This window comes from Mesoplodon bidens (assembly GCF_964165515.1).
Source record: "Mesoplodon bidens genome assembly, chromosome: 3".
NCBI lineage: Eukaryota > Metazoa > Chordata > Mammalia > Artiodactyla > Ziphiidae > Mesoplodon > Mesoplodon bidens.
The window spans coordinates 171,942,124-172,014,212 of NC_138178.1; the positions used below are offsets into that span (position 1 = coordinate 171,942,124).

The 72,089-nt window shown below is 42.9% G+C and overlaps 1 pseudogene across 1 annotated transcript; it reads left to right on the top strand.

The window, feature by feature from the left end:
• The first annotated feature begins 28,982 nt into the window (after window positions 1–28,982).
• Window positions 28,983–53,802, top strand: LOC308614132 (RNA/RNP complex-1-interacting phosphatase-like; annotated as a pseudogene). The gene is made up of 2 exons: window positions 28,983–29,007; window positions 53,195–53,802. The product of its transcript is annotated as an RNA/RNP complex-1-interacting phosphatase-like (transcript).
• Window positions 53,803–72,089: the final 18,287 nt, after the last annotated feature.

Here is a 72,089-nt window from a genome sequence, read left to right on the forward strand (position 1 = left end):
GGGCATTTAGGTTGTTTCTGGTCCTTTGTTATTGCAGACAGTTTTGTGATGGTTGGTCTTGTGTCTATGTCTGAGCACATATAAGTGTTTCTGCTTATTCCCTGGCCATTCTTCCCCTAAGAGATCAAGTCTAGTCTGCTAGATTCCTTCCACATTCCTTCTAGCATTCCATGGGGATAAGCTTTCCCTCATGTTTAAATATTGGCTCTTCAACTAAAACTTTCAATCCCTTGAAGACAAGCGTTTTATTTTTACCCACTTTGGGTGCCTACTTTTCCCTCTCTCTGGACACCTTCATCATCATGTGCAGGAAAGTTCAGAAAAAGAGCCCCTTTATCTGCATCAGGGGTCAGTGCTGGTCTGTCATGGTGGCCACAGCTGTTTCTGACTGGGTGGAGGGGATCACACCACTGTTGCCCTTAGATGCACAGCTGCTGAGACCACTAGCCATGAAAGTAGCCATTGTGCCAAGTGAGCCCCAAGAACAGGTCTTGGACAAGAGTGAAAAACAGCTGGACGTGTCCACGGCCACATCTCACATGTGGGCAGGGGAAAGTGAGGTCAATCCTGGCCAGCACCAGGAGAGAAGCTGTAGAAGGACACTGCACATGTCCTTTTGGGGAGGGGCTCAGTGCACACACTGCATTGGAATCAATTGTCGTCTAACCCTCTGAGAAAGCCTTGGTAGATAAAAGGCTTGCCAAATTGGAGGATGTTCTGGACTTTTTCCTACACTACTTTTGTGAGCTGACATTGGGAGTCAGGTGAGGGCTTGAGTCCCAACACCACTAAACCTGCACTTTAGAGACAGTCACTTCAGTGTGCTTCCCTACGTAGCCCCCGTGGAAAGTGGCAGGATGGGACCCATGTGCCTTCTCAAACAATCTCTCTATACATCTGCAGTGAGGATGTTGCATAGATGCTGTGGGAGCTGAGGACCACATTCCTCACACTAAGTCTTCATGCCCATAAGTATGGCAGAACGTGGAGGTGGGTGGGTGTGGGTGCATGTGGACAGCCTCTCTGGCTGTTTTCAGCTTAGCTAGGGACCCTGATTTAAACACGAATATTTTCACTACAACATGCTTACGGAATCTGTTTTCTCATGTGGTGTCCACTTTGCTTCATCTCTCCAAGGTCTTGCCCACCGAATCTGTCCATGTTGTGTGCTTTCTTCACTCACGGGTTCAGATAGGCATCAATCATTCACTCTCTTAGCAGTGGGATAAGGAACTCTAGCTGTTGCAACAGACAAATCGTAAAATCTTGGTTTCAGTTCTTCAGTTCCCCAATGTGGGAGAAAGAGAGAGAGAGAGAGACAGAGAGGCAGAGGGAGGGAGGGAATAAGGAAGGGAGGGAGACAGAGGTGGAGAAGGGATACTTTCTCTTAACTTCCTCAGACTGTGAGAGGAGCATCACTTCTGCTCACGTTTCCACTGGCGAGAGCTCCGTAACGGGACCCTAATCATAAGGCGGCTGGGAAACTCCTTCCTGTGAGCCCAGGAGAGAAAACGATGTGATGGACACAGCATTAGTTTTACCACACTTTGTCTCTGCCGAGGGGCTTGGGAAAAAGCCATCACACTGAGTGCCTTCCCCGGCTCAGAGCGAGTCCTTCAAAGATCGTGTTTTTAGGCAACGTTGACTTCTGCGTGGGCTTTCCTTGTGAACCCATGACTGTTATGGATGGAAGAGAAGTGCAGTCATCACAGACAGCCCTTGCCTATGAAACCAGAGTAGCTATTTTGATTAATGTGGCCAGTTAAGCTAAACAAAGAGATTGGCCATTACTGGGTAAAATCAGTCACTCCAGAAGCCCCAGGGAGACTTCTTCCTGGAATCAAAGCAAATTAAATCCACAGCTGTGGATGGAGGGGCTCTACAGAGAGACAAGTCCCTTACCCATTGCAGCGGGAGGAAAAATATGGATTCCATTTCGGGAAAGTAAATCGGCAATATATATCATTACCTTTAAATTTCCCATGGGGTCTGACATAAAGATCCCACCTCTACCCTAAGAATCCATTGCTAGAAACCCTGCAAATATTGGAGGAGAGTAGGGGAAGCATAAAGAGGTCCTCACACCTTCACTCAAGGTAGGAAAGTTTAAGAACTACTTAGCTGCACAAGAAGCAGTTGAAAAAAAAAAAAGAAGCAGTTGCATGTTTTGTAGGATAGGCAACTCGTGGAAGACTACTCAGAACTTAAAATTATTTTTATGAAGACTTTTTTTTATTACAAAGATTTTTCAAAAACATTAGGAAATCCTCTTGATGTGATAATAAATGGAAAATTGTACACATAATATGTTTATAGTCTGAGCACAGTTGCCTTGAATATAACATTATAGAAATAAGTATAATCACAATAATAAGAGCACTTACTGAAAATAAATCCTCCATGAATGAATCTCACTTAGTTCTCAGCCAAATCTAGGAAGTAGGTGGCTCTGTCCCCATCTGATGGTGAGGGAATAGAGACTCAGACCGGAAAGCTCATTCACCCAGCTGTGGAACTGATGTTGGCCTTGAGGTCTGTATCCAAAACCCACACTCTCAGTGAGGTAGTTCATCTGTGCAAATCCATTTGGATTCAAACATAGAAATTGGGGCTTCCCTGGTGGTGCAGTGGTTGAGAGTCCGCCTGCTGATGCAGGGGACACGGGTTCGTGCCCTGGTCCGGGAAGATCCCACATGCCGTGGAGCGGCTGGGCCCGTGAGCTATGGCCGCTGAGCCTGCACATCCGGAGCCTGTGCTCCACAACGGGAGAGGCCACAGCAGTGAGAGGTCCGCATACCACACACACACACAAAAAAAAGAAGTTGGAGGGATGAGTATCCCAACATATTAATAAGGGTGGTTAATTCTATATTGCAGAAATGACAGTAATTTGGAGGTTTTCTTTTTTTTTTTAATTTTATTTATTTATTTATTTATTTATGGCTGTGTTGGCTCTTCGTTTCTGTGCCAGGGCTTTCTGTAGTTGCGGCAAGCGGGGGCCCCTCCTCATCGCGGTGCGCAGGCCTCTCACTATCGCGGCCTCTCTTGTTGCGGAGCACAGGCTCCAGACGCGCAGGCTCAGTAATTGTGGCTCACGGGGCTAGTTGCTCCGCGGCATGTGGGATCTTCCCAGACCAAGGCTCGAACCTGTGTCCCCTGCATTGGCAGGCAGACTCTCAACCACTGCGCCACCAGGGAAGCCCTGGAGGTTTTCTTCATTATACTTTGTTTTCATCAATTTCTGCATCAAACATCCATTACTTTAAAACATTATACATATATATATATGTATATATACACACATACACCCAGGTGACGCTTGAGCAACATGGATTTGAACTGTATGGGTCCACTTATACATGGATTTTTTTTTTTTTTTTTTTTTTTTTGCGGTACGCGGGCTTCTCACTGCTGTGGCCTCTCTCGTCGCAGAGCACAGGCTCCGGATGCGCAGGCTCAGCGGCCATGGCGCACGGACTCAGCCACTCCGTGGCATGTGGGATCCTCCCAGACCGGGGAACGAACCCGTGTCCCCTGCATCGGCAGGCGGACTCTCAACCACTGCGCCACCAGGGAAGCCCATACATGGATTTTTTTGAATTAAATTCTGTACTACAGTACTACACAATCCGAGGTTGGTTGAATCCACAGATGAAGAACTACGGTCACAAGGGCCGACTAAAGTTATATGCAGATTTTCAACTGTGTTGAAAGTCAGTGCCCCTAACCCCATATGGTTCCAGAGTCGACTGTCTACCTTGCAACTTAAACAAGTGAGCTCACTCAAGAAATTGCAAACAAACCACTCTATGCACAAGGGAAAAATGGGCAAATGTACCCACCGAGTAAAAGTATGATTGGGTTGTGAGATGTGGTTATTTTCTCTCTACTGTTTTTCTATGTTCCATACTTTATGACTCACAACTTTTAGAGCAGAAAAAAAAAAAAGAGAAGTAACCATGTTTACAAGCCTACATTAGTATTATGTCTACCAGATTTCAAGAGACCAACACGTCTCTCTACATTGGAAAAACAAGTCAAACGGCCATGCTGCAAAACGAAAGACAAGAGTTTTGATTCACCAGGAAGGAGACATGAGGACAGTGAACATGTTTGTAGTGGAATTAAAATGATTCACAGCAGATGTGTATGTCCTGGACTCAGGGCTCCATAGCACGGCCGTGTCCTGCTGCCGTTAGGGCAACCTCAGAGCTAGCATCCTTGGAGGAGGGGGACAGAACTGAAGGGCTGTGTTGAAACTCTCCCAGGCTGAGTCTGGAGGGTGTGCCTTGCAGTTTGCTGTACCTCTGGTATCAGGGCTCTATTTACTAGGGAGTTTTAAGACATAGCAAGTGAGCGAGAGAGAAAAACACAAAGAGATAGAGGGATATGACAAGACCGTAATTCACTTGTCAGATTGGACATGCTACCTCTTCTTTTCTTCTGGAGAATGTCTACATGCACTCATTAGGATGAAATTTCAGAGCATTATGAACCAAGAAGCCAACGTTGTCTGCCCTGGGGCTCCTGGTCTCCTGGAGTTGGGGGACGGGGACATTTGTGTCTCTTGTTATTGTTGTTTCCTGTGTCTGATTAGGTGTCGGGACCTGGCTCATCTCTCTCTCTCTTTGTTATATATGTTCTATATTTTATTTGTTGAACATACAACTTTTAATATAGACAAAAGGGGAGAACTAACCCTTCTCACAGGCCTACCTATTTCATTTTAGAAATAAGACGCTCTGATGATGGAGAGGCAGAGGATGACGTCTACCTCACTGGCCAGGCTGACTTGCCAATTATCTGCTCAGCACGTGCAGAAGTTACTCCTTTCCCAGATTGAGCCAAGAGCGCTGAAAGGTTTCAAGAGGTATCCTGACAGAAGCTGGGGTCTACATCCAGGTGAGGGATTGCCTGGGACACAGATGGCATCAAATCCTTCCTTGTGAGGCTCTTTGAAGTGCATGAGAGCAAGGCTCCGAGACCTAAGCATCCCAAACCCCAACACTCATCTCCTCTCCGTCCAGATGCCAACTATGCAGCCAGGAAGTGGCTTCTTTCTGATGACTTGGAGTGGAATCCAGAGTGGTCCGAGGCAGCCTGATTAGGAGGGCAGAGGCAAGTTGCTGTAACTCAAGAGAAGCTCAGCCCTTCTTGGCCGAGGACTTTGGGACAGACATTTCATCTCCTTGAGCCAGACCTGCCTCACTGAGAAAGTGGAGACCAAGAGATACGGCATCTATCCAGGGTCCTGATGCAGATAGGCTGCCTCGTAAACGTTAGTGCTCCTTCCTTCACCCCTCTCCTCACACTTCTCGGTTCCTGGGCTCTGGTAAATTTCCACCGGAGATAATATTTTCTCTGTCATCCCCAAAGTCTCCTTCTTAGCTCAAGTGGTACTAACATGAAATAGAGCTGGTCAAGTCTCCCGAATCATTATTCTCACCCCTATCAAACAAACCTGGATTTGAGGCTGACTGAGGCTACGGTAAAATGCTCTCATATGTGAGCACAAGAGGATGGTGAGGCCGAGAAGATGCTCAGACTGGAAGTGAGATGTTTGGTTTCCTTGTCTTGATGCCTTCTGGTAAGTTAGTTGCCCCTTCTTGGCCTCAGTCTCCACACCCGTAAAATGAGGGGCGTTTTGAAAAAGAAAATGAAGCCATGTGTGTGAATATGTTTTGCAAACCTTAGTGCATTCACTCTCATCTCTGTATGCTTGGGAAGTCCTTTTAGTACAGTTATTAATAGGTTTGAGTAATTTTTGAAGGACCAAAACGGCCAGTTTCCTCATCTTGATTATCTGGAATTTGACTAAAGCAGTCAAATGCTTCTCCGCTGTTTCAGGGCTACTTCCCTCCATGTGGACTTGGGACCAGCCTCTGACCTCTCCAAGGCTCCCTCTCTCCATCCATAAAATGACCAAATACTGCCCACTTCCCAGAAGACTCTAGGATGCCACAATACTCCCACTCATGTGGTAGTGTCGGGTAAACCCCAAAGCTCTCAACAATGTGTAAGTAATGAGTGTGGGTTACTGTCCCTGAAGTGAACACGGATTTAGTAACTGGGGAATTAACCTAAGCACCTATGGGGCTCCTGACAGTAACACACAAGCTCTGTGATATTTGAGGGCCGGGCCAACTTTCTATCATTGCCGACACACAGCAGGTTTTCAAACAATAGGCATTTAAAAATTGTATGCATTTATAATATGAATTATCTGGTCAGACTAATTTGTTGCTCCTTCTAACTGGTCATGTTTTATATCAACTTTTCTACTTTGTAAAGTCTGCCTTAATTTCATTCTAATGTAGCAAGTCAATCGCAATATTTCATATACCTCAAAAAACCTTGGCCATTACAAATTTATATATATATATATATTTAAAAATATATATTTTTGTTTCAAGCTATTCCTGTATATGTTTTAAAAAGCAGAGATACTAACTCCCGCTCAGCTGAGCATTGGGCTCCTTCACACAGGTGATATTGGTCCGGCTCTTTCAGCTGCTGAGACTGGTACATTTCACAATCTTGGCGCTGAAAAATCATCTTTTCAAGAACATCAACAATAACTACAACCCACCTTGCTTTTATCTCTGCCTTTCATTCCTAAGAGAATTCCCAGAATTTGTTTTGATCAAAAACACGTACATAAATAAGTTATTTCCTCTTTCATGATTATTTTAGAGAAAGCCCCAAATTGAAATTGACCTGAAATACACACACACACACACACACACACACACACACACACACACACACGAGATGCTCTGTTTGAGGTATCATAAAATAGGATCCTATATAATACAAAGTAAAGTTGACCCTTGAACAACATGGGGGTTAGGGCTGCAGACCCCCACGTGGTTGAAAATCCATGCTCTGCTATCTCTGCCTCAAAAACAAAGGAATTGATAAATGACTCACCCCAGGGTAAGATGCTGAAAACCGTTTGGATAGAATCAGGACTCATACGCTAGTTCTTTTGATTCCACATATTGTGATCTCTAATCAAACACAAACTTTCCCCCACCCTTAGGTAATTTAAAGATCTGTTGAATGAAGATACAGGTACTATGTTTATGGAAAAAATCCATGTATAAGTGGACACACACAGTTCAAACTCGTGTTGTTCAAGGATTAAATGTATGTCTAGGAAGATGCTCTATTTCCCAATAGCCAGGCACTGTCCGTAAAACAAGGGGACGAACTCTCAGCTTTTTATTTTTATAGTCCTGTGTTTGTATCCTGATCTTACCAGTTATTCATGATTTAGGCAATTTACCATCATTTACTGAGTTTAGGGTAATATTTTAAAAAATATTTTAACATCTGAAATGGAATGCATCTCACTACTGATGGCATCTTACAGTTAGAATTGTCAGTATGTTTTTCTCTCTTTGTGATACATAAAGTGATGTTGCATTTTACAATGCACTTAAATTCTATGAAATTCACTAGCTACCCTTTCTGAATTTCTATTTCAACCTTAGCAAAATTGCTAACATGAAGTTGTTGTGAGGATTAAAATCATTAATGAATTCAGTAGATACCTTAGTAGGGGCCTTCAAGAAAAGGCATACTGTTATTATTGCCACACTAGCTTATTAATAATAGCAATAATTTAAAGAACAAACATTCTGCTGGCAATACTTACTTCCATTGCATAGATGAGACTATTTAGGCTTAGAAGAGTTAGGTTATTCACCCGAGGCCAAGACTAAATTCAAGTACAGCCTCTGTCTGACTCCAAAGTTTGCATTCATCCCACTCAGGCTGCCTCATTAGATATAAATACCTTTTGCATTTCATGTTATCCACACACGAAATGTAACCTATTGTTCACAGGCCATCAATCTGTGCTCCTTCCCTGGCAAGGGAGGAGTAAGGTGTAGCCTCCAATACCCAAAGAATGCCTCCACTCCATTCTACTGACTCTGCATGGGCTCTAGAATGTGGGTATTTATTTCCAGATACCCCCAAGTCTTGTGATTATTTAATCACCTCAGACCCCTCCACTAATCACTCTAGGTTGCATTATGCGACCCAGCAAATTCTGTTCACTTTAATATACATGAGAAAGAGGGAGGGATATTTCTCACTGAAGGTTTTCTGGAAAATTCTGCTGTTATTGATTTTTTTCCCTTAAATCTTATTCTTTAAATACTCCCCCTACCCCACCTCCCCACACACACATGCACACACATATATATGATGAAAATGATTGCTCGGGCCATGTTTGTTCAACCTAACAAAAATATAGCATATTGACAACATTATCTGTCATTCCCACATTTCACCTGGAGTAGAAAACTGATTTCAAAAGCCTGCGGACGACATCAGTTCACAGGGATATCTTTTATTCATGCACATTAAAATAAAGACAACCATATGCAAGGGTTTCTATAACTTGGGAAAGGAAAAAAAAATATGAGACTTGCTTCAGCAAACTTGCTAAGCTTTGTGTGTGGGTGATGTGGTACTGCCATCAGCTTTCCTGCATTGCTCTTATCTCTTATATTTTTAATGATCAGCACACATTCCAAGTCTTGTTGGGCTGGCAATGCCCTGAGAGGTCATCACTTTCCAGGGGAGAAAACCGAAGGTCCAGTAATTTAGGGACTTGTATGGGATCACATGCTACATTCTATATAAGATAAGACTCGAGCAAAACATATCAGTCTTGCGGTTCTCAGCTTGAATCCAGGTCCTGAAAGGGATGGATTGGGCAGCCATGGGGAAAATACTGCATCTGTTTAGACTTTTTTCTCTTCTGGGAAAAGGAGATCCTAGTATGGGCTTATAGGGTTATTGCAAGGAGTGCCTAAGATAACCTACATAGAGGTGCGGCCACAGTGCTGAGCACAGTTCTATAGAGCTAACTTGTTTGATTTCAATTTCTGTCTGTCTCATTTCCCCTGCTGCAGAAACAGTAGCATAAAGTGACACATTTGTGATAGATTTCAGGTTACTGCATAAACCATGAAAATATCTGAGTTGTCTCTTTCTGTTCTCTTTTATCGGACAAGAATTATCTATTGCAGTTGAACTTCAGTTCATCTTCAGCAATCTTGGGAACCAAAGGCAGCACCTACCTTGCTCTCGGTCTGGGTGTAACGTGTCAAATCTGACAATTCGCTGTCTCGGGTCATTTCAGGAGGCAACTGGTCCTGTTCTAATCCTGTGACTTCCAGACACCAGAGTAAATGTTTCTGCCTCAGAGTCCTGGGTGGTCAGTAAGGCAGGTGTAACTCAGCCAAACTGGAAAACACACTTTGATGCTTTCTTTTTGGTCTCCTCCCTTCATTGGGGGTGGGGCGCAGACACACACCTTTGGCAGTTTTCCTCTGAGACGAGAATATTATGCTTTATTTTGATACTTGCGCTCCTTGATGATCCACTGGGCACACACAGTATCAGCGGATGCTTCAGGCTTACCTTTCTATCAGCCTGCTAGATGTTTCGACTCAGGTCAGGCATTCCAAATTGAACTTGAATACCATTTAAAATCCCTTTGGGGGGCTTCCCTGGTGGCGCAGTGGTTGAGAGTCCGCCTGCCGATGCAGGAGACACGGGTTCGTGCTCCGGTCCAGGAGGATCCCACATGCCGCGGAGCGGCTGGGCCCGTGAGCCATGGCCGCTGAGCCTGCGCATCCGGAGCCTGTGCTCCGCAACGGGAGAGGCCACAACAGTGAGAGGCCCGTGTACAAAAAAAAAAAAAAAATCCCTTTGGGGGCCTGATTCCCTAGTCTGTTGAGCCAAAAATATGTAAAACAAGGCTGTTCACTGAGCTTGATAAAGTAGCTCATTTAGTCCTCATAGGAATTGTCATGGAGACAGTAAGATGTCCTGTTTATGGATGAGACAGAAGCTCTAGAATTTTCATTGCCTGATTAGGTCATACAGCTCATAAGTGGCAGAGATGGAATGAGAGCCCAGGTATAACTGATGTCCAGCCTGACCACACCATGCTACCCCCTACACCTCCACTTTTCAATACTGGAAGGAAGATACACTCCCTCAAGGGGCTGTGGCAAAGGACAGGACGCTGGACAGAAGACTCAACACAGGGCGGAACCTCAAGAAATACTTTTTGTAGTGGCGACTTATTTATTGATTCACAGCTCCGAGGGGACTCTTCTCTTCACTTTGATGCCTGTTGAGATGGAAGGCTCAGAAGGAAGACCAGATGGGGAGGAGGCGTAAGGAACTTCTCTCTGGATTCTTCTTGTTCCTTGTCCGTGTTGCTCCAGCAGCAGCCATTGGCTCCGGTCTCTATCTTTTTTTCCCACTTTCAGAAGTAGCCTTTTTATGACTCCTTAGACATAGAAAGAGTAGCCGAGCAGTGCCCAGTTGGCAGGGGTCTGAACACTACCGTCCTGGCGTCCTTTTAGATTCTTGGCTCTGGTATCCCCATCACTTCCCTTTGGTTCTCTGAGCTCCCAATTGTAACTGCTGCTATACATATTACCTGGTTATTATTTCTGGGTAATATCAATTGTCTATCCACTCTTCCAGGTTTCTGGTTCTTCATATTAAATGCCCTCCATTTGAAATACCTAGGGTGGTTTCCGTGTTCTTTGCTGGACACTGAATAATGTATATGTTGAAAGAGAGGAAGCTGAACAAGATTCACTTGGTCCCCTAAAGGAGCTTGCAGACCATGGGAGGGATGGGCCTCCATTCTATGCAATGTAGAAGGACGTGAACACTAAACAGAGGTGTGACCCAGGTGCAGTGGGAAAAGACAGGAAAAAGGTGATTTCTTGAGAGTGGAATTCTTTAATCACAGGGTTTGATTTGATTATTAAAAGATAATGAGGATCTTTCTGAGAAAAAAAGAACACAAATATAAGTTCTTATGGGGTCTCAAAAACAACTTATATTGGGTGATAATTTCTAAAGTTTCCTTAAACCAATTTTTGGAATGAGATGGAGTACATATCAATCCTTTAATAAATAACTTCCAAGTAAAAGCTAACATTTAAAGGGCACTTCATATGAGCCAGGTACCATACTGGGCTGCAACTTGCACAAACCCATTTCATGCTCACTCTGGCCCTCCAGTGTTTTAGAGGGAGCACAGCTGAAGCTTAAACAACTGGAGTAGCTGGTCCAGAAGGAACTCTGCATCCAGAGGCAGCATTATGTCACCTTCAAAGACAGGGGTGGATTGTCATCAGATGACCTGGATATAATTTCACCTGAGGCCTCTCAAAATAAGGTCACATTGTAAGGTACTGTAGGGTTAAAACTTTAACAGAAAATTGGGGGGAGACACAAATCAACCTATAGCACCCATCCAAGGAGCTTTCTTTTTTTAAATCTTGGGGTGGTAGCAAGAACTGGTCCTGCCTGACTATTCATCATTCCAAATCTTTCTGCCAACTTCCATCCACACCAGAGCTGTTGAAACTCAAATGCAAAACTTTGATATCTTAGTTCTGTAGGTCTGCTCTGATAGGTCTTCTCCAGTGCAGTGGCTACCTTGCATCTGGTTGCTTGGGCTGGAGTGAGAGGCCTCAGAATACAGGAAGTATGTATGATACAAGTGTGTCTATGTGTGGTATACAGGAGTTGGGGGGGGCATGTCAAATGATTTTTGAAAGTATTATCCTGCCAAATCAGCAACTGCCCATTCATTTTTCACTCTGTGCCAGACACTGTACTAAATGTTTTACTTTTTTTTTTTTTTGCATCTAGCTCTCGCAATAGACTTGCACATTTGTAATATTAGCCCCATTTTACAGATGAGGAAACTGAGATTCAGAGAAAGACCTGAGATCAAATGCAAACCCAGGTCTAGTTGACCACCCACTGTTCTTTGTGAGTTCTGTTTCCCTCTACCCCTCTTCCCTGATGCTCAGGGAAGGTAGTAACAGTGCTGAATTATTCGAACTTTGTGGTGAAGTGTCCCAAAGTCTCAGACTTAACTTCTGCTCTTTCAATAACATTCTCAAAAAAGAGGGAGTAGGAGGCAAGGGAGGAGCCAGGCTCTGATTTGAGCATGACTTTTACATCCCTCTAGTGTGCATGATATACCCTCACTCTGGTGGCATTTTCTTAATTCTTGGATCCTATTAATTTTCAGAAGACATCCTTGTGGCAGTCAGTACGATTCCCACCTCATGGATGAGCAAACCCAGGATACATCAAACACCCAGTGCCCCCAGTTAATTAGTAGAGGGACTGGTATACACCTGTGTGAAATTAGGAAAGAAGAAAGAGGCTGCTACACTGCTCAGATCAGAAGTATATTTTACTTCCTGGAGGAGATGGGAGACTCAGAATGTTTGGGAGAAGACTAGGGCACTTGGGATTGCAGAGGACAGCTTTGGCTGGCTTCTAGCATTCCAGGGTAAGCCCGAGATCACTGCCCTGCCAGAGAGGTCCATAATCAAGATGTTTAGCTGTCATGTCAGCCATCTGTGCCTGATGAGGGTTTCACGTTTCTCCTTTTCAGAACACACACACACACACACACACACACACACACAAGCATGCATGCATACACACGGAGTCTACCTTTAAGGGAATGATTTTGATGCACCTTCTAACTAACCAAAAGTAACATCTTGACAATTTTAATCGACGAATTATACACTCATGGTCATCTTGAAAAGTGCCCCTTTGGGGTCTTTATGTCTTGACAACTGTAAGAGTCTTCAGCTGGAAATTTGGGATACAGAGAGAGAATTTCAATGACCCTGACCTTGGGAAGTTGAGAGCCGTAATTTCCTTCCAAGGGGCCCGGAGGAGCAGAGAGGAGCCCTGGAAGGACGAGGGTGGCTGCCTCCAGGGCTGGACTTGCTCTGCCCTGTGTCTGCCTGGAAACAATCAGGAAGAAGCCAGTGATCTGCACCAGAAGGAAAAGAGTAACGCAGATGCCACAAATGTACGCATCTTAGAAATTTAAAATTGCCTGGTTTTGCTGCTTTCTTTCGTTTGTTTAGGCCCTTTAATTGGAGACTCTTTTGTTTCTTTTCCCTCCTCTCCTTTCCCCTCCCCTCTTCCCTCTTCTCCTTCCATTTCCTTTCTTTTTCTTTTTAACCTACATGAACAAACATTCCATCTTTCAAACCCACAAGGGGTGTTGTTTTGCTAACACGTGCTGAGGACTTATTTAAGGACTGATGATCTGCAGTTATCATTTCGGTGAATTTTTCCATAAACTTGAGACATAATCTCCATTTTACAAATGCAAAGCCTGAGTCCCAGAGAAATAAAATCACTTGCCCAAGTTCACTCAACTAGGAAATCACAGCTCCCTGAATAGACCCAGCTCTGTCTGACTGTCGAGCCCTCCTTGTGACGGGGTGTCTCTTGTTCTGCTTGACCTTTCCCAGCCCAGGCCAGAGCTAGTGGAGGCTCTGCTGCGGATGGGGCCAGGCCACTCCATCTGGGTTTAACTAGGAGACCAGCAGTCTGGAAAAAGTCATGAGGAGCGTTCAGGGGCAGCTCAGGCCTGACCTGGAACAAATGTCCAAAGCCAAAGCCAGCAGGTGGATGAGCTTGGATATGGGCTCCAAATAAAGGCTTTCTCCACATGGTGGCCCTGGTTTTTTGTGCTGCCGGATTTCTGGGAAGGCCTGGGAGCAGGCTGCACAGACCAAGGGGGGCTCTTATTTTTCTGGGAGCAGGAAGGAAGCAAAAGCTAAGAGGGTCTGGTAGGTGGGAAGACTCAGGTGGGCTCCATCATGGCCACGCAAAGTCCCATTGCCAATATTGACATAGAGATTCTCTCCAAGAGCCCATACCTCTGTTCTCAAGAGTGCAGGACCTCCACAGAGACAAGTCGGGCAATGATTAGCTCTCTCAGAAATTCATCTCTCTAGGATTAAGTTGCTGGATCTATAAATTAAGTATCGTCACGATTACCTCGGAGGATCATTTTGAGAATTCAGTTGAAAACCTGTGCTAAGCCCCCCGCCCAGGGTCTCACTCATAAAAGTGATGATGCTTTTTTTCCTTTTTCTCTTCAACAGTGATGACCATGCCAAGTTTGTGCTAGGTTAGGGTTGCCAGATAGAATACAGATGCCCGGTTAATTTTGAATTTCAGATATTCAACAAAATATTTTAGCATAAGTATGCTCCTACTATGGCATGGGGCATACTTATACTTTAAAAACTCATTGTGGGCTTCCCTGGTGGCACAGTGGTTGAGAGTCCACCTGCTGATGCAGGGGACACGGGTTTGTGACCCGGTCCGGGAAGATCCCACATGCCGCAGAGCAGCTGGGCCTGTGAGCCATGGCAGCTGAGCCTGCATGTCCGGAGCCTGTGCTCCACAGCGGGAGAGGCCACAACAGTGAGAGGCCCGTGTACTGCAAAAAACAAACAAACAAACAACAGCTCATTGTTTATCTGATTTTTCAAAGTTAACAGGGTGCCCTGATGTAAATCTGTCTGCCCTTTCTAGGTGCTAGGGAGGCAAAAGTGGTGAATACAAGAGATGTTATTTTCACTGGTAAGGGGATGACACACAATCTATTTTCCTTCTATCTAAGCCTTCTCTCTTCCTCCTGAATTCTCTTTCTTTTCCATTTTCCATTTTCCATTTCCTCTTTCTTAATTCATGAGTAAGCAGAGAACTTTCACAGCCACTGGCTTTCTTGCAGGGCTCCTGCTGTAGATGCTACTGCTCCCTGCTGCCTTGGCTTTGCCTGGTCAGCCCTGCCACAGGCTGTGTCTCTCCCTTAGAAATGGCCAGCTGCATGCCCCTGCCAGTTCATCATTAAGGCCAGTTCTTCTCCTGTCCTTTGGTGACTGTGGCTCTGAAGGACAGGCCATCTTGACTCCCCACATGTCCTCAGGACCAAGACCTGGGGAAGGTCCTACAAATTCCAAAAGGACCCACTGAAGGATGGTGTGTGGGCTGCCAGAGGATCCTAGGTGAGGTGGGCTGAGGAATGGTCCCCCGAAGATGGCCCCAACCTAATTCCCAGAACCTGTGAATGTTCCCTTACGTGGCGAAAGGGATTTTGCAGATGTGATTAAGAGAAGGATCTTGAGATGGGGAGATGATGCTGGGGGGATTAAATGTAATCTTGAGGATCCTTATAAGAGAGAAAGAGGCAAGAAAGTCAAAAGAGGGAGAAGGGGATGTGATGATGGAAGCCGAGGTTGAAGGTGGATGAAAGGGGCCACTAATCACTGAGTACAGGTCACCACTGGAAGCCAGAAAAGGCCAAAACAGTGGATTCTCCCCTGAAGGCCCCATAAGGAACACCAGCCTGCTGACACTTTCATTTTAGACTTCTGATCTCCAGAACTATAAGGGAATACATCTGTGTTGTTTTAAGCCACTAAGTTTTCGGTAATTTGTTAGACCAGCTGCAGGACAGTAATCCACTTGGGACTTCTGGAAGAAAGACAGCATCCAGACGAGGCTCTGCCCATGTTGGGCTGTGTGAAGGCAAGTGCTGTTCCTGGGACATGCCATCCACCACGTCAGCCCTCTGCTCAGCTTGGGGGCCAGGCAGATCCTGAACCTGGATTCACCGGGTGTCAGATCCCAGGCAGTTGAGATGGAGGCAATGCCTGTGCGGGGTTATTCCTGATGCTGGTCCCGTCCACAGTGGTATCTCTGTTACTCTAGTATCCATTGATACTCACAGCACAACTTTCTAGTCTATGAGTCTCAGAGAGGTGAAGAAAGAGACCTGGAGTCACACAGTAAGCCAGGGGTCCAGGGGAAGTTTAATCCCAGGTCCGGAACGTTCGTTACAGCCGCACATTGGTGTCATGCTGCTTCCCCCAAGCCGTTCAGCTACCACCTCCCTTGCAGCTGAAAGGCAGTTTCTGCCAAAGACTGCCACGTTTACATTTTGAGCTGCAGCTCAAGACCCCAGATTTTGCTCCAGGCCCCTGGGAACGAACGCTCCTGCGGTTTTCCTTGACTGGGGAAACTCACATGGAATGAGAGCCATGGGGCCCTGGCCCTGGAGAAAGAAAACTTTTTGATGTGACCTTGACCCCATGCCCGCAAACCGGGAAGCTCATTCAGCCATCTGACCCCACTTTTCCTCCCTGAAGAAAGAGGTCAGTGTTCGCTGGCTGCAGAACCAGAAACGCCTTTGACGTGCACTGAACTTCAGCTAATAATCAGAACCAGGCTCGCGGGGCAGGGGGTGGAATGACATGGTCGTTTTGACTTAAAAGAAACATTTTAACTTCACATTTGCCAAGTTAAAGAGAAAACCTCAGATCGCTTTTCCCCCAACACCCCTCTCCCCAAGCACCACCCTCACTCCGTCTATCTTTAATTTTGATTTGTAATATATAGGAAACCTAACCCATGGCTGTCACGCTGAGTGTCATTTGGCTTCAGACTCAAACCACTGTGCAGTTTGGCCCCTGCTGGAGGGAGGCTGGATTGCAGGGGTGGCACTGATACTCTCTGGGTCCCCACTGATCGGCAGCTGTTGAGTTTGTCAGAGCGCTGCCCAAACCGTGCTTGGCTCAGACCTGGGTGAGTCATCCCCTTCCTATGGGGAGCCTGGTGGCTTCTGTATGGACCTGGGGAGACAATGGGAGAAAACAGGGCTCATGCAAAGCTAAACCTTTTCTGCATTGCATGGTAGGTGTCATTGCTCAGGGCACCTCCCAAGTTACATGCTGTTCTACACTTTTTCCTCTCTGCCTGGTAGATCCTTCTCAACCTTCCTGTCTCCGTGTAATATTATCATTGATGGATTGGAGTAATGGAACCAATTTGTCAAAGCCCATCCTGTGTTCAGGCTCTTTGGAACCCTCCCACACTGTCTCTGGCTGAGCCATGTGTCTGGCTTTGGTGAATGAAATAATAGCACATATGTTGCAGACAAAGACCTAAATTGAAGGCCTATTAAGTGCTTGGCATTCGGGCTTGCCCTCTTGGAACTTTGTGCTTGACATGGAAACAGGCTTGGAGTAACCTGCTGGAGGGGAGGAGATGGAAGACAGAAAGGTCCCAGTCACCCCAGACAAGGTCAACATACACCAGCCATGTCGGGTCAGCACACCTGTGTCCCCAGAATCATGAGCAAGCAAGCTCAGCCCAGCCCAGAAGAAGTGCTGGCTTTGCCAGCCCAATCTGTGAACCTAAAGACATGTGAGCTAAGTGGCTGTTATCTTAAGTGAAAAAGCTCTGAGTTGGTTTCTTATACAGCAAATCTAGATGATACACTTAGCCTAAGGCATTTACAATGACTTGCCAGGCTGGGTCATTTGTCTCTCTTCTGTACTGTTCCACATTTGTACACTTTTTTGCACACTTATCTGGCTCTCCAATTAAACTGGGAGCTCCATCAGAGCAAGCCCTGTATGTCTACAGATCACCGTTGAAATCCCATGGTCTCCAGCAGGGCATGGCACATGGTAGTTGTTCAATAAACATTTGTCAAATCAGTCAACAACTGAATAAGGAAATCAGATCTAGTTTTGAGCCCAAACTCTTCCAGTATTGCTTTGTCATTTTCACTCATGCTACTTAACTGCACTGGGCCTCAGTTTCTGTAACTATGAAACGGGGCTAACAATAGTTCTAGTGTCGCCTGGAGGGATAAAGGTGATATGTATAGCTGCCTAAGGTTGTCCCAGCCCAACACTCAGGGGTGGCTGGGAGCACATCCCAACAAAGGCACTCTCAATGTTTTCTATGGGCTTGTCAATGTCATGTAATTCTCACAATAGATTCCTTTGGTCGCAATTTGCCAGCAGTGATTGTATATTCAAAGTGGAAAGTTTGGCCTTGAGACTGATCCCTGAACATACTGGTGTTTTGGTGCCTTTTGCTTTTCTTTCTACTTTGGGGAGATGTGGAACCCCAGAAGCCCACCCTACCAACACATCAACTGCTTCTCCTCCACCCCCTTAGATGTTCCTTTTATAGAGAAAAGTATCAAATTAATAAGAGAGAATCATGGAGAAGAAAAGGAGCCTTGAACACATATGTCATTCATTTACTCCAGAAAGAGGGACTGGGGTGAGCAAAGACCCAGAGCAAGAGGGATCCTAGACTTATTTTAAAAGCTGAAATTAAATACGATTGGAGCTGAGGATGAGAGAGACCATTCTGGGATCTGAAGCCAGAGAGTTGGGCAGGGGATAGATCACCCAGGGCCTCATAGGTCATGTTAAATATTTTTCACTTTCTCCTTAGAGCTGTGGAGAGCTAATAAAAGGTTGTATAAAGATCCGTTTTAGTCCAAGTTTAAATCTGGCTCATGCGGCAGAGCCAGTGGCCAGAACGCTTAAGAACAACTGCCACTAAGTCTCATGTTGTTTTGCATCCCTGATCCGCTGTGGACAGTGTGAGCCATTTGAACTATTCTGTGTGGGCTGTTTGCAACACACGCAGTCGTTTGCGAATGATTCATGGGAGCTTCAGAGTGCATGTAAGACGGGAGTAACAATGACAAAATCGGCGCTGCAGGAAGGACTGCAGATGGCACTTTCTGGACCTGCCCTGTGATATCACTGTTCTAAATGCTTTGTAAGTATTACCCATGAATCCATCTTGCTGACCTTAGACTGTGTGTGTGTGTGTGTGTACACAAATGTGTGCGAGTGTGCTGGGCGCTGCTCCAAGAGCAGTGTATGCATGAACTCATCTAACTCTCAAAACAATCCCAGGAGTTATTCACAGTTGTTACCCTTGTAACACTGACTTGGAAACGAAGCCCAAGAGAAGGTCAGCATTTTGCCAAGGTCACTGTTTGCAACGCTGAGATTTGGACCTCAGCAATCTGCCTCAGGAGCCTGTGCCCTTAGCCCCTAGGAGCATCACCTGAGCAGGAATTAACACAGCCACTCCCATTTTGCATAGAAGGGATGTATGTACCCAGTCTTAGGGCTGGTCCATGGTGGAGCTGAGATTTGAACCCAGGGAGGTTGAAGGCAGACCAGGCTCTTGGTCACCACTGTATGTACTACTTTCATCATCAACATTTGCATGAACATATACAGGGGTGAATGTCTCATGCATGTGTGTATATGTAGTATGTATTAGATTCTTTATTTTTCTGTATTTTATTTAGGTCCCTTGGAAAAACTCAATAGTGGAAGCTGTTACCATTTGCTGCCTGCAATAAGCCAGGAAGGACTGGAGTTAGAACCTGAATAGAAGATGTCACTTTCTGGTTCTTCCTAAAAAAAATCACAAGCCTAGTAAGTTACAGAACTAGGCAAAACTCAACCCTAAGTGTACTACCCTCTCCTGTTTCTCCTATAGAAAAAAAAAACAAAAAAACAAAAAACAGGAAAAGAAAAGCTTGACTATCTACATATTAGGGCAGCTCTGTTGCTTTGCAAATTGGATTTTTTAAATATTCATAATAAACATTCTGCAGTGATCTACAACTCAGATTAGGGCTGCATGAAAATGAGGTACGGACACATCATCAGTTGAGCAGCCAACAGGAGCAGTTGTGCAGCTGAGAGGTTCCTCCCACGTGCAGGGCAGGGTGACCTTTCCTGAGTCACCAATTTACCACCTGGGTTTGCACAATAAGCTGTCAATGTTGCATCTAACCCTGCCTTCTCTCAGGCATATCCATAGGCACATAGGTGCTTTCTCAAGTGCTGAGAAGTGCGCAGAGAAGCAGTGGGGTGCCTCTTTTTCCCAGACTCACAAAAGGAGGTTTGACAGTTCAGGCTTTCTTGGGAGGTCAGAGGGCTGACCTGGCGGGGGGAGGGGGGTGATTGTTTCTATGCGATGTCAGAGGTTAACTCTAGTTTTTTAAAGGGATGTTAATTGAACTACAAATCAGGCATGATCCTAGGGAGAGGGATGCACAGGGAGACCATGCTTATCTCTTGCCTCAAGGAATTTGGGCTGAGCTGGGGAAACTGATACAAAGGGAGGGGAGGTCTCAAACCAACACATACCCCCAGCAACTCGGCAGCAGGCCAGGCATCAAGGGTCATGCATGCAAAGCCACGAAAGGACCCCAGAGGATCTTGGGGTTTGGGGGGGATGTTCTATTTTCTGTCCCTGCAGGAGGGCAGAGATACTTGGTTTTAAGTCTAAGAGTCTCAGCGGGCAATTATATTTTGCGGAGAAGAGACTACAGAGTCATCATTTGGGAACTTGCTCCTAAGTCCCCAGAGCTTCCTGAGACGGGGTTAGAGGACCATTGCTCTGCCAGAGGAGATGTCGTAGTAGAAGGAACAGAGGACAGGAAGGCTCTCCTTTGTTTTGTCTCTTAGAATTCTCCTGGAATCACTAGTCCCTTTTTTGAAACAAAATTAAAACTTGAAAAAAATTTTTTGTTTAGTACAAAATGGGATAGAATTTAATGTCCCTAACAACAAGGGACCAGTTCCACTGAGAAGTGAACAGTGGGGACTCAATTTTGAAAACATTTGGGGAAAGGGAAAATTGGCCTTCTGTTAATTGGCAAATGTTCCAGTGGGGCTGTTTTTGTTGGAATGTGTTATGTTGTATGTACACATATATGGACCAGAGTGTCTGCTGAGTTTATAAAGTTAAAAGCTGGTTGATAAAATCCTGATTTTTGTTACTTTATCACAATAAAAGCCCACTGGAACTTAAAAAAAAAAAAGAATTCTCCTGGAAATCTTGAGAGGGGAGTGCTATCACTGGTCCCATCATCACAGTGGTGAAACAGGTCCTTTTTTTATGGGAGGCTTCTCAGCTGAAGCAGGATTCAGCAAGAGCCTGGGTGGTTTCAGAACCTTCCTTCATTTCTCTCTCCATCAAAAGTCTCCATAAAAGACTTAGTAGGGTCCAGGAGCTGCAGTAGCAGCTTCACCATATCCCTTCCGAGTGGGGTCCTTTGCATCTACAGCCCTCTTTGTGTTGCCATGGTGAAGCCTCAGCTTCCAGCCCCCTGGAAACTTTGCACATGATGGGGCTTCTTCCTTTGGGGGTCTGTGGGCAGCCCTGGGGCTCTCAGGCTCCCAGCTCTCAGGGACCAGCAGAGAGCTGCTTTTTCCTGTCCCACTGGTTTCTGGGGCTCTCCCCTAACAAGACCCACAGTAGTTTGGCCTACTTTGGAGGTGAACAACCCAACAGACCCACGATGAGAGGAAGTGATAAGGGCAGCTGCCTCCGGGGCCCACGGCTTCCTCGTCTGCGGGAACCCAGGTTCTCACGGTGCCTGCAGGGCCCTGGCAGCTGGGCTGCAGCTCTGCCTTTCACAGTCAGCCAGCTTGGGGCGGCTGCCCTCTCCATGTCTGAGCCCTAGGTGACAGTGGCAGATAAAACAGAAAGGCCGCTGAGGACTGGTCTCTCCAGGCTGGCTTCTGAGAGGGACTTTACTGCCATCAGTGCAGGAGCTAACGGTCTCCATGTGGCCTTCCTGACCACATCCAGGGGGTCCTCCTTCCCCTTAGAGGGCCAAGTGCCCTGAGCATGGACAGAAAGGGACCAAAACCATTGCATTTCTCAAGACTTTGCCAAATGCTGGGTTCTCGTCTGAACACATTGGGGAACAGTCTTTCAAATACTTTGCACAACTCATAGCTAAAGCAGAGTTTCTCACCCTTGGCTCTATTGACATTGGGGCTCCGAGAATTCTTTATTGTGGGGCTGCCCTGAGCATTGCAGGATGTTTAGCTGCATCCTTCGCCTCCACCCACTGGATTCCAGTAGCATCCTCACCCCCAGCTGTGACAACCAATCAGGTCTTCAGACATTACCCGATGTCCCCGGCTGAGAACCACCAGGGTATAAATGAGGGACATCAGCTCACTGAGCACCATGCAGAAAGGATTTGTCTAAGACCCCACAGCTGAGACAAGAGTCAATCCAGGGTGTTTTGTTATTTTTACTTTGCTTTTCACACCACGTGCTACTTGAGTTCAGGAAATCCTAACCTCTCTGAGTTGACGCCCTGAACTGTAAATGATATCACAGTTCTGTGCCTCTAGGGTGATCTCTGAGATCAAATAGGAAAATGGGTCCTCGATGTGCAAATGTAGGCGATGGGGCTGGGTTTGTGGTAGGTCCCTTTTCTTGCAATAGAAATATTCTTCTGAAAGAAAACATGTGCCCGTGAGAACACAGCAGCTCTTAACCTTGCCTGCATGTTAGAATCCCCTGGCGGCTTTGATGACTACTGGGCCCCGGGGCAAGAGGGGCTGGTTTAATGGGTCCGAGTGGAACTTGGCATCAGCAGATCTTAAGAACTCCCCAGGTAACCCAATGCTCAGCCAGGGTTGAGAAGGGCTCAGAATCCCGTCTAAAAACCAAAGTGGCTCCAATGTCAAGTCCACCTGTTTCACATTTTAGGCAGGAAGGAGGAAGTCCAGGGAGAAGGAGACAAGGGAAATCTGTTCAGCTGTCACTTTCGGTGGGAATGTTTGACACAGATGATGCCGAGGAGGAGATAACTAGCCTAGACCTTGACTGCGCTTTCTTTAGAATTTTCAAGTACTGACCTGAAATATTTACAAGTGAAACATAACTGAGTCTACTGCTGCTTAAAGGTAAGTGAAAAGAGATGAACTATGAACTTTAGGGCAGGTACTGTATGTAATTAAATACTTTATATGTTTTCTTCAAATAAAGGCATGAAGAATTTTATTAAGTGGTGACTAGGCAGAAAATGAGGGATGGGGCTTCTTTTTCCCTTCTCCCCTCCCCTCCTCCCCTCTCCCTCCTCCTCCTCCCCCCATCTCCCCCGGTTCCCCTCCTACTTTTCTCGTCCTCTTTCTCCCCTCTCCCTCCCCTCCTCTGCCCCTCCCCCTCCAACCCTTCTGTTCCTCTTCCTCCTCCTCCTCCCTCTTCACTTTTTTGGTCGTCTCTTTTAACACCCATTTGCTTCTTTTGGCTTATTTTCCATCTAGAAAATACAAAATAAAGCTGCTTTTAATATCAGCAGCCAGTGTTGCCCACTGCAGCCCCCCTCTAGTTCTTTAATACATACGCACTGAGAGTTTACTAAATTAGAACCTATTAGAGAGCATTTGGTATCATGCTCCTCTCATTTGATAATAAAAGCATGTTTCTATAACCTCAAATAATTCTTGGAAACATTATTTGATACCTACATACTCATTTCTCTTATGTCTGAATCTCTCTATCACAATTTATTTCCCTCTGTTCATCAGCTCTATTGTTCCCATATTCATAAAGAAAATACTACTTTAAATAAAGTTGCAGTAAGCGTCCTTCTTGATTTCCTCTGGAAACATTCCTGGAGGTGAAATTATTTGGACAAAATTGGATATTGGTGATGTCATGCTTCATGATGATTACAGATTGCTCTTTATAAAAGGACGGACAAATTTAGATGTTAACCCCCTCGGTGTGAGAAACTGAATCATCCATCTTCAGCAACCCAGATTGATATCATTCAAATATTGACAATTAATTGTTGAAAAATAGTACCTGATTTTTTTTCTTTTTTTGTTCAATTTGCCTCTTGGATTATTAGTGGTGATAAATATTAGTGGAGATACATGTTTATTAATTTCTTAGACATCTTTTTGTTTGTAGATTTTTGTGTGAGTGTATTTTCTGTTTACTCTCTTTGCCTGGTTATATATTGGAATGCCTTTCTCTTAATTTATAACACCTCTTTCTAGATTAAAGATGTTAATATTATTTCCCAGTTTGTGTATACCTTTTACATTTTCGTTTGCTTTAGACAATATTTATTATTTCTTTTCTCTCTGACATTTAAGAGAAAAAATATACTCATGGGGAAAACAAATATAGAAACATAAACTACAAAACAAAATATGTTTGAGTTCCACCAGAAATAATCACTATTACATTTTGGTGCAGCTCCAGCTACTGACAGGAATATAACCTTTTCTATTTTAGAATTGGAATTACATAGTAGATGTCATATTATAGTCTGTTTTTTGGGCATTTTCTTTGTTCACTCAATAGTCCTGTAAGACATGATATTTAATGGCTATCAACTCTTCCATTATATGTATGCAGTATGTCACTTCACACAGTTCTCATTTGTCGGGGATTCCAAATACTTCAAAATGTTATGTAGAATAAATACTGCTGCAGTGAGCACTCTTCCACATACTGAGCTCATCTAAATATTTCCCTTGGTTGTAGTCCTAGGAGTGGAATTGTTAGGTCCACGATCTGCCCATTTTGCAGACTATGATTAAAAAAGACTAAATTGTCTTTAAATAGAGTTGGACAGAATCACCCTTTCACCTAAAGTTTATGAGGGCAGAAAAGCCTCATGAAAGGTGACAGAAATAGAGCTAAGAAGTTTTTGCACACTATGTGCTTCCCAGGTGTTCATTTAGTCCCATTTTTTCTTTCCTTCAAGATGAACTCCTACACTATTGGTGGGAATGTAAACTGGTACGGCCACTATGGAGAACAATATGGAGGTTCTTTAAAAAACTAAAAATAGAGCTACCATAAGATCCAACAATTCCACGCCTGGGCATGTATCTGGAAAAGATGAAAACTCTAATTCAAACAGATAGATGCACCCCAATGTTCATAGTGATATTATTTACAATAGCCAAGACTTGGAAGCAACCTAAATGTCCATTGACAGATGAATGGATAAAGGAGATGTGATGAATATATATATATATATATATATATATATATATATATATAGAGAGAGAGAGAGAGAGAGAGAGAGAGAGAGAGAGAGAGAGAGAGAATGGAATATTACTCAGCCATAAAAACAAATGAAATAATGCCATTTTCAGCAACATGGATAGACCTAGAGATTATCATACTAAGTGAAGTAAATTAGACAGAGAAAGACAAATATTATATAATACTGCTTGTATGTGGATTCTAAAAAGAATGATACAAATGAACTTATTTACAAAAGAGAAATAGACTCATGGACATAGAAAAATAACTGATGGTTACCAAAGGGGAAAATTGTGGGAGAAGGATAAATTAGGAGTTTGAGATTAACATACACACACTACTATATATAAAATAGATAACCAACAAGGACCTATGGTACAGCACAGGGAACTCTACTCAGTATTCTGCTATAACTTATATGGAAAAATAATCGAAAAAAAAAATATATATATATATATGTATGTATATGTATAACTGAATCATTTTGCTGTATACCTGAAACTAACACAACAGTGTAAATCAGCTACACTTCAATTAAAAAAAAGAAAAAGATGAACTTCTGAACTCTTGTGAGGTTTCAAATCAAGCCTTTTGACATTACAAAGCTATTATTTGTAACTGTTTATTTTGTGGAGTGCATGACTCTGTGGGGTATTGGTAGTTTAAACAACATGCAGGCTGACGTCTTTCCCCCCAGACCACTGTGGCTTTCCCTCTAGTTCTCTCTGTTAATCACGTTTTTGTAATTTCTTTACGGGCATCACACATAGTGACAAGTCCCACACTGTGTCTGTCAGGGCCAGTTAGGGGGGACGAGAGCTGATATTTTTCAAAGCGACAGGACAGTGTGGTGCTAGGACCAAGGTGTTCTGGGAGCAACATCGTTCTGGGGGAGCCTGGGCATGTGGTTGGTTGGCAGGAGGAATGTTTGGGGTATCTTGATGCTCTGGCCAGCAGCGGCAAGAGTGCTGAGTGTACTTATGCAGAGGGTGCAGGTAGCAGCCAAAATAGTCTTTTACTGAAAGGAAGGATTGTAGAGTCAGAGGCAGGAGTCTTACAGAATGAGATGTAAATTATTCTAAATATTAGCAACGATGCCCATCATAATGCTTGCTATAATCTAGGCTGATGGTTGGCAAACTAAGGGTGTCAGGCTAATTCTGTCTGTTTATCTAAATAAAGTTTTATTGGAATGCGTCCATGCCTACTTGTTTGCATACCTGTCTATGGCTGCTTTCACATTCTAAGCGTGGAGCTGAGTAGTTGTGACAGAGGCCAGATGATCCACTAAGATGAAAAGTGTGTTGTCCAACTGTTGGTCACTCAACCCTTCTGGACCAGGACTCCCTGAGAGCAGGGTCATGCCTTGCTCATTCTTCTATCGCCAGCACTATGGACCACAGGGAAGGTGCTCGAACCAAGCATAAAAGAAGGAGGTGCCATAGACAGTGGGGACATTGGCTGTGCAACAAGGTAGGAAGAGCAGCAGCCAGGGGACAGACACGCCAGGGCTGGAATCCTGATTCTGACCATGACTCACGGTGTTACCTTGGGCAAGTCACTTCACCTCTCCTTCTCACCCTCTCCTCTCCTCTCCTTTATCATTGGAAACATGACAGGAAAAACTTCCTTGCAGGGTCATCTTAAAGCTTAGTAAGAAAGCAACATAAACAGAGTTTCTCTGTACCTTAAGTTTGGAAGACATAGACATTTTTAGCTTATTTGCTTTTTATTCTCAAAATTTGGAGAGATGCATATTTTATCAATACAAACGGCGGAGGATGAGTGAAGTTGTCCTCCTGCTTGGAGGGACGACTGGATGTACAGAATGGGAGATGGCGAGATTGCAAAGTACTGTGATCCAAAGAGAGAAAAGGACACAACTAGTGTGACCTGAGCCCCTACAGCCTGGCTGGGCAATAGGTTGTGTTAATTCGCTATGAAGACTTGGCTGGGGAAGTATCATCATCTCTCTTAAAACAGGTAAGTGAGATTTAGAGAGTTAAAGAATTCAGGTGCGGGCTTCCCTGGTGGCGCAGTGGTTGAGAGTCTGCCTGCCGATGCAGGGGACACGGGTTCGTGCCCTGGTCCAGGAAGATCCCACATGCCACGGAGCAGCTAGGCCCATGAGCCACGGCCGCTGAGCCTGCGCGTCCGGAGCCTGTGCTCCACAAAGGGAGAGGCCACAGCAGTGAGAGGCCTGCGTACCACAAACACACACACACAAAAAAGAATTCAGGTGCTCACAAAGGCACAAAAGAAAGATAAAATGGGCAAGAGGACTGTGGATTTGTAAGATGAAGGAAAGAAATAGGAGAAAGAGAGAGAGAGAGAGAAGACAGAGGAGAGAGAGAGATAAAGAGAGAGAAAGAGACAGAGAGAGAAAGAGAGAGGGAGGGAGGTAGAGAGACAAAGATAAACACAGGTACAGGTACAGATTTTACCTCCATGTTTTCCAAATCCACTTTGGCCTCGAAGGATGTTTGATGAGCCAGAAACACTTCTGCAGCTGCAAACGTGAAAGTGGTTGACACGTGAAAGGGGAAAACACGCACTTTTCTCACCCTAGTCCTGATCAAAGTCAGAAAGCAGAGAACTGTGCAAACAAAATCCATTCTAGTTACACATCAATAATTATCAGTTAATATGTAAAGTGCTTAATATGAACATGGCTATATGTATTCTACATATATTAACACATTTAATCCTCATAGCAACCCTAAGAAGTTGGTACTATCCCTATGCCCATTTTATGGAGGAGGAAACTGAGACACAGAGAGGTTAAGCCACTGGCCACTGTCACACAGTACTGGAGCAGGAAGCAGGGTATGCTCTGGCTCCAGGGACCATACTCTTAATCGTTATGATAGAGGATGATCTTGGGTAAACCAGACACCTCACTTGTAAAATGGAGCTTACGGTACCCAATTCACAGGCTATGTAGCCCAAATGTATATATTCATTCAATCAATAAATATTTAGAGAATACATTCCATGTGCTGGAGAGCATATAGATTACCTAGAACTTGGTGAATTTAGATAACTATGAAAACTTTGAGCAGACAGAGTCGCATAGGAGCATGATTCGGCTAGCTGGATTTTAGTCCTTTTTGATTCCTTGACTGGGCACCTTTGTGTGGTGTACAACCTGCCCAGCTGCACATGGTCAGCCTGGAAGAGAGTAGGCTAGGACTCCCTAGAAGGGAACTAGATAAATGCATTTTCTACTTTTGTGGGACTTAGGTATGTTACACATGCATTTTAAAAGTTTTGCAAACTCTAAAGCATGGCATAAACGTAAAACACACCCATTATTATTGTCATTTTTATCACTGATCAACCTCATTATTAGCCATGATGACATTAACAAGCCACACAGCTAGCAGGCAGTGCTGGCAAATATTTAATAATTAGCCTCCAGACCAAAAAAAAAGAAAAAGAAACAGAGCCCTGATTTGTGTCTTTTTCCAATTTCTGTGGTATAAATACTCCTACCGTGGCCCATTTCAAGCTCTCTACTTGATGTCACTGAGCCCGGATTCCAGAAGGAATGAACACCACCATCTCTCATGAGCGGGAAGGAGGTGCTCCAGCCCGTCCTAGAGGATAGGGATGGATGGGGGAACCATTACAGCCTGCTTTGGTGGGGAGGGGCGGGCAGGACAGGAAGAAGGAGGTGACAGAGAGTATCACATAGTTTGTATTTCAGCTCAGTTCTGTTGGACTCAAAAGTCATAATTTTTCCCACCCACTGGGGCTCTGAAAAACTTCCTTGTGGATGCTGTGTCTCTATCAGAGGGCTTTGGGCTTTTGGGCCATAGATGCTACTGCCAACTTGGGAGTCAGTGATTCAGTGCAGCAGCTGCTTCTTGTGCATTGTGTATACTCACAGCTCTGTGCTGGGCCCCATGGGTGACCCCCAGGGAAGAAGATTCAGGATGTCACAGCCCGTGAGGAACTGAGGGTACAGTGAGAGGCAGACATGCCCATGTTCTGCAGGGTTACCTGTTCTGCTCATGACAGCACAAGGCAGGCGGTTGCACTGGGCAGAGGCGTGTGTGTGTGCGTGTGTGTGTGCGTGTGTGTGTGTGTGTGATGGCATAATGAGGTCCAAACTGGGGCATCAGTGAAGGCTTCCTGGAGGAGGCATTGGGGGGCTGGGCCTGGAGGAAGAGAAAGACCAGACATTCTCCCTGGAGGCTGGAGAATCTGCCCTTGTCTGCTTGAACAGAGTTAAGAGTAGGCTCAAATGTGCCTTCAGCACAGTCAGAATTACAGACCCTGCTCTGAGTTCTCTAAAGCCTGTCATCCTCTGACTATGTGATCCTCCCCTTGCAAAACCCCCTGGCCTTCTCCTCGTCTGCCACGTGCCCTGGGCCTGCTTTTGCACATTCTGTTTCCTACCCCTACAACGAGCTTTCCCCACATCATCATGCAAGATGCCGTTCACTCTTCAAAATGCAGGTAAGTCAAGTCAGCGCTTTGGAAACAACTTGTAACCCTCTCAACCTGGGTCATACATCCATTCTCTGTTTTCTCCTAATAAGCTGTGGGTTCCTCTGCTTTAGCATTTCATCTGTTTATTCATTTAACACATGTTTAGGGGACCCTCGGTATAGTATAGTATTCATAACAGTAAATTTTTTTGAGCGTTAACTCTGTTCTGAGCACTGCCTCCACCGACGTTTAATCTCTGCAGTAACTATGAGATGCGTTATTATTATGTAAGTTTCCTGGGTGAAGAAATGAAAACATAAACAACATCATTAGCTGTTTGGTGAGATGCGACTAGGGTTTGGATCCAGATGCGGGGTGGGAGGTATAAATGATACTGCCTTTTGTGACTTGTCATGTCATTGGCAGAGGCTCCAAGGAGCACACAAGGCAGATGCAGCCAAAGCCTTCTAGGATATCAGTCTAGGAGGGGAGACAGGTGCGAAGCAGAAGACATAAAATAAACACGTCACTCTATGATGAAAAGGTGGGAAGTAAACCTCTCTGTGTCTCACTTTTCTCATCTGGAAAAGGGGGATAACATGAGTAGAGTCTTCGTATTCTTGTGTAAGGATAAAACAAGATAATCTGTGTAATGCATCTGGCATAGAACCTGCAACTAACAAGCCCTCTATCAATACACATCAGCTATGTTTGTTACATTTTATCTTTGCTACCCTCTTAGAGGAGCAATGCCCACAGGAAATACGTGGATGGATTAGAAGCTAGAAGAATACAGTGCATTCATCCTAAGTGATCTTGGTGTATTATATGAGAAAGGGTTTTAATATTCCTACCCTTGCGAAGCCCCCAGAGGATGAAATGTTTTTTGGAGAGCAGACCCCCAAGCCTTCCACTCGCCCTCAGCCCCTGAGATAGTTAATGGTGGCAGTTTGGCAGGGTTCATCCCCACGCCACAAACATTTGTCACACAGCCACTTGTGGCTGGAAATGTGCAAATACAATAATGCACATGATCCGACAGTGGTGGAAATCTCTATCTAAAGCAGCTGTTTGGGGACCAGCTGCTTGGTAACAAACACATCTTTAATGAAATCAAACAATCCTGCAGGACTTTTATTGATTGAGAACAATTGCTTTTAAATACAGTCTAGTAGCCGGGACTGTTAAGTCTTTTTCCTTCAATTAGGTCGGTTGGTTTGAATTAGAGACACTTGGCTATTAGCTAAGAAAATAAATCCTATTACCATTCAGCATTAAATCCCTCCTCCTCCTTCTGCTTACACTGAGGCATGGCAGAGCCACCCGGCAAAAGAGATTTTTGAGGGTAGTCCAACTGTTTGCAGGGAAGGCAGTCTTACAGGAAACCAAAGTCCAACAAACTACCAAATGGGAGCCCATCTCAACCCACAATGTGCAGTGAGGGGTGGGGAATGGCGGGAACTCATCCAAGTTTCTCACACAGAGTCTGACAACTTATACAGTGTCTATCCTGACACTAGATGTCACTTCCAAAACCGGATTTCACAGCAGGGCCATAGAAAGGCCCTACAAACGCCTTTGTAGGAAGGTGTTCCATTTACCATAGAACGTGTCTCGATGAAAGGAACCACCATCCATCCTGTCACTCAAATGAGAAACCTGGGAATTATCCATGGACTCTCTCCTTTCCTACCCCTCATATCAAATGGGTCCCCAAACTCTGAATTCTATAGCCTGCATCTCTTTTCAATCTGCCCTTTCTGTCCATTTTTACATCCTTAGGGAGGGACCTTGTCATGATTTCTTACCTAGATTAATGCTTTCATGTCCTTAATAGACTTCTCTACCTTAATCTCCCTCCTACCCACCAGTCCTGGAAAGCAGGAGGTATCAGTTTGCTGAGCTGCCATGACAAATAGCACAGACTGGGAGGCTTGAACAACAGATATTTATTATCTCACAGTCCTAGAGGTCCAAGATCAAGGTGTCAGTAGGGGTGGTTTATTCCAAGGTCTCTCTCCTTGGCTTACAGATCTTGGCTTACCTTCTCCCTGTTCCCCTAAGTCTGTGTGTTGTCTGTGTGCTAATTGTCTTTTCTTGAAAGAACACCAGTCAGGTTGGGTTGGGGCCCACCCCAGTGATCTCTTTTCACATTTATCACCTCTGTAAAGGATGTAGCTCCAAATACAGTCATATTTTGAGGTTAGGACTCAAGATATGAATTCCGAAGGGACACATTTCAGACTAAAACAGGGAGATTCTTAAGTCAAAAACATAAGCGGTCCACTCTACTGCATAAACCCTTTGATGGTTCCCTGTGGCCTTCAGGGTAAAGTCAAGTTCCTGAGCTCTGCCGAGGAGGCCTTCATATTCTGAGACCCTTATTATCCTTCAGCCCATCTCTTCTCCTTACCCTAAAGTTGGATTTCTATTTCTGTGCCAGGTGCCATTCTAAAAGCTTATGGATACTAACTCATTTCCTCCTTTCAGAACTGAGATGCAGAAAGAGAGTCAGTGGCCAGCACTCCAATGGGAAATCCACTGGGCAACCCCCATGTGTTAATTACCTCTCCATCCTCCATACCTAGCACAGGGTGTAGCACCAAGTCGTTGATCAATGACGGATTGTTCAATGAAATAGTTTCAAACCAGTGTTTGGCCTTCTACGCAGCTGTGTGTACCAAAACCTATGTGGGACCAATGAAAGCAGGTCCCTTTGCTATTCCATAGCAGGTGCCTGCAAATGACCACCATGTCCTGAGACCGAAAATGCCTGTTTACATCAGAGGGAGACACTGTCCCGTAGACAGAGTTCATACTAAGCTTAGCACCAAGAGGCTAAGAACACCAGGCTGGGAGGGAAAATGGGAATGCAGAGGCTTTAAATGCCCTGATAGGAAGGAAAGGCAGCTTCCCTTTATGGAGAAGCAAAACAGGATGTCTGGGTAGATCTTCAAAGTGGTGAGTGCGCAGCACACAGATTAAATTACTGATGGAAGATTTTCTGCATTTGAGCTTACTTTCCCACCTTTTAGGATCCAGACAATGGCATTTTGGGACTGGAAACCTGATGAGGCTCAAGCTGGAAGGGTTCCTCCTTCACAGAGCTGTTGTAAGAGTCTTTGGCATCCCTGAGAGCTGGGCTTGGGATTGTGATGAGAATGTTTTCAGCATTTGGTGGTTTGGGGAATAATGCTGATCTTATCAGTCTTCTTTATCTTATTAATTCTTTCAACTCTTAAATTGTAAGAGGTTCTCATAAGAGAATTGATTTTAAACTAAGACACCCTTTGGAGAAACCACATTTATCTTAGTGGGAGATGAACCAGGCTTGTAGCTGCATAAGAAACCCCAAGTCCCCCGAGAATCAAGGACTCCTCTGATCCAGCCTGAAAAGCATAAGAAATCAGGGAAGAGATTTCTGACACTTTAACCTAAGCATATTGAACTTTAGACTTTTAACTCAGAAAGGCCAAAACTCCCATGATCTTTTTAAGTAAAGAAATCTTTCTTTTCTCTTTTTCCTTTTTTTTTTTTTTTGGCCTCACCGTGTGTGGCATGTAGTATCTTAGTTCCTCACCCAGGGATTGAACCTGTGTCCCCTGCGGTGGAAGAGCAGAGTCCTAACCACTGGACAGCCAGGACTTCTAAATATATCTTTCATTTCTTTGAGATTCAACTTTCTGGGAGATTTCATTTTCAAACTATACCTTCCCAGCCAGACCTTGAAATTGGGAGGGGCTTATATTGGAGTTTGGGCAGCTTGAATACTGGTGTTTGATAAGTGGAGTGTCCTGTTCCTGTTTCCTTATGTCTCACTACAGACTCTCTGATGGAGGCGCAGCCTGGCTGGAGATCACTCAGGACAGGAAGAGAGAAACTAGTCAAGTTCAGACTCAGTGGAAGAAGTCTTGTTGTTGACCCTTCAGAGCCTTCTGGTGGCAAAATCTAAACTGTTCCCCAGGGGTCCTGGGAGCCATGCAGAGGAGCAGGGGTTAGTATCAGGCCATGCATGTGGGCATGGCCAATAAGATACCCTTTCCTTCTGTTGACCTCCTTCCATGAGCAGCAGCATCACAAGGTTGATTTTCAAGCCCACTATGTTGGGAACATGCTCATCTAGGGTAAATCATGGTGATTTCTCTCCCCTCCTGTATTACTTTCCAAGTGGATGAAGCCTGTTAATGTCTCTCTCCTGGCTTCCTGCTTTCTCTTTCCTGATGGGTAAATGTGAGAATGATTAGCATGAAGCAGACTTGTTCCCAGCTCCCCAGAAGCAGTTTCTCCAAAGCCTCTCATCATGGATGTGTGAGCCCCAGCCCGGCAGGGCATGTGGATGGTGGTGAAAGTGGGACCCTTTCTGAGCTTCTCTTAGGAGACCCATCTGCCTTTTACTCTGAACTCTGTCCTCTGTCTGAGCTTGATCATAATAAAAGAGGTATGTCGGCTTTGATCTGTGTTATCCCTTGTCGTGTTTCTCCACTTGTTCTGAATCTAAGGAGGACGAAGTGGCTGCTTTTCACTGAGCAGAGACCTCAGAGACCTCAGCCCGGTGTCTGTTCCACTGCAGTTTTCATGGACTCCTAGCACACTTGCGGAGGGTAGGCATCGGGAGGCCCATGTGGCAAAGGAAGGAAGACCCCTCGAGGTTCCCCCTTCCCAGAGCAGCTCTCTTTGTTGGGAACCACCCACTCTGTTGTCTGTGTCCTCTTACCCGTCCATGAAAATAGCTACCACCATCATTAGGTGTTGGTACCACTCTACATATGTGTTATATCCTTTAATCTTCAAAATAATGCTGGTTGGGCCCCTCAGGAGATGGAGCATCAGAGTTGATAGACAACTTGGTTCCCAAACAGGTGAAGTTGGGACTCAATCCAGGTTGGATTTCAAAGCTCGTAGCTTGTTCCATCAGAGGCCAGGGCCGCCCCTCCTTCCTGGGACCAGAATCAGCAGACTCAGTCTCCATCTCTGTCTTTGCCACTTAGATCGTGAAGCCTGGCATGGTCCCTGAACTTCCGAGGCTCAGAAGTTCATGAAAGGAGGCAGCCTGACCCTCTCTCATGGATCTTCCAGAGGTCCAAACGTGATCATGAATATCACACAACATTTTAATCACAAAATCAGAACTGAGCGATATCTTATGGCTCTCGAGGCAAGCAAAGACACTAATTGGAGAGAACCCCTTTTTCCCCTTTCAGTTTTTCATTTCAATGCTCCTAAAAGCTTTGGTGTCACAGATGCCTCCTCCAAGCCTTTAGAAGTTCAACTTGAATTAGGATTTGACAAAGAAGTCCTTTGCTACTGTTTTTCTTCTCCCTTAAGTTTAAAAGAAAAGTCTAAATAGATGGCCTTCTGCTTAGCATAGTGCATTTTCCATATAAGCAGACTGACTGCTCCGTCAGACTGAGCACAGGCCCAAGCTCCTGGGCTGCTGACAGCTGAGCTGCTCCCCAGACTGTGCCCCTCAGAGCCCACCTGCTGTTCCCACCGCTCAAGCCAGGGAGGCCCAACACAGCCATGGGGGCTTTGTCTCCTATCAGCTGCTCTATCTTTGCTTAGCTTCAAACCTCTTTCACTTTGTTTTCCATCTTCCCTGCGTCTCTTACTTGAAGTCTTTTATTCTGGACCCCACCCTGTGCCCCCCCAACTTCCCTCACCAGCCCTCACGGCCCATAGGCAGTGTTTCACATGGGGTCCCAAAGAGGCCGTTGGAGGCCAGCTGTGCAAGGCCTCATCCACCCCAGATCTTGCCAAGAGAATCTAGCTGTCAAAGAGCCCGTCTCATGTCCCTCTTGCCTCCAAACCTTTGCTCAGGCTGTTGTCCTTCCTAGAATTGACTCCCCTTCAGGCTGTCCTGCCACTTGTCCAAACCTCACCCTCAAAAGCTTAGGAGACCCTCAAAGCAAGCTCTTCCTTGAAGACCCTTAGGTTTCCCCAAGACAGAAAGAATCTTTTCTCCTCTGTGTTCCCACCACATTTGATCCATGATTCTACAACCACATCCTTCTCAGCCACTGCTCATCCTCATTTGTGTGATAGCCCATCTCCCAGTAGAGTATGAATTTCCCAAAGGCAGGGACCACATGGTATTGGAATATATGCCTCCAGCCCCTTCACTTCAGGTCCCAGCATGGTGCCTGGAACATGGCAGGGCTCAATGAACCACTTGAAATGGTCTACATTAAATGCCTGACTGGGGCCAACCCACGTCTGGAGAAGTACCACCTGGTGGCTCTTTGGGCTCTGCCACTGGGATGCAGGGTGACCTTGGAAAACTTTAAATTTACTGAAACTCTCAAAGTTGATCTCCACGTTTGTAAAGGAGGCTAATAACTGCTGTGGATTCTTGCAAAGAAAATGTGATAATAAATGAGGAATTGTTCAGTACACGGTTCAGTCTCAGAGAATGCTGTCCATCACAGGACCTACTTGTAAGGCATTGTCTGATTAGTTTCTTTTTTTTTTTTAATTTATTGAAGGATAGTTGATTTACAATATTGCATTAGTTTCAGGTGCACAGCATAGTGATTCATTTTTTTTCAGATTATGTTCCATTATATGTTATTAAAAGACATTGGGTATATTTCCTTGTGCCATACAGTAAATCCTTGTTGCCTATTTATTTTGTGTATATTTTATGTATAGTTTGTATTTGTTAATCCCATACTCATTTGTCCCTTTCCCTCCCTTAATTCATTTTTAGATTCTAAACTTTTGAAAACAGGATTTTTTGGTCCTCTATTTTTAGTTGTCTTTCCTGTTTTATGTAATCTATTCAAGAACTTGAAACTTTTCTCTGGGCAAATATATTAGGAGGAAAAAAATATACAATGGTCTGAAATGACTTAAATTATTCTTAGTTACCATAATATATGCATAATATAAAAGTTACCATCTTAACTATTTTTAAGTGGCATTAAATACATTCACATTATTGTGTAACCATCACCACTGTTCATCTCCAGGCTTTTTTCATTTTGCAAAACATTAAACATTAACTCCATTAAAACAATATCTCTCCATAACCCCTGACAAGACCCTGGCACCCACCATTCTACTTTCTGATTCTATGAATTCACCTATTCTAGGTTCTTCATGTAAGTGGAATTAGATAGTATTTGTCCTTTTGTGACAGGTTTATTTCATTTAGCATAGTGTCCTCAAGGTTCATGCATGTTGTAGCCTGTGTCAGAATTTCAATTGTTTTTTTGGCTGACTAGTATTCCACTGTATGTATAGACCACATTTTGTTTATCCATTCATTTGTCAATAAATATTTGGGTTGCTTCCACTGAAATTATTTTTGGATTGATAGAGATTCATAGAAGTAATTTTCAGGAATCCTCTCCCTTTCTCCCCAATAAGAGAGGAATAAGATTGACCTTGGTTTGCATTTCAGCTTGGTTTTTACTATATCGGTATCTTTGGGTCATAATATCTTACCCACACTGAACTTCAGTCGTTTAATTTCTACTTGGGGATGAGGATGCCTACCTGACCAGGTGACCACAAGAGACTGAGGGCAGCTGTTGTGTTCATCCTGGGCCCCGATGCGCTAGGTAAGTGGCATCTGCTATTTTTAGCTTTCTGGGCAATTGTAACATGCCCAGGCTCTGGGCTCTTCCCTTTGTGGGGAACTCCATCACTCAGGAAGGACTTTCTTGACTCTTGAGGAACAACATTCGCTCTTCACCTTCATTACTGGGGTCTGCAAACACTTTAGATAATGTGCCCAGGAAGCCATGTGGGTTATGGATTCACTTCTTTGGTGCCATGTTTAATATTGTTTTCTGTGCATCAAAAGGAAAACTGAACGTGCTTTGACACATGCATTGCAAAGCTGTCTTGTTACCACTTTATTTTAAGTTTCTGAAATGTCTCCTGGTCCGCCCATGTCTTTGAATTTAGCAAATACTTCCTGAGAGTGTACACCCTGGGTTGGGTGTCTTGTCATGATACGGTGCAGAGTGATGAATTGGACCGAGCCTCTGTCCTCCAAGAACTCACTATGTAAGAGGGGGGCATCCCCAACAGCAGTATTACCTCTACAGTACACGACAGAATGAGTTACAAAACCCCATCCTTCGTTTGCTGTGTATGTGGTATTAAATTGCAGGATGTGAAATGAGAAGATCTACGCTTCACCGTGGCTGCATGACTTTTGGGAAGGGACTCAATGTCCTTGAGCCTTGGTTTCTTCAGCTGTCAAGTGGAGATATACCTACCTTAAAAGGCTGTAGTGCCAAGAATAAAAAGGAATGGATTATTGGTGCATGCAACATGAAACATCCCATGTGCATGACGCTAAGTGAAAGAAACCAGACTCGAAAGGCAACAGACTATATGGTTCCACATATATGATACTTTTGAAAAAGCAAAGCTTTAGGGAATGAAATCAGATCAGTGAATGCCAAGGGTTTGGGCTTGGGGTTGAGGAAACACTGGCAGGTGGAAATATTCTCTATCCTGATTGTGTTGGCGGTTAATGGCCGGCTACTTTTGCCAAATTCTTAGGACAGTGTAACTTAAAAGGGTGACTTTTACTGAATGCAAATTTTACCCTAATAAATAAGTAAACAAGTAAACAAAACGATTACAAAAGACTAAATGAGATGATGTCTGTGAAAGAGCCTGTTGTAATGCCCAGCACCCAGTGGGTGCCCTGGAGGAAGTTTTTTTCATCTATTCAAAGCAAAATAAAGAGGATTCTCTCTGAAGTAGAAAGACCCAAGTTCAATGCCAGCTCTTCCATGTATTAGCTTTGCAACTTTGGACAATTTGCTTAAACTATCTGAAGTTCTTTATTCAGAAAATGAAAATAAATTTGTAATGTTGCAAGGTGGGAGCTTGTGAGAATCCAGTTGTATAATGTAAAGACCTAAACTCAGGGTGTGTTATGTAGAAAGTTTTACTTTATTTCTTTAAACACTCTAACACTGTGCTTATTGTGTACTAGCCACACTCCTGAAGACTGCATAGGTACTAACTGATTTAATCCTTATCATGGACCCATTTTACAGATGAGGAAACTGATCATAGGAAGGCTAAGTATTGGGTTCCGGGCAACATCTGGGATGGAGTCCAGAGCTCTCCCTCTCATCACTAGTCAATTCTGCCTGTTTGATTGACTACTCATTTACCATCAGCCATCTTGATGCAGGAAACCACTTCTGAACCATCCTACGCATTAAAAGTCTTACCCGGAGAAGCAAGTCTTTCATTCTTTTCAGTGAAGTTCCTTTTATAATTGTTTCCAGATGACGCAACTGGCTCTCAGATGTGCTGAGTGGCTTATGGAGGCAACCGAGCTAAGACTTGATCCCAGACCTTCTGTCTCCAGAGCTGAGATTTTCCTTCTCAGCATCAGTGTCTATATAAATCCTGCCTTCCTCATCCACTTTGCAGCTAGAAATAAGGTCCCAGGCAAAGGTTTCTACGTAAGAACCTAAATAAGCCCTTTCAAATACTGCTGTCAAGAGTGTGAATTGCTAAGGCTTTTCCTGAGGACAATTTGGTGATGTGTGTCAAAAATGCCTTAAAAATGGATTTTCCCTTTGACTTACAATTTTAATTCTAAGGATTTTTCATAAAGAAATAATCACAGATAGGCAAAGGTCTATATACAAGCAATTCCATTACATTTTTTGCACTGCTGAAATTCTGGGAGCACATTAAGTACCCCGCAGTAATGGAATAGTTAACTCATTTATGAAGCAGCCATAAAATGGAATACTAAGCAGCCATTAAAAATCATGTTTTAGAAGGTTACTTAATGACATGGAACATGTTCATGGTGTTTTTTCAGAGAAAAATCAGGATTAAAATAAAATTTGCGTATATGGCCGTAGGAAAGAAGACTAGAATAAGCTACATGAATAAAATAAAATACGTGAAAAAGTTTATAGACCTATCAAGGTGAGAAGATTATGGAAGAATTTATTTCTAGCTCTTGGTTTTCCTATATTTCCTAAATTATATATCTATTTGTGTTTGGGAACACAACAAATGTCATTACAACTTTTTAATTTTAATTTATTTAATTTATTTATTTTGGGCTGCATTGGGTCTTCGTTGCTCCATGTGGGCTTTCTCTAGTAGCGGCGAGTGGGGGCCATTCTTCTTTGAGGTGCACGGGCTTCTCATCATGGTGGCTTCTCTTGTTGTGGCTGGCACGTGAGCTCTAGGCATGTGGGCTTCAGTAGTTGTGGCACACAGGCTTAGCTGCTCCACGGCATGTGGGATCTTCCCGGACCAGGGCTCGAACCCGTGTCCCCTGCATTGGCAGGCAGATTTCTTAACCACTGAGCCACCAGGGAAGCCCCATTACAACTTTTAAAAGCATGACAGTGTCTCTTAATCCCTTGAGGATGAAAATATAAGTAGGTCATGTTGGGTTCTCTATGGTAGGTCAATACAAATAGTGACTTTGTTCCCCAAACACAGTGGACCCTTTGGGAACTTGACCTCTCTCCATGTAGACTACACACAAAGGTAATATTGGATAGCACCTCAGTGCTCTGTAAACCCTCAATAGCACAGGAGAATAGAAGTTTAAGGTGGTTGGAAGGGAGCTCTGGGTATCACCTGCCCACTGGTCCCTAGTACAGCAATCTCCAAGTTTTCAGCCTTGACAAGAGGCCCCCTAGCCTCCTCTTGAGCTCTCTCAGGGTCGGGGAGCCCCTGTGAGTCAGTGAGGGCTTTCTCACTGCTGTACCGCTCAGGCTGACTGGTGCTTCCACTGAGACCAAATCCAGGACTGCGGCCTCCAAGGGTCATATAGCAGGAATCAGCTCCTTTGCATAAGTGACAGCCCTCCCAGTGTGGGAGGACAGGTCATGTGTCCTCTGAACCATACCTTTTTCAGACAGGCGTGTGAAAAAGACTAGGGGGCTTTAGTCATTATGAGCCAGCAGCATTGGTCAACAGACCCAACCCAACTGTGAAGAGCTTCTTCCCTCAGGAAACTCTCCTAACACCTCAGCAGACCAAAGATTCCCCCATCTGACTCCTACAGCAGCCTGTCTTTCAACATGGAGTGATGATGGAGTCACTTTCCTCAGCACTCTGTGACCTTCTCAAGTCAAGGGACCTTTTTCAAGTCTTCTCTGCATACCCAGTGCTTATCAGGGGCATGTGTATCCATGCATTCATGGGACCACACAGCACATATTAATCTAGTACCTGCACTGAGCCAGGCACTGCAGTAACTCGGAGTCTACAGCTGTAAACAAAACAGATAGGAGCCTTCCCAGGAGGGAGTTCATAGTTCTGGAGAAAGTCAGAATATAAATAGCTGATAAATAGGTACATGATAGATAGATAAAAAGGGATTGGATGGATGACTTGGATGGATGGATGGGTGGATTGGATGGATGGATTAGATTGCATGAATAGATGTATTGGATGGATGTATTGGATAGATATATTGGATATATGGATGGATTGGATGGATGGATTGGATGGATAGATAGATAGATAGATAAATCAATAAATGGCAGGTACCAGCTAGTTTACACTATAATACATACTATGAAAAGACAGAAGATTGGGGCTCTAAGAGGAGATATAGTGAGTGTGAGAATAATGTAGCAGTTAGGAGCAAAGATCCAGCTCCATCTCTTACTTAGCTGTGTGAACAGAGGCAAGTTTTTTTTTTTTTATCACTGTGCCTCAGTTTCTTCATAAGTCAAGTTAGGATTCGTTTATTTCTCTGGTGATGCTAAAGCATGCAGGCACAAGCAAGTGTTGGTTGTTATTTTTATTGTTAAGATATGTGGGTATTGAGGACATGGGGAGGGGGAAGGGTAAGCTGGGACGAAGTGAGAGAGTGTCATGGACATATATACGCTACCAAATGTAAAATAGATAGCTAGTGGGAAGCAGCCACATAGCACAGGGAGATCAGCTGGGTGCTTTGTGACCACCTAGATGGGTGGGATAGGGAGGGTGGGAGGGAGGGAGATGCAAGAGGGAAGAGATATGGGGATATATGTATATGTATAGCTGATTCACTTTGTTATAAAGCAGAAACTAGCACACCATTGTAAAGCAATTATAGTCCAATAAAGATGTAAAAAAAAGAAAAAGATATGTGGGTATGGGTGGGTGTGGTGTCAGGGAAGATCTTTCTGGGGGAATGACTTCTGAGACTTTAAGCATGGGTAAGAAATGGCCAGAAGAGCATGGGGAGTGGGGAAGGGGGAAGAGTTTGAATGAAGACTCCAAGATGTTAAGTGGCCTGGAACCAAAGGCCAGGAGACCTAGTGTGTGAGAACAGAGGAGAGATAACCCAGAACACCTGGGAAGTCAGCTGGTCTGCTCCTACAGGGCCTTGCAGGTCACCTCCATTGGTTTAAGTGTGTTGGGACGTAAGGGAGTGACATGTTTTACTTTTTAGTTTCTCTGGCTGCTCAGTGGGAAGGAGGGAGGCTGGGCAGGCCTCAGGAAATGATGGAGAGGTGGTATGGAGGCAGAGCTGATGTTATTGCCTGTGAAGCCTTGTAAGAATGAGGAAACTACAGTGCACACATGTACAAACACACACGCAACTTCTTATCCATGGGCAGACACAGATTGGGTACCAGCGAATAATGTAACTGGACACAAATTGGATTTAGTCTGTTCCAGGACGCCTTTTCAGGAGCCTTTATTAAAGAAACAATTATTTATGACACTTGTTAAAGATGGTAAAGCAGACCATTTAGGACCATCCTGATTGGTATAGGGATGACAGTGATAGTTTTGTAGTGGAAGAAAGAGAATGGGCTCAATTCTAGATACAGCATGGCCAGGTGGGAATTTATAGCCAAGGAACAAGGTAAGGGGTCAGTAGATGGAAAATTACAGGGGAAACATCAGGGGTAGGAGAAGATTCTGGCTAAACCTAGTTAGAAGGAATCTTGCTGAAGACAGGTTGAAGTGATCAGACATCACCTGGAGGATGATGGAGGAACCTGATCAGATTTTGAGGGGGATCAGATATCAAGAGTAGGGGTTTCTTGCTAAATTGACTTAGCAGAGTTCTAGCTAAAATTGGATTTTACAAGGAAGGGCCCAGATGGGCCTAAGAGAAGTTTCAGGATCCTGAATCAAGTTTGGTCAAGCAAAAGAATGTTGTCACCTTGTACACATATGCATACAATATTCCTGTTCAAATAAGTGTGTGGCAGAGAAGCTGAATGACATTTCCTTCATAGAACAGATGAATGAATGAGTCTGTGGCTGGGTTTGCAGGAAGATGGTGTCCAGGAGAGAAAGGGTGATTCTTCTGTTCTCACTGGAGTTGAACAGAATGGAATATGCATTCTTAGGCTTCAAAGCATAGGAGAATGTTGACTCTGCAGCTTTTTTCGGAACACGAGCAGTGAGATGAGAGAATGGCAGACAGCAGTGGGGGAGGTAGAGGCTTGAGAAAGTAGTTCAGATACCAGGGTCACTCTTCTCAAACATTTGAAGGCCTGCTACTGGGAAACAAAGGTCAGCTGGTGTAGCAAGGCTTTGATGAGGAGATGAAGGGCCAATGGACAAAGCCAACAAACACGTGAAAATATATTCAACATCCCTAATCATTAAGGAAGCACAAATCAAAACCACAAGAAGCTATTACTTCACACCCATTAGGACGGCTAGAATTAAAAAGATGAACAACAGCTAGTGTAGGAGATGATGTGGAGTAATTGGAACCCTCATGCCTTGATGGTGGGAATATGGAGCGGAGTGATGAAAATGTTTTGGAATTAGATACTGGTGATGGTTGCACTACTTTGACTTTGTCAATGTACTAAAAATTAATGAATGATACACTTTAAAAGGGTAAGTTTTATGGTGTGTAAATTATGTCAATAAAGCTGTCATTAATTAATTTTTAAAAAAATATTTTATACTGGAGTATAGTTGATTTACAATGTTGTGTTAGTTTCAGTTGCACAGCAAAGTGATTCAGTTATACATATACATATATCTTTTCTTTTTCAGATTCTTTTCCTATATAGGTTATTATAGAGTATTGAGTAGAAAAAAATACAAAACAATTATGGGAAAAATACTAGTTTGCACTTAGAAGAGAGAGCCAAAATCACTTTAAACATATTACCTAAACTAGAGGATATTCTGGGTAGAAGGCTACATGTAGCCACATATTTTCCAGGCCATGCCATTTGCTGTCCCACCAGTAGAACAAGGAATTGACTCTCACTGGGTTTACACACTGTTGGTATGTGTTTTGCTGGGTTAAACAGGTCCTGGTGAGGCTTGGACACAGGACAACTAGAATGAAGACTCCATTGGACAAGTCATGTTCTCAGTTCTTGAAGGTCTAAGCTTGACCTCCAGAACAAATCTGTCTCTATACCATGACCACTGGGCTCTCACCTAAAGAATGAGGAAGAAAAAGGACACTTGAGTTGGAACTAACTGATGTTGAGCCTTTAAGGCATTTGGGGGTGCTGAGGATGTCAGCCCTCAGTCATCGTGGCCTCTGAGTCAGACAAATGACATGATCAAAATGACCCTTAATCTCTCCGTAATTAATTGAGGATCTATAAAAATAGCATAATTGGCAAAGTGTCATAAATTAGCATACTAATACGGTGACCCTCGCTAAGTAAGCAGAATGGATTTACATGTGGGTGTTGTGCTGGGACCCATGGCTGAAAGGCAGATCTGGTGCAGGAGGTATCTGAGCTGCATTATCCCATAGTCGGGCTGCTTTCTTCCAAGAGAAGGATTAGTGCTAATAATTTCTCCCCAGGGAAGCACTATCTAAATCCAGGTTTTTTGCAGAGTCTGTAAATACAGCTAGAGTCCTACTGGGGAGCAGAGTGGAGAGGCACAAGTACGTAGGTCAATCCAAGTCTTTTGTGCACTAACAATGATGGAGAACATTGAAGTTTCCATGTCGCTTAAGCAGTTGTTCTGTTTGTATTGACCAAGTAAGCTAGAAATCCAGGAGGGAGGTGATTTAAAGTATTAGAAGCCAGCGAGACTTCTGGAGCCAAAAAAAAAAAAAAAAAAAAGTGTGTTTTCACATAGAGTTGGGTGATTCTGAGTAATGGAAGGAAACTTCTGCACCTTTCTCAGCTTGCCTGGTTGTAACTGGACCTGAGAGCTCTCTCCAACCTTTGTGGCAGCATGTTTGGCCATCACCTATTTTGAGAAACGGATATTCACAAATGGTCATGTTTTAAACGCATCCTCTGATCCAGCTTATTACAAGGACATGTTATTTATGGAAGAGGTCCTGTCTGTAAAACTGCATGGTAGAAAGGAAACATCGTAGGCTGTGGCAAGGGGACTTGGACTCTAGACCCAGGCTGGCAACCCACTTTCTGTGCAGATTGAGGCCAGTGACTTCACCTCCTTTACACATGGCACCATATTTAAAATGAGGAAGAGGTTTCTAGGACCCCTTCTACATTAATAATATAAAGTATCTCAAAAGTCATGTCTGAATACCTTGGGGAGGGATGATGTAAAGACGATTTGCAAATCTACTAATAAATAAAGGCTTACTGATGAAAGGAATGTACATTTAGTCTATGCCTAAAGTGCCAGGTTCTCTGTCATGTGCTTTTTCATGGAATCCTCAAAACCATCATGATTTTGGCTGTCATTTCCATCTTTGCATCTAAATCAGTTGGAGCTCACAGAGTTTGCAACTTATCTAAGTTTTTTGGCATCTAGCAAGTAGCAAATGTGGGTCTTTATTCTAAAAAGTTAATAGTAGCAGGTAACATGCGTCAAAACTTCTTTTATGTGTTTGTTATTGTTATTATTAATTCATTGAATCTTTTCAACAACATCATGAGATAGGAAGTTTGGTAATTTTACAGATGAGCAAAGTGTTGCTCAGAGTAGGTCAATAGCTTTTTCAAGGTCAATGGGTTAATAAAAAGTTATGAAGAAATATTGCTTTCTGATTGCATGAGTGGATGGATGGATGGATAGATGGATGGATGGATGGATGGTTGAAACAATGAGGAAATTAACTAGACAAGTTTCTGATGAGGCTTGGACAGATAAACCACCCAAAACCCATGGTGGCCAACAACCACTGAGGGGTGATATGATCATGTGCTTCTTCTGTTTCAAAGTCTTAAATGATTCCACATTGTCTGGAAATAAAAAACTAATAAAAAAAGATTATTCTAAATGGTATATAATAATACTACTACCATTTATTGTTCATGTAGTATATGCTACAAAGAATTAAGTATTTTCTGCACAAGTTGTCTCATTTAATTCTCACAGTTGCACTGTAGAGTAGTAGTATTTATTTTTTGATTTCACAGTAAAGAAACTAAAGGTCATAGAAGCTAACTAATTTAGGCATACACATGGGAATGGGTGGCCACATAATTTATCATCCTAACTGGGATCATTCTGTTAGTGAGAGGGAGATGTGCTGATAATTTGGGGGGTACAACAGGTATAAAAAGGGCTGTTGCACACCTACTGGAGGTATTGTCTTTGTAACTTGGCAGTGGAAAACCTGGGGTGTAAAAACTTTCTCATCCCAGAGTCCATGTTTTCAACTTCTACCCTCCCAGCCTTGCTAAGTCTTCTCTCCACCATTCGCTCCAGGCTGAGCAGCTCTCACCAGTTCCCACAGGGCTGCTTCCATGTCGCCATGTTTGATGTGAGCCGTTGCATTCTACGCTGACTTGAACTGCTCATGAGATTCTCCTCCTTTCCATATTCCTCTGTCTGGTATGTCCTCCTCCTCTTCTTTGACAAACTCCCTTTCAGTCTTCAAAACTCCTTCTGTCTGCACTTACCCTGGGAAGACGTCTGTCAATATTGACTTCCCTCTCTCCAATCCCATAATCTTTCTTTGCTGTTCATATCCCTTTTTCCTTCTTTCCCACTCAGTTATGATGTTTCAAGGGCAGACACTCATTGTTGTAACTCCAGGGTCCAGTATGGAACTCACCATTGAATGGGACTAATAATTTTTAAGAAAGGAGGGAAAATCGGAGGAAAAGAAGAAGTATGAATACTTGTGGTTCTAATGGAAATTGAAGATGGATCATTCATTCATTCATTCAACTATTCAATAACGTTTATTGAGCACCTATCATATTCTAGGTGCTGGAATTTCACTGGTGGATAAGGTACGTGTTTCCTAAAAGGGGACAGACAATACATAAACAACCAAATATCAGTCATGAGATTTATGTACCATAAAGGTGTGGCTAAGCATCCTGCAGAAATAGAGAAATCAACAGAATACATTTCAGATACAAGAACACTTGCCCTTTACCTGATAGCCTGAATTTTATAGATGACATTGTGTCACATCCTCAAGGAGAACTTCCCAGTGGAGTTCAACCCTCTTTTTGTAAGATCATTTTGAGGAAGGTAAGATGGGTATTATTGTACCCAATTTGCAGATTCAAAGACAGGAAATGAGAGCAATAAATAGATGGTTCCTAGGTGGTAGAGATTGTGCAAAGGGAGCTGGGATGTGAACTCAGATCTTCTGCTACCATGATTTTCCTAGAAACTCTGATTAATTGGAACAGACTCTACCTGAAAAGTGATTAATGATATCATTTAAAAAATCTTATTTATAGTATTAGAATATACTGATATATAAATGTATCAGTTTTCTGTGGCTGCTGTAACAAATGACCACAGACTTGCTGACTCAAAACAACAGAAAGTGATTCTCTCACAGTTTTGGAAGTCAGAGGTCTGAAATCAGTACTACTGAGCTGAAATGCTCCTTCTGGAAGTTCTGGGAACAATCTCTTCCTTACCTCTTCCAGCTTTTCATGGCTGCCAGTGTTACTTGGCTTGTGGTCACATCACTCCAACCTTCAAGACCAGTATCTTCAAATCTCCTTTGGCTCTGTCTTCACACTGCCTTCTCCTCTATGTGTGTAGTTAAATCTCCTTCTGCCTCCTTCTTATAAGGACACTTTTGATTGCATTTAAGTCCTTTTCAGGTAATCCAGAATAATCTTCCTATCTCAAGATCCTTAGTTGAATCACATCTGCAAAGACCCCCCTCTTTGTCATATAAAGTGACATATTTACTGGTTCCAGAGATTAGGACATGGACTTATTCTGAGGGACCATTTTTCAGTCCACCACAAAAAACTAACTCCTAATTATACTATATTATGACTTGGTAGGTGATAAAGATATTAAGCCATATTTTATCCAATGCTTATACCACCTGGGAGACACCACCTACGATGGCTACAGGCTCTGAAATGGAAGGGAGAGTTTTCAAATCTAGTCTTCTTAAGCTCTGGACTCAGACTTTTTCCACCCCTTTCCATTGAAGGAGTTTTATTAAAACAGTAGTTTTATTTTTATGTTTTCCCCTTTTTTCCTGGACCAAAGTCTCTCATGAGTAAAGCATCCCCATTTGCAAAATAAGAAACTTTCCCTCTGGCTACCTGTTCCTTGGATGGAAAGCTGTATTTTTGATTTTGCCCAAGTTTGGGCTCTGTAATAACGAACTCTGTGTTCTGTTTGTGCAAATTATCCCTGCTGACAGTAATGGGGAAACAGTCTTCTTCCAAGAGAGTTAATAGGTCCCAGTACCAGGGACGGCATCTCTTTGCCACTTTCCCCAGGAGCAATAGGACTGATTTTTTTATTAGCCCAGTGAAGTGCTGGCAAAGGAGGGATCCTTCTCAGTTCTCTTCACCTGGGAATTTCTGGTTCCTGGAGCCTATGTGTGTCTAGTCTTCAGTCAATTAACATAAAGTTCAGCTGAAGGGGTGTGGGGACCCAATTTCTCAGTTCCAGGGTGTTCCAACCTGCTTCAATCTAATTCCATTGCTATCCTCATTCCAATCAATGCATTTTGTCAAACATAAAGTCAAAGTCAGGTTGCCTTGTTCTGTGAATGATGATTGCTAAATAACATTAATAGTTAAAAGATGCTAATGTTCCCCCAAACGGTCAGGTCTCTGTCTCTTTCTCTTTTTGCTGTCATTTTCATCTTACTGATAGTGTGTGAAAGGTGAAGTCTTTCTCCACCCCAGCTCAAACTTAATACACTGCCCGCGAGTTATTTGTCCCAGCTCCCCAGAGACATCTGAAATTGATTTCAGAGGCTGAACACTCGAATTAGATATTTAAAGCAACGAAGATGAATTTGAAGATAAATCTACCCTGTTGAGGGTCAGAGGACAACTGATGAAATATTTTTTTTTATTCTTAGCCCATAACATGATTCTTATTCAGCTTGTCATTTTCTGGAATCAATATGCAAATTAAAGAAATGTAGCATTGAGTACCTACCTGTAAGGACTGTGTATCGTCAAGTGTCTATCTAGGTTTGCCTTGAAGCCAAAGTATGTATTTTGCAAGTTGAGTTTGGAACACTGAGGTCTGATGGATTCATGTGGCTTCTAGAACTCCAGCTTCACCTAACTTGTACTGAATTTAATTTCATACCAGCACTGTTATTTCACTTGCTTGTGAGTCACAAACAATTGATTTTGTGCAAGTTTGGGAATCTTACAGGGTGTGATACAGCAAGATGCCCTCTTTTAAACTTTTTTTAAATTAAAAACTATGTTTACAGATTTGTTCATTAGAGACAAAAAAATTCGGAAATAAATGTCCACAAGAATACATCATGGACCAGAGGCAGAGTCTGGATATGAAATACAATGCAGTCAAGGAAAATAAAATGTGGAGCTCTCTTCATGTATTCCCAGAATTTCCTTTGACTTTATTTATTCTAGTCTATATATTAAACATGTGCATGGTCATAACTTCTTTCTGGAGAACTGCCTTGTCCTAGATATTTTACTCTTTTTGATGTGAAAATCATTGTAAATTGCAATATTGGTCTGAGAGGTTGTAAAGAAAGGCTTTAGTTTTCCAGTAGAACAAGGCAGTCCTTAAAGATGTAACACCAACTTTCTGCTGAGAGAAAGACTTTTATTTTTCAAGGCAGAGATATGGGATTATGGGGAGAGAGGATTAGAATTTTGCCTTGATCTTTCTACTCCTGAATGAGACCAGTGGAATTAACTTAACCTCCTGAGATGTATGATTTGTTTACTGCTCCTTAAAGTCTACCTGCTTAAATTCTGCAATTAATTATGGAGAGACTGAAAGTTTAGGTGGGTGATGAGAACATGAGATACCCCCAATCAGATTCAGGTTAACTCAACTGTGAATGTCAACTAGAGGAAGTGGATACAGAATGCCATTTTAAATGGTGCTACATAAAGGTAATTCCTGAAGTTTTTAGAGTGGAATTGCAGAGGATTTTGGAGGCAAACAGTCAATACTTTTATTCTAGGTTCTTTCACATCCTGAGTGGCTTTAGGCTGACAAATTAATGTCTACATTATTAGTAAAGATAAGCTAGACTATGCTTCAGTAACAAATAAGTCCAAAATCCCGGAGGCTTAATAGATTTGTTGCTTGTCATACAATATGTCTATTGAGGGTATGCCTCACATCATCACTGAGGAAACAGGCTCACAAGGGGCTCTCCCATTTGGAGCCACACTGTCAGAAAGCATGGCTTCCCTAGTTGCCATAAAAGAGGAAAGAAAAAAAAATTGCATGCCATTTCCTCCCTGTCCGGGCCTGGATATGATGCAAGTCACTTTTGCTCACAGTCCATAGGTCTAACTACGAAAGAGTTGGAAGATGTAGCAGAACTGAAGGAATGCTTGATGCATGTCACTCTCTCTATGCCTCAGTCTCCCAATTATGCAAAAAGAAGATAACAATACCTACCACAAAAGGTTTCTCTGAAAATTAGTGATAAAAATGTTGAAGCAACTACTAGGTGCATAGTAAAATTGAGTTATTAATATTGCAACAAAAGACAACTCCAGTGTGGTTCTACTTGTAGAAGTACCTCAATGAATTTGGTTCTACAGAAACATTAGAGGAGGGAGACAAGTCTTATTTCATCAAATTCTTTCAAAGTTATCAAGAACTTTCTAGGTGTCAGGCACTGTGCTTAGAGCTGCAGACTATACAAAGGGAATTAAGATTCAGCTGCCAAGAAAAAAACTATTGTTAGTCCAGGAAGTGTAAAAATAAGACAAGTGCCCACATAACAGATTATGAAAACAATTAAAGTATATAGAATGTTGCTTAACATCATTAGCTATTAGGGAAATCCAAATCAAAACTATGAGATAATACTTCACACTCACTAGGATGGCTATAATAAATAAATAAATTACATATATATGTATGTGTGTATATATATACACACACACATACACAGAAAATAACAAAAGTTGATAAGGATAAGGGGAGATTGAATCCTGTACTCACTACTGGTGAGAATTTAACATAGAGTTACCATATGACCAAGTAATACCATTCTAAGACATACCCAAGAGAATAGAAAATATATGTCCACAAAAAAACTTGTTCATGAATGTTCATAATAACATTATTCATAATAGTCAAAACATGGAAACAACCCAAATGTTCATCAGCTGATGACTAGATAAACACAATGTGGATAAATGCAATATCTGTATCATGGGATATAATTTGGCTAGAAAAAGATGAAGTTCTAGTACATGCTACAGCAAGGGTGAAACTTGAAAACATCATGCTAAGTGAAAGAAAGAAAGTAGATTTGTGGTTGCCAGGGACTGAGAGGATAGGAGTGACTGTCAGTGGTTATGGCGTTAATTTCTGGGGTGATGAAAATGTTCTGGACTCAGATGGTGGTGATGGTTGCATAACTCTTATGAATATATTAAAACTATTGACTTGTATAATTTAAAAGTGTGAATTTTATGGTATGTGAATTGTATCTCAATAAAAATTATATGAGAAAAAATAAGAATTTAAAGGAGGGAGTGTTGTCTGGTTTGAAGAATCTGGTAAGTCTTCATCTGAGTTCAGCCTAAAAGGATAGCAATGATTTTGCAGAGGAACATGAAAGGTATGCAAGGGAAAGGTAAAGTATATGAACACAACTGAGGAAACACCTTTTAGGGGTTTTTGCTTGTTTGGTCCTCCCAATTATCTGCCCCAGATGCATAGGGACAGGACCTTACAAACCATATTTGAATTTCATGATTTCTTATCCATGGTCATAGATGACTGGACCAAAGTAGCCCCATGACTCGAGCTGGGCCAGCTAGATTCTCTCTGTCAAGTTTCTGTTCATAAGACCTGAGATTTCCAGACACTGAGAGGTAGAACCTGAGTCTCAGTGATGGCAGAGAGCTAGATGGAAGGTGGTCTTCAACACACGTTCAGGTTGGCTGTCCTGAGTCTCCTCTTTTGTGTCCCGGTTGCTCAGCATTTCTATGGATCCCATAGAGCCCTCTCCAATAAATTCCTATGTTTTGCTTGGACAAGTTTAAGCTTGCTTCTGTTACTTCAACCAGGAAAAAACCAAACAGTGTGTTCAGCAAACAGTAAAAAAATCAGTCTGACCACAGCTTACAAGGAGATGAATGTGGAAAAGTCAGCTGGGACCTTCTTCTACAGCCTTCTTGGAAACCAGGCTGAAGAGTAAACATTTAATCAGGGGAGTACTTTAAGGCTTTATGACAATGAGATGTCTTATAGACACCATTTAGGAAAATTGATCTGGCACCAATGAGTTAGAATATACAGATTCTCCTCAGTATTGTTTCCCCCTTTCAGTGACCATGTATAGACAGAAGAAGTTCAGTTATGTATGTTGAATTATAAATCAGAAAACAGCAATTGATTTCCATATTAGAACATTTCTGGTTTAACTCATTGTGGAGTTTTAAGTCCAGCCTCATCAGTATGTAGCCCATGTATCCCTTCCTATGTTCAAAGCACCATGCTGACTATTTACAATCGCAAGGCATGAAAATGACATTGACAGATGAATTGACAGATGTCCATCAACAGATGAACAGGTAAAGAAGATAAGATAAATACATATATATGTGTATATATATACATATATATACACACAATAGAATATTACTCAACCATAAAAAAGAATGAAATATTGTCATTTGAAGCAACATAAATAGACCTAGAGATTATCATACTAAGTGAAGAAAGTCAGGTGGAGAAAGACAAATATTATATGATATCACTTACACGTGGCATCTAAAAAATAATACAAATGAATCTATTTACAAAACAGAAACACACTCACAGACATAGAAAACAAACTTATGTTTACCAAAAGAGAAAGGGGGGGGATAAATTAGGAGTCTGGAATTAACAGATACACACTACTTTATATAAAATAAATAAGAAACCAGGATCTACTGTATAACACAGGAATAATATTCAATATCTTGTAATAACCTATAATGGACAATAATCTGAGATATATATATAGATAGATAGATAGATAGATATACACATATATACACACATTCAGTTATATACATATATAACTGGATATAAATATCACTTTGTTGTACACCTGAAACTAACACAACATTGTAAATCAACTACACTTCAATTAAAAAAAAACAGTGCTGAAATACAACAATGATTGTGATTGGGTCTGTGCCTCCAAGGAGCTCTCAGATGAGAGTTTACACATGCTCTAGACCATCACTAATATTGTGGAACGTCCATTACAGGAATGTCTCCATGGTAGAAGGCATGGGATTACACAGTGTTCAGTTATTATACTTGTGATCTCAATTCACTGAGTTCTTATCCTTAAGCAGGATGGTTGGCCTATGTGAAGAGGAGGGGACTCTTCCTTGGATCCTCAGCTTTCTGGAGTTTGCACAACTCTTGTTGGAGACACAAAGGCCTGAGTACCCTGTGATTTGATATTTTAATGGAAATTAAGAAAGGAACTAAATTTGTTAAACAGCTTAGTTATAGAAGAGAACTTAGCATTTAGTCTAAATATCCATTCAAAGTAAATATGTGTGATCTCCAAGATTTAAATTCAGACATTTTTTCTTATTTTCTTCCTTCTGTCTTTCTTCTTTTTTTGCTTTCCTTCTAAATAAAGTAAGATGAGTTCCTCCTGCTTTTATCATGTGAGTAGAGTTGAGATATTCTTGGCCTTTAAGCCATGGCAGACATTTTTCATCAGAAATATCTCTTTGTCTAATGTGTTTCTTCACTCTGTATGGAGTAAATTCAAAATGAAATGTTGTGTTAATACCATGACTTCTTTCTGTGAGCTTTGGGAAATGCAGAGTGGTGCAGCTAAATGCACGTTTCAACTCCTGAAACAAAATAAATGGTATGTAAAACTCCACCCAAAATCTCTCCACATTTACTCATTAAGAAGTTTTCCAGCATCATGCCCGCGGGCACTGGGGTCAACGTCGCGGCTTTTCCGGACGTTCGTTGGCCACGAGGAAGGGCGGAAAGGACGTCCGGGAAAGGTGGAAAGACTATCTCCTAGTTGAATAGCAGATACCTGGGACTCGTTTCATTGCTTTCAAAGTTCCTTTAAAAAAAGTTTTGAAAAGAATCTTACTCCAGAAGAATGTTTTTCCCCCTTGGATCTCCTTTAACAAAATCCAAGAACAGAATGAAGAACTTGGGCTGATGATTGACTTAACATATACTCGCCGCTATTATTAGCCAGAGGACTTACCAGAAACTATTCCTTATCTCAAAATTTGTACAATTGGGCATCAGGTGCTAGATGATGACAGTATTTTTAAATTCCAATGTGCTATTAATGGGTTTCTGAAAGAAAATAAAGACAATGACAAACTTATTGGTGTCCACTGTACCCATGGTTTAAACAGGATGGGCTACCACATCTGCAGATATTTGATTGATGTAGAAGGCATGTGGCCAGATGATGCAATTGGATACTGGTGTTTTATCTTTACAAGTTCCCCGTCATTCCATAAGAAAGCTGCTCTTCTTCTGGTTTCATAAGAGATGGTGAACAGTGGTAAAATATCCAGTTTACCTAAATTTCTAGAGTACGCTTCAGGGAGTGAATGATGGGGTGGGATGTTGGGGCAGAGTGAGAGATACAGATTCTGGTGAGACTGAGAGTCATTCACAAACATTACTGGGCTGTGGTGAAGGAGAACAAAAATAAACCAGGTTCCTGCTGGTGGACAGGAAGCCAAAATGAAGAAGAATGTTGTGTAGCTAGGCAGTGTAATTAGGCCCATAAGTGCTGTGTCTTCTGATAGTAATTATGAACAGAAACCAAATAATAATTACTAATAACATGTAGGTTACCAATCCTTGAGAGCTGAGGCAGAGAGAAGGAAAGATGGCATTATACCTTGTCTCTGGTTCATTGAGTTTCCCAGGCTGGGTTGTGACCAATCTTGGGTGAAATCATAACTAAATCATTTTTGCTAAGGTGATCAGCTTTCATGGGGTCCTTTCTCTGCACTCTGTCCAATGATAAAGCCCACTGGTTTATGCCTCCTGGAAAACAGTTATTTCAAAACAGTATAAGTGAAGCATTGATGAAAGAGCCACGAAGAACATGTTTCCACATGGCCTCGCACCTCCTTTACAAAGTGCTTTAAAACATTTTTCATCCAAAAATCAATAAAAGAAAAGGATTGGGATCAAATCCCGTACCGAGGTAGTGTAAGAAAAAAGAGAATAAGGAGCAGAATAGCAACTCTTCAGACAATAAAATCAAGTTGGAAAAGACAGGTCCACAAAACAGATAAAAACTGTAGCCTATTATTTCAAAGTGGGCTAAAAGATGTTAGGAAAAACAATGGAAAAGATGAAAGAACATGGATCGAGGAGGGAATGGGAAGTTACTGTTTAATGGCTATAGAGTCTTTGTTTGGGATGGTGAAAAAGTTCTGGAAATGGTAAATGCTGATAAATGCCACCTATGGGTGTTTGGTTTTAGTCGATCTTCTTCCATGAAAGGGTTTGGAGAGATTCAGAAACTATGCTGCTGCTTCCATCTTTCTGAGGTCCTGCTCAATCTTTTGACATAATTATTTTGAATTTGGATAGTGGTGATGGTTGCACAGCATTGTGAATGTATTTAATGTCACTGAATTGTATACTTGAAAATGGTTGAAATACTAAATTTTGTTTTATGTATATTTTACCATAATAAAAAAAAGATGAACAAACAGCATAAACCAGAATTAGGTAAGATGATAGAACTCAGGACAGAATTCAAAATAAAAGAAAAAAAATTCAAAAAAAAAAAAAAAGAAGTTTTCCAGATGAACTCTCAGAAGGTTCTCACATGTATCGGCTCAGAAGCCACACAAGCAGAGAGAGCGGAGTATGAAGGGCACTGGTGTGACAACCATCAGAAGACTTCCCCAGGTCTGGAGTTTGTGTCAGGCTGTACACACACACTACACGGTGCCTGGGTGTGTTAGCTGTCAAAGTTTGGTTCCTATCAAAGCACTCTTTGAGACATGGATTAGGTACAAGTATTTACTTGGGAAATGACCCAGGAAATACACTGTGGGTGTGAGAACAGGAGGCAAGAAAAGAAGAGCTCCAGTAAAAAGTGTGTTAGTGATCAGATTATCACTGCAGGCAACTGGGATGCACAGCTCTCAGGAGCCTCTGAGAGGCACATTGCAGGTGCTCCAAAAATGTTTTCTGGAATTTTGAAGGCAGATTTGATGATTATGGAAAATAATAGAACTTGTAGAACATAAAATATCTGTGGTAGTATAAAAAGAAACAGTACTATGTGCTTTTTAGTTTTAGTCCATGGCTTCTACCCGTGAGTAATTTTTAACCCATTCACTGATCACTGAAGGCAGTGGTTCTCAATAGTAAATTTAAGTAAGCTGGTTTTTCAAAGAATATACAAAGGGACAGCTTATTTTAAGAGAGCTGTATCCCAGATATAGAAAGCAAATTTATGATTACCAAAGGGGATGGGGGAGGAGGGATAAACTAGGAGTTTGGGATTAACAGATACACGCTTCTATATATAAAATAAGGTAACCAACAAGGACCTACTGTATAGCACAGGGAAGTATACTCAGTATTTCGTAATAACCTATAAGGGAAAAGAATCTGAAAAAGGATACATACACACACACACATATAACTGAATCACTTTGCTGTACACCTGAAACTAACAAAATATTGTAAATCAACTATATTTCCATTTAAAAAAGATAAGTGTATCCAAGACATTGGGAATCAGTTATTAATTGAAATACTCAAAGAAGGGATCAGAGAAAGCATATAACAGAACACATCTCACACCACGAGAATGGAGCATCTAATGTGAGTATTCAGCTGTTTGTTATTTCTGCTTTCCGTCACTACCCTGGAGAATGATCTTTTCCCAACACATGTCTGATCTTGCCATCTCTCACTTAACCATCTGCAGCAACTCCATCCCACCCATGAGACGGGACTCAGACACCTTGTCCAAACCATCAGGGCTCGGGCTCCGGCTCATGATTCTGGTTCCACCTCCTCTCTCCTCGACACACCCACAACTTGACTTACACCACTCCTAATTACCTAAGCTTATCCTAGTGTTTTACCCTGAGTTTATACTTGCTGTTCCCTCTCCAAGAAATATTTCTTCCTCTTACCTGTGCTTATTCTCGCTACAGGTCTTCCTCAGCTTACAATGGGGTTACTTCCTGATACCCATTGTAAGTTGGAAAAGTCACAGGTGAAAATGCATTTAATACATCTAATTTACCGAACATCATCATAACTTAGACTAACCCTCCTTCAACGTACTTGGAACGTATTGAGTATCTTATGTAATTTGTTGAATATTGTACTAAAAATGAAAAACAATGATTCTATGGGTACAGAATGGGTGTAAGAGTATGGGTTGTTTGCCTTTGTGATTGTGTGGCTGACTGGGAGCTGTGGCATGCTGTTACTGCCCAGCATCAGGAGAGAGTCATCCTACCACAAGCTGCTAGCCCAGGAAAGTATCAAAATTCAAAATTCAAAGTACAATTCCTACTGAATGCATATCACTTTCATTCCACTGTTAAGTCAAAATATGGTAAGTTGAACCACCATCTGTATATACTTTGTTTACACTTGTGTTATAGTATTGCCCCAATTTCAAAACCTAGTTTATTTAGACTGTTATACTTACTGGACTATACAGACTATGTTTTTTTTTAATTCATCTTTGCCCCTTGAGCCTATCACCATGTATAGTATATATTAGTAGGCAGGTGCTCAGAGAACTTCTATAGGAAGAAAAAAATGAATGAATAGATGGATAGATGGATGTATGGATGGATAGGTAGATGGGTTGATAATGTTATCCCTCAGATCTATAGTCATAGATTAAAAGTGCAGGCACAAATTAAAAGTTCATTAAGTGTGTCTTTGTGGTTTTCATTCAGGAAATTGTGTTTGTATTTAGTCCCAAAAGACAAGGAGGAAGACATCTTGCCCCAACTGAAGAGTTTCTGAAATATGTGTATCCCAACCTGTCCTTACTATATCTTCTAAACCTGTATCACCAATGTGGCAGCCACTATCAATATGTGGCTATTGAGAATTTGAAGTGCAGCTACTTGGATTGAAGACATGAATTTTTAATTTTATTTGATTGTAATTAATTTTTATTTTTATTTTAAAAACATACTTTATTTAGTTAATGGAAAACTTTATGCTTGAAACAACTTGAATATGGAAATCAACTTTTCCAACTGCAAATTTTATTAAATCTAAATACAGATAAGGTATTTTTGATAAAAATTTAGCACCTGAAAGTATAAAATACATGCTGAATTTCAAAGACTCAGAGCTAAAAAAATTAAACAATATCTTGTCGATAACTTATATGTTATTTACAAGTTAAAAAGCTCACATGTTGGATGTACTGACTTGAGTAAAACATATATATCACTAAAATTAATTTCTCAGGTTTTATTTTATTCATTTTAATGTGGATACTAGGAAATTTTGAATTGTTTATGTGGTTTGCATTTTATTTCTCTTGCACAGGGCAGCTCTAGATCAGCACATGGCAGATGCTGGATCTTATCTATTCCCACCTGGATAGTATTGATCAGCCTCAGTTTGAACTTTCCCCATGAAAATTCTCTTCAGTGAACCAAGATAAACAAACAAAAAAAGCACTAGCGTTATGGATATCTAAGATATCCATAATTAAAATACTTAAAAAACATATTTTTTGGCTAATTATTTATTGACTTTCAGCTCAAGAAACAGCTACTAAGCTCTGCTCTGAAATACTGGGGCTGGGACCTTACAAACCCCATTTCCTGAACTCTCTGGTCATTTGGCTGCTGGTAAGCTTTGGCCAATAGAGGGAGGTTGGAAGGTGGGAGAGGGGAAGATAGAATTTCCTCTCTGTCTTCCTGTTCCTGTCAACCTCATCCCCAAAGCAGTAGGTTTTTCCAGCCTCGAGATATTTTCAGCACTCCCAGAAACAATCCCCAGTGCCTGCTCTAGGACACCAACACAACAGAACACCAGTCAGTCCACAGAAATCTGAACACCAGCTCTTTCTTTTTTTATTCTGAGCCTTGAGGTGGCAACTACTCCCATAGTTTTTATTGCAGAGTTATCTCAGCTTTTGCTTTGTGCTCTTTCATTTTTCAATACTTGGGTAATTACTTAAATCCCCTCTTGAAATTTATAACGTTGTTCTGTTTTCCTGATGAGAACCTGAATAGTACACATGCATTTGTAAATTGCAAAGCACACTTAAAAATAACTTAAACATCAAAGGATAAATCATAGTAACAACCTGAAAATAATTAGGATGAAATTATAATGAACATACTATAATCAAAATTTGTGAGGTGCAGCTAAATCTAGATTTAAATGGAAAATTAATAGCCTTAATCACCTTTATTAGATAAAAGAAAAACAAAATCAGTGACCTAAGGGTAAAAATGAAGAAATTTTTTAAAAAACATAAAAGCAAACCTTGAAAAAAAGAAAAATGGTATCAAAAAGTAGGGGAAGAAATAAATTAATAAAATTAAACAAACAATAGAGAAAAATGAACAAAATCAAAACCAGACTCTTTACAAATAATATAGTTATATCTGGTGACATAGATCAAACAAAGAGAGAAAAGCTAAAAAAAGAAAAACACACAAAAAAAGAATTTATAATATAAGGGAACACAACCACAGGTAGAGAAGAGATAGACATTATAAGAGGAAACGATGAATAACTTAACGTAATAAATTTGAAAAACATATAAATGGGAAAATAGTTGGAAATATTAAATTTGTAAAACATGCTTTATGAACATAGACAACCCAAATAGAAATAAAGTAATTGAATGGCCAAATAATGATTACCTAAAAGAAGAAAAGGAACTGTATTTTACATGGAAGTTCATGTCAGGGAAGATTTAATTTTTTCTTTCTCCTATTTGATCAACAGAAGAGAAAAAGTGAGAGAATGTTCCAAACTTTACTTTGTGAGTCTGGAATAACCTTGTCACCAAAACTAGAGACAGACACTATGAGAAAAGAAAATTATGGCAATTTCACTTGTGAATAAATATAATTTCTGAGTATAAGTGAAATAATCTGAAATAAAATACTACAAAATGAATTAAGCAATGTGTAAAATAATCAATTTGTGATTAACCCAGAAACATAAGGGTAATTTTCAATTAAAAGACAAATTAATATAGTTTACCATATTAACAGAATAAAGGAGTAAAACTATGTTGACAATGATGCAGAGCTACTGATTAAATTCAAAAAATATAATTTAAAAAATCTCTTAGCAAAGTGAATCAGCTATACATATACTTATATCCCCATATATCCTCCCTCTTGCATCTCCCTCCCACCCTCCCATAAAGCAGAAACTAACACACCACTGTAAAGAAATTATACTCCAATAAAATGTTAAAAATAAATAAAAATAAATAAATTTAAAAAATAAAATTAAATTAAAAAAACCCTTAGCAAACTAGAAATTAATTCTGTAAATTTCAAAGACCAAGAGCGTACTCACTAGTAACACATTTGTATTCCATTAGTAGTTAAATAAAAGACTAGTGGCCCCCATGTCACTGCCCAGTCCAGCACTGTGTTGGACTAACTAGAACAGAAAGTAAGACAAATAAATGAAAGCACAAGGATTGTAAGGGAAGAGACTAAATCAGCATTATTAACAAAATTAATAAGAGGATTTCAGCAAGTTGGCTGGATACATGTCTGATTTATTCAATGAATTATATTTCTATAAAGAGGCATGATTACAAAAGTTTCTAATACCATTTATAATAGCAACACAAAATGCAAAGCATAATATAATAAATCTAACTAAAATTTTGCAGTTCTATAGGAACTATTACTTTCACAATCTTAACTATGACTACATGTGTGTGCATGTATGTGTGCATACCATGTTCATGTTACAATGAGGCAATGATGTTAAGATGTCAAGTCTACCCAATTCAACCTATGAATTCAATTCTATTTTGATCAAAATCTCAATCGGAATTTTACAGAGCTTGACAACTCATTCTACAATTCCCTAAGTCAAGTTCATTTTCTAACGTACCCAAGACATATTCATTTTACTTTTTCTACTCTTACCTTCCTTCATCTCTTCAGAACTATATGCTCCTTGGACAGCGCTCTCTCTTAACCAAATAGATCTCTCTTTGGCAGATTTCCCCTCCAGTGAGGCTCGATGAAGATCTTCTTGGTCATCCACATTAATGACAATATTCTGAGTGTATAAGTCCTCATAAGAGGGATGTTTGGTGGCCCATGCTTCCTAGTGGTGCCCACCTGCCAGGCAAGCAGCTGCAGCAGCAGTTGCTGCATGATAGCGCAAAGGGCAAGATCTATGTGGTGGGACTTAACCTCTCAGATGTGAATATTTACTATACATTTATCCTAACAATGAGAGGATGTTAACGGGCACAGGGAGTAAATAAAGACCAATGGAACAGAACAGAAAATCCGGAACCTGACCCATGTATATATGGAAACTTGATGTATGGTATAGGTGGCAATAAAGATTAGCAAGTGTTTTATTTCAGAAAATGCCAGCTGCCCTACCAGATAAATCTTACAATATTTTCACACAATAGAAATTCATTTCTAACTTCATGAGAAGCCCTGATTGGCAGGTGCCTCTTCTAAAAGCTGTAATTCAAGGACCTGTATTTTCAATCTTGTGATGCCAGCATCTTCCACTTATGGTATCCTTGTCCACCTCAATCAAGCAACACAAGCTAGCGAAGAAACAAACATGGAGTACCACTTGCAGGAGTCTTTTTGTGAGTCTGGCTTGGAAGTGTGCACATCATGCCCATCCATAGTCCTCTGGCTAGAACTCAGTCCTACTGAGCCATCAAACTTCAAGGGTGGTGACTGGGGGAAAGAAGTCCAACTTGCTAGAAGGAGGAAGAGAAACCAAGTTTGATGAATAGCATATAAGTCCCTGCCACAGATTGGAAATAATGGTCTATTTGATGAATGGCCCAAGGTAATAGGTTTTGCTTTGAGAATAAGAGAAAATGAGAGTTCTACTTAAGACCATTCACAAAAGTGCATTCTAAATGTGTGAAAGACCTAACTCTAAAAACAAAACCTCAGAAGACAATGAAAGACATCTTTATGGTCTTAAGCAAGGGGTTTTCATTTTGTTTTCTTTTAAATACAGAACACCTAAATCTCAAATCAAAATGTAAAGACATAACTAAATTTTACTAAATTTACTAATGACGCCATAAAAAATTGAAAATGTAGAGCAATAAATATAACCAAGAAGACATCAATATTCAGAACAAGAATATCTATAAAACAATAAGAAAAATAGAAGTAATCATAGAGAAAAACTTGGCAAAGATATGAATAAGCAATTCAGCAAGGAGGAAATCTGGGGTGGGTGTTGAAGACGTCAAAAGATGTACATCATCACTATAAATTAGGGGGACAAAATACGGCGAGAATGTCAATTTTTAAAAACAAATTGATAATACTCAGAATTGACAAGAATCTATAAGTGGGACCTCTTAGACACAGCTGAGGGAATATAAATTGGTACACATACTTTGAAAAATAAATGTCAATATTTAGTTAGGTTGAAGATATTTATGTTCTATAACTCAGCAGTTCCATTTCTAGCTACATACTCTATAGCAACTCTCACCATATGAGGGAAACATGTGCAAGAATTTTCAATGGCTTTATTTTTAACAAAATAAAAGAGAAACAGTCTAAATATCTAGCAACAGGAGAGCCTATTAAAATTCTGTTCAAACACCATACAGCAGTTACAATAAATGAAGTGGAGATAGATGTAACAACAGGATAAAAACCTCAAAATTGCTGTGTTTAGGGGGAAAAAAGAGGATTTTCTGGATATTGTGTATTATATGAGGCAAAAGATATAAAATTGAATATGAAGCAAAATAGTATATACTGTGATTATGGATGAAAGGAAAAATGTACAATTCATATGAGAAGGATAAGGAATGAATGTAATATGGTAACTGGTTGACTTTAAGAAGAGAAGGGGAAGATATGTTTGGGAAAGGAGTGAACAAGAGGCCTTAACTGTATTGATAACGATGAATTTATTTACAAGTCGAGAAATAGAGACTACTATGAATCAATAGATGCATGTAAAGATGGTTGGGGACAGTGCTGTTCTTTATATTATTTGCCATCCTTTGCTGTATGCTAAATATACTTTATAATTTAAAAAGATTCAGAAATAACAGTCTTTGATCTTATCTCTCTCCAGGCATCACCACTTCTCCATAAAAAGCCTATGAAAAACCCTTTCCCTAATTCTAATTTCCATTTCCATTTCCATAATGACTCTTGATCATCCCATATTGGGCATCCTATAACTATGTTACTACTAGCCCACCTGGGCAAGTGGAATTGGCTTTTTTTTTTTTTCTTTGCAGTACGCGGACCTCTCACCATTGTGGCCTCTCCCGTTGTGGAGCACAGGCTCCGGACGCGCAGGCTCAGTGGCCATGGCTCAAGGGCCCAGCCGCTCTGCGTCATGTGGGATCTTTCCGGACCGGGGCACGAACCCGTGTCCCCTGCATCGGCAGACGGGCTCTCAACCACTGTGCCACCAGGGAAGCCCTAGAATCGGCTTTTGAGAGCAAATTCTTCAAGGGGTAAAACTTCAACTCTTTTCTGTTACCAAATCTGGTCAAAAGGAAGAGTTTTCTAAATTCTTAGCTTAAATATGAGGGACACGAATGCCTCAAAACCTAACCTGTCCATCGCCAGTGGTGGTAAAGATTGTTAAAGAAGAGGAGATTGTGATTGTGGGTCTGTAATCTATGTTATTGTAAAGAACCCCCTACGTAGGTATCTTGGGCTGGTAGCTTACCAGAAGAGAGGAAAATGCAGATGATTAGCATGACTGTGACATTTTCTATGTCTCCTATGCCTGTGAGCTGCTTTCAGAAATCATTCCTTTAATGAACTAGTGATGATAAAAATAAATAAAATTGTAAAGTCAGGATAAGCAATAGAAAGGCAGAATATTATTAGTCACAAAATTATTATGTATAAATTCTTATCATTCTAACTATATTTTCATTGTAATGGCCATAATAATGCACACGTGTACAACATTTTATGACTTTAAGTCAAATACACACCCTCTGGTATGCCCAGAACAGCCCTGTTTTATCCTGTTGTCAATTAAATTGGGCTTAACTGTTAGTAGTGACCTGGTTTGGAGACTGCATTTTGAGGCAGATTGATTTTAAAAAAATTAGTCTGAGTCCTGTTTTGACATTAATTGAGAGAGCTTTGGGGTATCACTTTGTCTCTCTGAACTGGTTTCTGGCCTGCAACACTGGAGGTAAAAATGCACCTTCCCGTCCTTAACTCCTGAGTCCACCTGCCACCAAGTCACACTAATACTCATCTTAATTCTCCCTCTTCTTGAATCTCCACCCCTGGTCAAAGTGGCCATCCTTTCTTATCCTGACTGACTCCATAATTAGTAGATCCTAGTGCAAAATGAACCCATGGGGCCCCTCATTCAAAAATGAAGAATTTCAAGATGGTGTCCGTAGATCATTAAACCAAACTCAGGGGCTTCCTAAGTGCAAGGCCCTATGTGTCTGCCACCATCCTAATGCCCACCATCATAGGTGCACAGAAAGACACCAGGCTGCTCCCCTTACTCGGAGCTGTCCCATGGGTTGAGGATGGTACTTAGTGGCCTCCTGAGGTTCTTTTTTCCTGGCCACTTACTCACATCCCTGCTTTCTCACCTGTGGCCTTGGCAAAATGACCACATTGTGTAGGTCTCCATGTGAAGAGGGAGAGCAATACCTGCCAGTCAGGGTAATGCCAGGGCTCAGTGAGATAATCTCTGTGTGTGGATAATCTAAGTGTGGAGGAGTCGACCAGCCCGCCCCCTCTGTGATGACCAGCCCTGGCCTCCTTGCTCTCCCTCACTAACCTTCCAAAGTGCGTGATGTGCTGGGCTCACAGCTGGATCTGGGACCCCATGGTGCACACAGCAGACATGACCCCTGTGCTCTGGGCTTACAGAGAGGACAGTCAGTAGTCAACTGAGCCACCTCAGGAGTCCTGGGATTCCCACTATTGTAGGAAGAAGGAGAGAAACACAGCGTCTGTAACAAGGGAACTGACCCAGCCTGGGGAACAAGGACAGCTTTCCTGGGCCTGTGACAATTGAGCTAAGATCTGAAGACTAAGGAGAGGCTAAGGAGGAAAAATGGGTGCGGACACTATTACTAACAGAGAGTTCAGTGCTAGTAAGGCCCTGAGGCCACATGATGCTTCGAGAAAAGACCAGCAGTGGGAGGGAAGTCACAGCATTTGCTGAAAGCAGAGGAGGGGGTGGCCGGGGTAGTGCTGTTATCCTTGGGGTTGGGGAGCCCACTGAAGACTCTGAAGCAAGGGTTACCATTGGCATATCATAGGGAACATGTGGGGACTGGTTGACATGACCGGAAGCTGCTGACCTATTAGGAGAGAAGCGTGATCTGAGAATTTCTCTCTATGTAACCAAGGATTAAGAAATCAAAATATCTGTTTCCTTTGACTTGATTTGGGTCTAGCTTCCAAGACAGTGCAGGGACAAAACATCCCTGGGAACAAACTTGGCCACACCTGGCTCAGGTAGGAGCCATGCGTCTCTCTCCATGCATCCCCAGGACGGGTCAGGGACAGAAGACCAAAAGGAAGAACCCAGAAGGAGTATGCCTTCCTGCCTCCAGACCAAGCTTCCGTGGAGACTGGGGGGTTCCTCTGTAGGGCCGGCACACAGATGGAAGAGCCCAACCCTCTCCCTCTTTGGTAAGTAGACTCTCCCCCTGGAAGCTGGTCTTAAATAGACCAGCACAGCATGGAGTGAAGGGCCACCATTGTAAGAGCTTCTCTACCGAGGGGTGTCCTAACCCTGTTTGTCCTTTGATCTGCACTGGGAATGACAAGCAGAGCACACAGAGGGCGCCTGGACAATCAATGCATGTTCTGAGCGTCTTTCTCCCTGCTCCCAGTTCACAGAATGCCAGGCCTTCTTGGAAGGCATCTTGGTAATTTATTGTAAGCAATGGAATGCAAACCCTCCATGTTTTTGCCCCAAATAATAGTGTGTAGAAAATCTTAGTATATGAACCAGACACCATGAGGCTGATCTTGTAGAAAGGAGAGCAGGGGACCTAGCTTGTCCCTACCTTGTCCCACATCCCAATAGCTGGGACAGGGTACATCAGCAAGACCCTAAGATGGCAGTGATGCAACCTGAAGCCCTTGATCTCATGAAGAGAGGAGGGGACATCATCTCTTCACCATCAAGGCTGGCCTTCATTATCAAGGCCCTGAGCTAAGAAGAGTTGTTTGTGGCATTAAGCCAAGGAATGAGGGTCTCTGTGTTGACCTTGCCCTCTTATTTTCACGGGAGACGTGATGTGCTCTGGTGGAATGGCCCCCAGACCTGGAGTCTCGGAGCCACAGTCAGGATGAAGTCTTCCTTCTGTTTCTTCATCCTCTTGGGCAAGTCCCTCCAGGCCCCTGAGCTGTCCCCCCAACTCCGTCATTGGAAGGATGGGGACAGTGAGTCTGGAGCTGGCAGAATTGCACTGGGCATTGGTTTGTCAATCAAGGGCTTTGCTGACCTCCTCTTGGGGACCACCCTGCTAGGTGCAGCAGGATGGCATTCATTTTCTAGGGCTGCCATAACCGGTCACCACAATTGGGCCACTTCAAACAACAGAAATATATTTCCTCACCCGTCTGGAGACCAGACATCCAAAATCAGGGTGTTGACAGGAAATATTTCATTCTGGAGGCTCTGAGGGAAAAGCTCTCCCATGTGTCTCTCTCCCAGCTTCTGGTGGCTGCTGGCAATCCTTGGCTTCTAGACACATCACTCTAATCTCTTTCTCCATCCATCTTCGCATGGTCTTGCCCTCTGTGTGTTTCTGTGTCTGCTTCCTCTTCTTTTTTTCTAACAAGGACTTGTCCTTGGATTTAGGGCCCCTCTAACCCAGGGCGAACTCATCTAGAGATCCTTACCTTAATTATATCTGCCAAGATCTTCCATGTAAAGACACATTCTGAGGTTCTGTGTAGACATAGCTTTTGGAGGTCACAATTCAAACCAGTACAGGGATAAAAAGAAATTTAAAACACCATCCCTGCTCATAGGAATCACATGGTCTAGAGAGGGGCACACTCATGAATAGACAATGGCCATCTCACTCCACATCTCTGAGCCTCAGTTTCCTCATTGCAAATGGGGAACCACCTGTGTGAAGCTGTTGTCAAGGAGAAGGGATGAAATTTACAGGGAGCTCTGGCCTCAATCCACAGCACCAGCTATGACGATTGTTTATATTTTTCTGGGTATAGATGGGACTCTGCCAGGGACCCGCAGAGAAGCTTGGTCTGGCCCATGGAGAGAGGGTGTGCCTTAGTCCAGGGTCTCCATCTGAAACACCTGGGGAGCATGGTGGGAAGACGATACCCAGACCCCACGCTGGACCAACTGAATTGAGACCATGCAGGGTACAGCCTTTGCACTAGGAGTTTTGAATATCTTTAGGTGAGCCTGAGGCACTGTAGAGGCCGAGAATATGGGCTGCCTTTAAAGCAAGAGTAAGAGCTGCCGTCTCAAAGAAGATGGACATTCCAGGCAGAGGTCCCAGCCTGAGGGAAGGCCTGACAGTGAGAAGCCTCCTGCTTTGTTGGGTGCTGGAAGCTGGCCGGTGCTGCCGAGTATCCAACAGGAGGGGACAACTCTCTGGGCCAGAGAAGAACATGGGCCCTCAGTGCAGAGGGGAAGGGGGGCTTCTCCTGAGGGCAGGGGTACCCGGCAGTGATGGCCTAGCTAGTGGGGTGCCCAATGGACATTTAGTGTCTAATTAAGAGATAGCGAATCTGACACGGCCAAGCAGCAGATGGACGGAAGAAGGAGACCTAAGTGGTGTTTACAGGCAAGGAAGGCGCAGCTCTGGCAGCCCCATTTGGCCTCTGCTTTGATCCTTAATCCCAGCCTCAGGTGGGTGCCCCCTGAGCCAGACAGCACTAATCAGGGCAACAGGAGTAATACAATGAACACAAGTGGAGCAGGGTCAGGAAGACAGAGAGAACAAGAGAGAAGAGGAAAAAAAAAGTCTTCACGGGATAAAATTACCAGCCAAGACAGAAGGCTAAGGGGCAGTGGGGCGGGCAACCCCGCCCAGGAGTCTGCCCTGGCCACCCCCCCGTCTCCGCCCGGGCTGGGCCAGCAGATGCTCCCCGTCTGTGACGGGAGCCTGGGGAGAGGGGCCGCCCCACTCCCTATAGTGAGGCGAAGGATAGGGTCGCAGAGACAGGGGCTTTCTGAATGCAAAGGAAGAATCTGGAATCAATGAACAGGGCAAGGGAAAGAGACCCCTGGCCACTTTGGGTCACTGAAAACCCCATCCCTTCTTTCCTGTGGTGTGCCAAACGAAAACTAAACAAGACACAGCCAAAGGTTGGCACTGGCGTTTAAAGTTTAATGCATGCTTAAAAAAATGTATCTCAACAATAATTAAATGAATAAATTATTTTTTCAAAAAAAAAAAGAGAGAGAGAAAGGGAAAGAAAAAAAAAATGATGGCCCTGAGATTTATGCTGCCACTCATGCTTGGATACCGATCACTTATCTGGATAATTAAGCAGTATCAGCAAGCAACCAGATCCCCGAAACTTGATATTAATCCTTCCTTCTTAATAGTAACACAGAGCTGCCGCAGTAGAACTCAGCTGAGACCTGCTAATCCCCCTTTCCCCGCGTTCCGGCATCAGCACACAGCATTGCTTTCCCAGAGAGGTTCGAAGCGTGCTATCAGCAGCTTAAACCTCATTTCGGCTTTGAATCAAAGTATATTAGGGAAGTCTGAAAGAGTCAAGATGACTTCAGATTTCACAGGGAGGGAATAATTCATAACTGCTTTGCCAGTGGGCAAGGGGCAAGACGACTGGCTTTCACAGTCGTCTCTCTCTGAGGTTTGTGTTCAAACCAAAGGCAGCCAACAACTGCCTCTCTCTAAAGTGAAGGCATCGGGGATTTTGCAGTCTGGGTGCCCTCCTGGGCCTCCGCCCCCGCCCCCAAACTCTGGTATCAGACCTACCGACACATTGTGGGTGTCTTAGGGGGTGAATCTCCACTGGTGTCCATGACAGTCTCGGGATCTGTGTCTGCCCACTTGCTGCCTTCTTTCTGACTATTGGCTTTGCTCTGAATTTCATCTCTCTCCTTCCTCTTTGGATGACACCTTCACTTCTGGTTCCTTGGCTCCTAACTCTGCGGTCTTCCTGTAGGATTTCGGCAGGGCTCTTTTTTTTTTTTAACTTTTTCTTTTGGAGTATTGGAGTATAGTTGATCAATAATGCTGTGTTAGCCTCAGGTGTACAGCGAAGTGACGTTAGCCACACACATGCGTGTATCCATTCTTTCTCAAACTCCCCTCCCATCTAGGTTGCCATATAATACTGAGCAGAGTTTCCTGTGCTGCAGCTCTTTGGAATTTCAAGAAACACAGACACTCTCAGGTTGATTCAGTCAATAAAGTTCTTCTTATAGCACACGGGGTTTCAAGGAAAAGAGAAAGCAGAAGGAACCTGCACACAGGCAGATCCACAAGGCTTTGGAGTGCTTTGTGCAGCTCCTTCTCAGCACCAGCCTCCCAGTTGCCCTGGTGACTGGACATCCTAGGGCATTATTGCTCCTTTCACTTGAAGCTCCACCATCCTCTTACCTCGGTCACCCTCTGTTGCTATCTCTGTTGCTCCCACCTCCACCAACTGATTTTCTCTTGAAATACCTAACAGATCCTCCTCAAAAGGGGCTCTTACTGGTTAAGTCAGACTCTACCTGAGGTGAGGGGCACTCAGTCTGCAGGCATCTCATGGGGTCACCTTATAGCTGGCCAGCCCATGGGTGGAAGCCTCCAGGACAGATTCATTTCCATGGGCCACTCAGTTTGGCCACGGGGATTGAGACCACAGCGGACTGGGCAAGGAAGCTCAAGCCAGCGGAATGACTCAGAAGAAGGATGTAGGACTCAGAGCACCCGGAGCTCATTTCCAAGTACATTTAGAATCAGCCTCCAGATCCCATTGCTTCAGATTATTGCAGCAGCTACACCAGTATCGGGGACTGCTTCCTGGGATGTGTCCTTGTATGCAGGCTGGTGCTCCAGGTCACTCTTTCAGAGAGGACAGTGCCAACATTGGGAGGAATGGAATAGGCCACCTACAGAGTCCAGAGCAAGGATGCATAAGACCAGTGCAAACCAGATGTGAACTCTAGTCCATGTGGAAAGTCCCTGTAGAAGAGCCTTCAGGAGGCTAGGGAGTCACAAGAGAGGCTAGAAGTGAGCCACAAGCTCTTTATACCCAGGAGGACATGGTTGGAACAAGAGGAACGATTCCAAAGTCAGAATTCCAGGACCAACTCCAGAAGTAGAGGGCAGGGGTTACCATGGAGCTGATTTTGGTGCAAACTGTGAATGCTGCTGAGCTTTCTCTGGCACTGGTGCTGGTCGTGCATCCAATAAGGGGTCAACTGGTCTAAGGCTCACTCAGTCTGGCTCCATCAGAGGAGAATGATGAATTAGGAGATTCCATTGGGTCAAAACATCAGGGCAATGGGGTCAGTGACAAATGAGAAGGAAATTCAGTGGCTGTGAGTAGAGAGGACACATCTGTTCAGTAGAGGTGTTAGCAGGGCAGCAGTAAGTGGGCCCCTGGGAGGAGGTCCCTGACAGGCGGGTGTCCCGCAGATGAGTGACCCCCAGTGCCCCAGTGCTGGGTGCTGTGTGTCCCACATCTCTCCTCCACAGACCCCTTCTCTCTATGTGCCTCAGGCCTTTTAAAAACGATCTTCCCTAGAAAATGCAGTTTTGAAAATTGAGCCAAAATTCACATAACATCAAGTTGACCATTTCAAAGGGAAGGAGTTAGTGGCATGATAGTTGCACAATCTTGTGGATGACGTCTTGCTGGTTGGCCTGCCGTTCACTTCCAGAATCTGGAGCTGCTCCTTATCTCTTGCCTGTCCCCCTTCTATTTTTTTTTTTTTTTTTGCGGTACACGGGCCTCTCACTGCTGTGGCCTCTCCCGTTGCGGAGCACAGGCTCCGGATGCGCAGGCTCAGCGGCCATGGCTCACGGGCCCAGCCGCTCCGCGGCATGTGGGATCTTCCCAGACCGGGGCACGAACCCGTGTCCCCTGCATCAGCCGGCAGACTCTCAACCACTGTGCCACCAGGGAAGCCCACCTGTCCCTTTTCTTAACTTTGTAAGTATCACTTTCCCCAAGGGACCTTCCTTGACACCATGCCTTGCACCCTGGTGGGAGCAAGAACTGTCACTCATCTGGGCGGATTTCCAGTACGTCACATAGGTGTTCAGTAAGCCCTCAGGGGATGGCTGGACGGCAGAAAGGCAGTCTGTTCTCTCCATAAGTGGCAGAACTAGACCACTCCCTTGTACTGAGGTGTGCTCCCTCCCTGGAAAGGCCTGGATAGTTCAATTACTTGGGACTTCGCCAGGTGCCTCCAGCTGAATAGGTCTGTTCTCCATGTAGCAGATGGTACACAGTGGACAAACCAGGGGGTGCTGGATGCCCTGTCCAGAAGTAGTGTCCATGAGCTGGTCTCTGAGAGGCAGGAGGGGAGAGGGCCTCTCGGGGTACAACAGAGGGAAGGGTGATCCAGGCTTGAAGAAAAAGGAAAGCCAGGGATGAGAGGCAGGGATGGTCACTTGCACGTTTTTTGCCCATGTGAGTCTTTGCAAGGGGAATTCCCACCCCCTTATCTTAATTATGTCCCTGACAACCTGGCATTGGAAAGGCCAACCAAAGAAACAGAGCCTCATCCTTCAACCAGGTGACACTGTGAGCCTGGGGTCAGCCAGAGATTTGGAGCCACACAAAGAAACTGGATTGTGCAGGGAGCACAAAGACACTTTAGAGTTACATCCATCCAGACTAGCAAGGTCCTCAGGCAGAGGCTTTAACCTGAACTCCAAGGTCCCACGGTGGCTTCTGGAAGTTTGACAAGCCTGCTGGAACTGTGTACAATATCACCTGTGTGATCCCAGTTGGTTTAGGAATCACTCGCTGTTTACCTTCTCAAACTCTTAGTGAGGGCTTGAAATCCCCCACAAGAAAAGACAGGTTCGTCACTCGTCTATCTTTTGCCATCACCTTGGCAAAGATAAGTAAGTGAAATAAAAAAGGAAGGAAGGAAGGAAGGAAGGAAGAGAGAAAGTTAAAAAAGAGAGAAAAATATGTAGCCACATCTGGGTTTTTATGCTAGGAAAATATGAAGTCTAAAACAAGATGGTCAGCATACAGTGGACCTTGAATGCCTAGATTACAAACAAATTTCAGCTTTGATTTAAGACTTCCCAACGTTTTTACTGTGAGCAAATCTCTTAAGCAGAAATGCAGAACACAGGATCTGAAAAAATTCAAATATATATAGATACTCACCAAGAAATGTAAATAAATTGCTGGAACTGATGACTTAAAATGATGCCTATTCTGTAGACGTGATTTTGAACGGCAGTCAGAATGACCTTTGTGAAGAACCTGTTTGACTGTGTCCGACCCACTTGAAGCACCCAAGTACCTTTGGACTCATTGCTCTTTGGGAAAGGCTGGCGTCTTTGAGGGGCCTGCAGAGCGTTTTCCTTCTCATACACATCCCGTCCTCCTCTCCCCTTGTGACTCTCAGCTTTCATCCAACCTGTTGGCAAGGTCTATTCC